At 44.7% G+C, this 70287-nt stretch overlaps 8 protein-coding genes and 2 long non-coding RNA genes across 14 annotated transcripts in view; 5 read left to right on the forward strand and 5 right to left on the reverse strand.

Annotated features, from left to right (window-relative positions):
• The first annotated feature begins 23739 nt into the window (after window positions 1-23739).
• LOC125534274 (uncharacterized) lies at window positions 23740-24779 on the forward strand. The gene is made up of 3 exons (XR_007294437.2): window positions 23740-24076; window positions 24192-24467; window positions 24551-24779. It is a non-coding gene; the product is annotated as an uncharacterized LOC125534274 (long non-coding RNA).
• Window positions 24780-28135: 3356 nt separating this feature from the next.
• On the forward strand, window positions 28136-30157 carry LOC125534275 (c-Myc-binding protein). Its single transcript, XM_048697538.2, has 5 exons — window positions 28136-28281; window positions 28797-28869; window positions 28954-29002; window positions 29172-29295; window positions 29738-30157. The coding sequence occupies exons 1-5, from the start codon at window positions 28279-28281 to the stop codon at window positions 29780-29782; spliced, it is 294 nt and encodes a 97-aa protein (XP_048553495.1). The 5' UTR covers window positions 28136-28278; the 3' UTR covers window positions 29783-30157.
• Window positions 30158-31145: 988 nt separating this feature from the next.
• LOC147987080 (uncharacterized) lies at window positions 31146-31763 on the forward strand. The gene has a single exon (XM_087542269.1). It carries the CDS (start codon window positions 31146-31148, stop codon window positions 31761-31763), a length of 618 nt encoding a protein of 205 aa, XP_087398395.1.
• Window positions 31764-40447: 8684 nt separating this feature from the next.
• On the reverse strand, window positions 40448-41170 carry LOC125540012 (uncharacterized; the record flags this gene model as incomplete). The annotated part of the gene is made up of 1 exon (XM_087545096.1): window positions 40448-41170. A coding segment is annotated over one exon (642 nt), but the record flags the coding sequence as incomplete, so codon positions are not given.
• On the reverse strand, window positions 41030-46175 carry LOC125527479 (uncharacterized). 3 transcript variants are annotated; one of them, XR_015617550.1, is made up of 4 exons: window positions 45662-46168; window positions 45493-45551; window positions 42277-42366; window positions 41030-41212 (listed from the first exon to the last, which is right to left on the reverse strand). XR_015617550.1 is itself a non-coding variant. In XM_087545094.1 (3 exons), exons 1-3 carry the CDS (start codon window positions 46049-46051, stop codon window positions 42348-42350), a joined length of 468 nt encoding a protein of 155 aa, XP_087401220.1. In that variant the 5' UTR covers window positions 46052-46175; the 3' UTR covers window positions 41284-42347. The 3 variants fall into 3 exon arrangements, 1 of the variants encoding a protein (XP_087401220.1); XR_015617549.1 differs by lacking the exon at window positions 41030-41212 and adding an exon at window positions 41257-41273 and having other exon boundaries at window positions 45662-46175; XM_087545094.1 differs by lacking the exon at window positions 41030-41212 and having other exon boundaries at window positions 41284-42366; window positions 45662-46175.
• On the forward strand, window positions 42558-44111 carry LOC147987081 (uncharacterized). The gene has a single exon (XM_087545678.1). The coding sequence runs from the start codon at window positions 42558-42560 to the stop codon at window positions 44109-44111; it is 1554 nt and encodes a 517-aa protein (XP_087401804.1).
• A 1074-nt stretch (window positions 46176-47249) lies between the features above and the next one.
• Window positions 47250-53102, reverse strand: LOC125540010 (uncharacterized). 3 transcript variants are annotated; one of them, XM_048703573.2, is made up of 8 exons: window positions 52781-53099; window positions 51928-52101; window positions 51764-51816; window positions 51063-51116; window positions 49655-49814; window positions 49482-49550; window positions 49115-49240; window positions 47250-48391 (listed from the first exon to the last, which is right to left on the reverse strand). In XM_048703573.2, exons 1-8 carry the CDS (start codon window positions 52937-52939, stop codon window positions 47420-47422), a joined length of 1767 nt encoding a protein of 588 aa, XP_048559530.1. In that variant the 5' UTR covers window positions 52940-53099; the 3' UTR covers window positions 47250-47419. The 3 variants fall into 3 exon arrangements, with proteins under 3 accessions (XP_048559530.1, XP_048559532.1, XP_048559531.1); XM_048703575.2 differs by lacking the exon at window positions 49115-49240 and having other exon boundaries at window positions 52781-53102; XM_048703574.2 differs by lacking the exon at window positions 51063-51116 and having other exon boundaries at window positions 52781-53101.
• A 3611-nt stretch (window positions 53103-56713) lies between these two features.
• Window positions 56714-57388, reverse strand: LOC147987082 (uncharacterized; the record flags this gene model as incomplete). Its single annotated transcript, XM_048691986.2, has 1 exon — window positions 56714-57388. A coding segment is annotated over one exon (615 nt), but the record flags the coding sequence as incomplete, so codon positions are not given.
• Window positions 57389-58778: 1390 nt separating this feature from the next.
• Window positions 58779-60314, forward strand: LOC147987083 (uncharacterized). Its single transcript, XM_087542270.1, has one exon. The coding sequence runs from the start codon at window positions 58779-58781 to the stop codon at window positions 60312-60314; it is 1536 nt and encodes a 511-aa protein (XP_087398396.1).
• A 9381-nt stretch (window positions 60315-69695) lies between these two features.
• LOC125539999 (uncharacterized) overlaps window positions 69696-70287 on the reverse strand; it is a 2713-nt gene continuing 2121 nt past the window's right edge. Inside the window, exon 3 of the long non-coding RNA XR_007297131.2 lies at window positions 69696-70201. This is a non-coding gene — a long non-coding RNA (uncharacterized LOC125539999). The remainder of the gene's footprint in view (window positions 70202-70287) is intronic.

Below are 70287 nucleotides of genomic sequence, written 5' to 3' on the forward strand. Positions count from 1 at the left end.
AGGCATGGTTCGCAAGCATCAACTGATTCATAATCAAGTGATTCCAAAAGCCCATAAGCATGGATTTTCTTCATGCGCTTTACACCAATATGACCTAACTGGCAGTGCCACAAATAAGTTGCACTATCATTATTAACTTTGCATCTTTTGGCTTCAATATTATAAAAATGTGTATCACCATGATCGAGATCCAACAAACCATTTTCATTGGGTGTATCACCATAGAAGGTTTTATTCATGTAAACAGAACAACAATTTATTCTCTTACTTAAATGAATAACCGTATTGCAATAAACATGATCAAATCATATTCATGCTCAACGCAAACATCAAATAACACTTATTTAGGTTCAACACTAATCCCGAAAGTATAGGGAGTGTGCGATGATGATCATATCAATCTTGGAACCACTTCCAACACACATCGTCACTTCACCCTTAACTAGTCTCTGTTCATTCCGCAACTCCCGTTTCGAGTTACTACTCTTAGCAACTGAACCAGTATCAAATACCGAGGGGTTGCTACGAACACTAGTAAAATACACACCAATAATCTGTATATCAAATATACCTTTGTTCACTTTGCCATCCTTCTTATCCGCCAAATACTTGGGGCAGTTCCGCTTCCAGTGACCAGTCCCTTTGCAGTAGAAGCACTTAGTCTCAGGCTTAGGACCAGACTTGGGCTGCTTCACTTGAGCAGCAACTTGCTTGCCGTTCTTCTTGAAGTTCCCTTTCTTTCCCTTTGCCCTTTTCTTGAAACTAGTGGTCTTGTTAATCATCAACACTTGATGCTCTTTCTTGATTTCTACCTTCATCGATTTCATCATCATGAAAAGCTCGGGAATCGTTTTCATCATCCCTTGCATACTATAGTTCATCACGAAGTTCTACTAACTTGGTGATGTTGACTAGAGAATTCTGTCAATCAGTATTTTATCTGGAAGATTAACTCCCACTTGATTCAAGCGATTGTAGTACCCAGACAATCTGAACACATGCTCACTGCTTGAGCTATTCTCCTCCATCTTTTAGCTATAGAACTTGTTGGAGACTTCATATCTCTCAACTCGGGTATTTGCTTGAAATATTAACTTCAACTCCTGGAACATCTCATATGGTCCATGACGTTCAAAACGTCTTTGAAGTCCCGATTCTAAGCCGTTAAGCATGGTGCACTAAACTATCAAGTAGTCATCATATTGAGCTAGCCAAACATTCATAACGTCTACATCTGCTCCTGCAATAGGTCTGTCACCTAGCGGTGCATCAAGGACATAATTCCTCTGTGCAGCAATGAGGATAATCCTCAGATCACGGATCCAGTCCGCATCATTGCTACTAACATTTTTCAACTTAGTTTTCTCTAGGAACATGTAAAAATTAAATGGGGAGCAACATCGCGAGCTATTGATCTACAACATAGATATGCTAATACTATCAGGACTAAGTTCATGATAAATTAAAGTTCAATTAATCATATTACTTAAGAACTCTCACTTAGATAGACAACCCTCTAATCATCTAAGTGATCGCGTGATCAAAATCAACTAAACCATAACCGATCATCACGTGAAATGGAATAACTTTCAATGGTGAACATCATTATGTTGATCATATCTACTATATGATTCACGCTCGACCTTTCGGTCTCAGTGTTCCGAGGCCATATCTACATATGCTAGGCTCGTCAAGTTTAACCTGAGTATTCTGCGTGTGCAAAACTGGCTTGCACCCGTTGTAGATGGACGTAGAGCTTATCACACCCGATCATCACGTGGTGTCTGGGCACGACGAACTTTGGCAATGGTGCATACTCAGGGAGAACACTTTTATCTTGAAATTTAGTGAGAGATCATCTTATAATGCTACCTTCAAACAAATCAAGATAAGATGCATAAAAGATAAACATCACATGCAATCAATATAAGTGATATGATATGGCCATCATCATCTTGTGCTTGTGATCTCCATCTCCGGAGCACCGTCATGATCACCATCGTCACCGCGCGACACCTTGATCACCATCGTAGCATCGTTGTCGTCTCACCAATCTTATGCTTCCACGACTATCGCTACCGCTTAGTGATAAAGTAAAGCACTATTGCGCAATTGCATTGCATACAATAAAGCGACAACCATATGGCTCCTGCCAGTTGCCGATAACTCGGTTACAAAACATGATCATCTCATACAATAAAATGTAGCATCATGTCTTGACCATATGACATCACAACATGCCCTGCAAAAACAAGTTAGACGTCCTCTACTTTGTTGTTGCAAGTTTTACGTGGCTGCTACGGGCTGAGCAAGAACCGTTCTTACCTACGCATCAAAACCACAACGATAGTTTGTCAAGTTGGTGCTGTTTTAACCTTTGCAAGGACCGGGCATAGCCACACTCGATTCAACTAAAGTTGGAGAAACTGACACCCGCCAGCCACCTGTGTGCAAAGCAAGTTGGTAGAACCAGTCTCGCGTAAGCGTACGCGTAATGTCGGTCCGGGCCGCTTCATCCCAACAATACCGCCGAACCAAAGTGTGACATGCTGGTAAGCAGCATGACTTATATCGCCCACAACTCACTTGTGTTCTACTCGTGCACAACATCAACGCATAAAACCTAGGCTCGGATGCCACCGTTGGGGAACGTAGTAATTTCAAAAATTTCCTACGCACACGCAAGATCATGGTGATGCATAGCAACGAGAGGGGATAGTGTTGTCCACGTACCCTCGTAGACCGAAAGAGGAAGCGTTAGCACAACGTGGTTGATGTAGTCGTACGTCTTCACGGCCCGACCGATCAAGCACCAAAACTACGGCAGCTCCGAGTTCTAGCACACGTTCAGCTCGATGATGATCCCCGGACTCCGATCCAGCAGAATGTCGGGGAAGAGTTCCGTCAGCACGACGGCGTGGTGACGATCTTGATGTTCTACTGTCGCAGGGCTTCGCCTAAACACCACTACAATATTATTGAGGACTATGGTGGAGAGGGGCACCGCACACGGCTAAGAGATCAATGATCAACTGTTGTCCCTATGGGGTGCCCCTGCCCCCGTATATAAAGGAGCAAGGGAGGGAGGCGGCCGGCCTAGGAGGAGGGCGCGCTAAGGGGGGAGTCCTACTCCCACCGGGAGTAGGACTCCTCCTTCCCTAGTTGGAGTAGGAGAGAAGGAAAGAGGGGGAGAGGAACAAGGAAAAGTGGGCTGCACCCCTTGTCCAATTTAGACCACAGGGGGGGCGCGCGCCTCCTTCCTTTTGGCCTCTCTCCTCTATTCCCGTATGGCCCAATAAGGCCCATATACTCCCCGGCGAATTCCCGTAACTCTCCGGTACTCCGAAAAATAACAGAATCACTCGGAACCTTTCCGATGTCCGAATATAGTCGTCCAATATATCGATCTTTACGTCTCGACCATTTATAGACTCCTCGTCATGTCCCCGATCTCATCCGGGACTCTGAACTCCTTCAGTACATCAAAACTCATAAACTCATAATATAACTGCCATCGAAACCTTAAGCATGTGGACCCTACGGGTTCGAGAACAATGTAGACATGACCGAGACACGTCTCCGGTCAATAAACAATAGCGGAACCTGGATGCTCATATTGGCTCCCACATATTCTACGAAGATCTTTATCGGTCAGACCGCATAACAACATACATTGTTCCCTTTGTCATCGGTATGTTACTTGCCCGAGATTCGATCCTCGGTATCTCAATACCTAGTTCAATCTCGTTACCGGCAAGTCTCTTTACTCGTTCCGTAATACATCATCCTGCAACTAACTCATTAGTTGCAATGCTTGCAAGGCTTAAGTGATGTGCATTACCGAGAGGGCCCAGAGATACCTCTCCGACAATCAGAGTGACAAATCCTAATCTCGAAATACGCCAACCCAACAAGTACCTTCGGAGACACCTGTAGAGCACCTTTATAATCACCCAGTTACATTGTGACATTTGGTAGCACACAAAGTGTTCCTCCGGTAAACGGGAGTTGCATAATCTCATAGTTATAGGAACATGTATAAGTCATGAAGAAAGCAATAGCAACAAACTAAACGATCAAGTGCTATGCTAACGGAATGGGTCAAGTCAATCACATCATTCTCCTAATGATGTGATCCCGTTAATCAAATGACAACTCATGTCTATGGTTAGGAAACATAACCATCTTTGATCAACGAGCTAGTCAAGTAGAGACATACTAGTGACACTCTGTTTGTCTATGTATTCACACATGTATTGTGTTTCCGGTTAATACAATTCTAGCATGAATAATAAACATTTATCATGGTATAAGGAAATAAATAATAACTTTATTATTGCCTCTAGGGCATATTTCCTTCAGCGCGCCCCCACACGCCGTCACTGTCGCCCGCCCCCGCCGACGCCCTAGCCGCCCCTGCCGTCGCCCTCGCCGGTCGGCCCCGCTGTGAGCCGCCGCCGCCCCGGCTCTCTTTTTTAATTTTTTTTCCATAAAGAGAGCATCATGAAGAATATAACTAGCACATTTAAGTCTAACGCACTTCCTATGCATAGGGATTTTGTGAGCAAACAACTTAGGGGAACAATAATCAATTTGCATCGGAAGGTAAAACAAGGATAACTTCAAGATTTTCAACATATAGAGAGGAAACTTGATATTATTGAAACTCCGACAAGCATATATTCCTCCCTCATAATAATTTTCAGTAGCATCATGAATGAATTCAACAATATAATCATCACATAAATCATTCTTTTCATGATCTACAAGCATAGAAATTTTATTACTCTTCACATAAGCAAATCTATTCTCATCAATAGTAGTGGGAGCAAATTCAACGAAAGAACTATCATGTGAGGCATAATCCAATTGAAAGTTAAAATCACGATGACAAGTTTCATGGATATCATTATTCTTTATGGAATACATGTCATCACAATAATCATCATAGATAGGAGGCATGCTTTCATCATAATAAATTTGCACATCAAAACTTGGGGGACCAAAAATATCATCTTCATCAAACATAGCATCCCCAAGCTTGTGGCTTTGCATATCATTAGCATCATGGATATTCAAAGAATTCATACTAACAACATTGCAACCATGTTCATCATTCAAAGATTTAGTGTCAAACATTTTATAAACTTCTTCTTCTAGCACTTGAGCATAATCTTTTTTGCCATCATTTTCATGGAAGACATTAAAAAGATGAAGCATATGAGGCAACCTTAATTCCATTTTTATAGTTTTATTTTATAGACTGATATAGTGATAAAACAAGAAACTAAAAGATTCTATTGCAAGATCTAAAGATATACCTTCAGGCGCTAACCTCCCCGGCAATGGCGCCAAAAAAGAGCTTGATGTCTACTACACAACCTTCTTATTGTAGATGTTGTTGGGCCTCCAAGTGCAGAGGTTTGTAGGGCAGTAGCAAATTTTCCTCAAGTGGATGAACTAAGGTTTACCAATTCGTGGGAGGCGTAGGATGAAGATGGACTCTCTCAAGTAACCCTGCAATCAAATAACAAACAGTCTCTTGTGTCCCCAACACACTCAATACAATCGTGAATTGTATAGGTGCAGTAGTTCGGAGAAGAGATGGTGATACAAGTGCAATATGGATGGTAGATATAGGTTTTTGTAATTAGAAAATATAAAAACAGCAAAGTAGCAAGTGGTAAAAGTGAGCGTAAACGGTATTGCAATGCTAGGAAACAAGGCCTAGGGTTCATACTTTCACTAGTGTAAGTTCTCTCAACAATAATAACATAATTGGATCATATAACTATCCCTCAACATGCAACAAAGAGTCACTCCAAAGTCACTAATAGCGGAGAACAAAAGAAGAGATTGTTGTAGGGTAAGAAACCACCTCAAAGTTATTCTTTCTGATCGGTCTATTGAATACTCCATAGTAAAATAACACGAAGCTATTCTTTCCGGTCGATCTATCCTAGAGTTCGTACTAGAATAACACCTTAAGACACAAATCAACCAAAACCCTAATGTCACCTAGATACTCCAATGTCACCTCAAGTATCCGTGGGTATGATTATACGATATGCATCACACAATATCAGATTCATCTATTCAACCAACACAAAGAACCTCAAAGAGTGCCCCAAAGTTTCTACCGGAGAATCACGACGAAAACGTGTGCCAACCCCTATGCATAGGTTCCCAATGTCATGAAACCCGCAAGTTGACCACCTTAACATACATCAGGTGGATCAATAGAATACCCCATTGTCACCACGGGTATCCCACGCAAGACATACATCAAGTGTTATCAAATACTTAAAGACTCAATCCGATAAGATAACTTCAAAGGGAAAACTCAATCCATTACAAGAGAGTAGAGGGGGAGAAACATCACAAGATCCAACTAGAATAGCAAAGCTCGCGATACATCAAGATCATGCCAAATCAAGAACATGAGAGAGAGAGATCAAACACATAGCTACTGGTACAAACCCTCAGCCCCGAGGGTGAACTACTCCCTCCTTGTCATGGAGAGCGCCGGGATGATGAAGACGGCCACTAGAGAGGGATTCCCCCCTCCGGCAGGGTGTTAGAATGGGTCTAGATTGGTTTTCGGTGGCTAAGGCTTGCGGCAGTGGAACTCCTGATCTAGGTTTCTTTCTGGAAGCTTGGGTATATATAAGAGGTGTTGGAGTCGGGAATAAGTCGGGGGGGGGGGGGGGGGTCCCCGAGGCGGGCACGAGGTAGGGGGCGCGCCCAGGGGGTAGGGCGTGCCCCCCACCCTCGTGGGTGCCTCGGGACTCTTCTGGCGCATCTCCGATACTCCGTGGGCTTCTTCTGGTCCAAAAATAATCTCCGTGAAATTTCAGGTCAATTGGACTTCGTTTGGTTTTCCTGTTCTGCGATACTCGAAAACAAGAGAAACAACAGAAACTGGCACTGGGCTCTAGGTTAATAGGTTAGTCCCAAAAATCATATAAAATAGCATATAAATGCATATAAAACATCCAAGGTTGATAATATAATAGCATGGAACAATCAAAAATTATAGATACGTTGGAGACGTATCAGGAGCCAGCCTGCCGTTGATCCGAATAGGGTTTGGTGGCGGTCGCGTGGGCCAGTGACGGTGCCGAAGCTTTCGGACACCGCGGAGGTGGTACGTCTGAAGAAAATATGCCCTAGAGGCAATAATAATGTTATTATTTTATTTCCTTATATCATGATAAATGTTTATCATTCATGCTAGAATTGTATTATCCGAAAACATAATACTTGTGTGAATACATAGACAAACTAAACGTCACTAGTATGCCTCTACTTGACTAGCTCGTTAATCAAAGATGGTTATGTTTCCTAACCATAGACATGTGTTGTCATTTGATTAACGGGATCACATTATTAAGAGAATGATGTGATTGACATGACCCATTCCATTAGCTTAGCACCCGATCGTTTAGTATATTGCTATTGCTTTCTTCATGACTTATACATGTTCCTATGACTATGAGATTATGCAACTCCCGTTTGCCGAAGGAACACTTCGTGTGCTACCAAACGTCACAACCTAACTGGGTGATTATAAAGGAGCTCTACAGGTGTCTCCAAAGGTAAATGTTGGGTTGTCATATTTCAAGATTAGGATTTGTCACTCCGATTGTCGGAGAGGTATCTCTGGGCCCTCTCGGTAATACACATCACATAAGCCTTGCAAGCATTGCAACTAATAAGTTAGTTGCGAGACGATGTATTACGAAACGAGTAAAGAGATTTGCCGGTAATGAGATTGAACTAGGTATTGAGATACCGACGATCGAATCTCGGGCAAGTAACATACCGATGACAAAGGGAACAACGTATGTTGTTATGCGGTCTGACCGATAAAGATCTTCATAGAATATGTGGGAGCCAATATGAGCATCCAGGTTCCGCTATTGGTTATTGACCGGAGACGTGTCTCGGTCATGTCTACATTATTCTCGAACCCGTAGGGTCCGCACGCTTAAGGTTTCGATGACAGTTATATTATGAGTTTATGAGTTTTGATGTAGCGAAGTTAGTTCGGAGTCCCGGATGTGATCACGGACATGACGAGGAGTCTCGAAATGGTCGAGACATAAAGATTGATATATTGGACGGCTATATTCGGACACCGGAAGTGTTCCGGGTGATTATGGAGAAAACCGGAGTGCCGGAGGGTTACCGGAACCCCCCCGGGAGAAGTAATGGACCTTATGGGCCCTAGTGGAGAGAGAGAGGGGCGACCAGGGTGGGCCGCGCGCCCCCTCCCCCTCTGGTCTGAATTGGACTAGGAGAGGGGGGGCGGCGCCCCCCTTTCCTTCTCCCTCTCCCCCTTCCTTTCCCCCTCCTAGTAGGAGTAGGAAAGAGGGGAGTCCTACTCCTAATAGAAGGAGGACTCCTCCTTGGCGCGCCCTAGGGCCGGCCGGCCTCCTCCCCTTGCTCGTTTATATACGGGGGCAGGGGGCACCCCTAGACACACAAGTTGATCCACGTGATCGTTTTCTTAGCCGTGTGCGGTGCCCCCTTCCACCATACTCCTCGATAATATTGTAGCAGTGCTTAGGAGAAGCCCTGCGACGGCAGAACATCAAGATCGTCACCACGCCGTCGTGCTGACGGAACTCTTCCCCGACACTTTGCTGGATCGGAGTCCGGGGATCGTCATCGAGCTGAACGTGTGCTAAAACTCGGAGGTGCCGTAGTTTCGGTGCTTGATCGGTCGGGCCGTGAAGACGTACGACTACATCAACCGCATTGTCATAACGCTTCCGCTGTCGGTCTACGAGGGTACGTAGATCACACTCTCCCCTCTCGTTGCTATGCATCACCATGATCTTGCTTGTGCATAGGAAAATTTTGAAATTACTACGTTCCCCAACAGTGGCATCCGAGCCTAGGTTTTATGCGTTGATGTTGTGCACGAGTAGAACACAAGTGAGTTGTGAGCGATATAAGTCATACTGCTTACCAGCATGTCATACTTTGGTTCGGCAGTATTGTTGGATGAAGCGGCCCGGACCGACATTACGCGTACGCTTACGCGAGACTGGTTCTACCGACGTGCTTTGCACACAGGTGGCTGGCGGGTGTCAGTTTCTCCAACTTTAGTTGAACCGAGTGTGGCTACGCCCGGTCCTTGCGAAGGTTAAAACAACACCAACTTGACAAACTATCGTTGTGGTTTTGATGCGTAGGCAAGATTGGTTCTTGCTTAAGCCCGTAGCAGCCACGTAAAACTTGCAACAACAAAGTAGAAGACGTCTAACATGTTTTTGCAGGGCATGTTGTGATGTGATATGGTCAAGACATGATGCTAAATTTTATTGTATGAGATGATCATGTTTTGTAACCGAGTTATCGGCAACTGGCCGGAGCCATATGGTTGTCGCTTTATTGTATGTAGTGCAATTGCGCTGTAATGCTTTACTTTATCACTAAGCGGTAGCGATAGTCGTGGAAGCATAAGATTGGCGAGACGACAACGATGCTACGATGGAGATCAAGGTGTCGCGCCGGTGACGATGGTGATCATGACGGTGCTTCGGAGATGGAGATCACAAGCACAAGATGATGATGGCCATATCATATCACTTATATTGATTGCATGTGATGTTTATCTTTTATGCATCTTATCTTGCTTTGATTGATGGTAGCATTTTAAGATGATCTCTCACTAATTATCAAGAAGTGTTCTCCATGAGTATGCACCGTTGCGAAAGTTCTTCGTGCTGAGACACCACGTGATGATTGGGTGTGATAGGCTCTACGTTCAAATACAACGGGTGCAAAACAGTTGCACACGCGGAATACTCAGGTTAAACTTGACGAGCCTAGCATATAATAGATATGGCCTCGGAACACGGAGACCGAAAGGTCGAGCATGAATCATATAGTAGATATGATCAACATATTGATGTTCACCATTGATACTACTCCATCTCACGTGATGATCGGACATGGTTTAGTTGATTTGGATCACGTGATCACTTAGAGGATTAGAGGAATGTCTATCTAAGTGGGAGTTCTTAAGTAATATGATTAATTGAACTTTAATTTATCATGAAATTAGTCCTGGTAGTATTAGCATATCTATGTTGTAGATCAATAGCTCGCGTTGTTGCTTTCATATATTTATTTTGATATGTTCCTAGAGAAAATTGTGTTGAAAGATGTTAGTAGCAATGATGCGGATTGGATCCGTGATCTGAGGTCTATCCTCATTGCTGCACAGAGGAATTATGTCCTTGATGCACCGCTAGGTGACAGACCTATTGCAGGAGCAGATGTAGACGTTAAGAACATTTGGCTAGCTCAATATGATGACTACTTGATAGTTTAGTGCACCATGCCTAACGGCTTAGAATCGGGACTTCAAAGACGTTTTGAACGTCATGGACCATATGAGATGTTCCAGGAGTTGAAGTTAATATTTCAAGCAAATACCCGAGTTGAGAGATATGAAGTCTCCAACAAGTTCTATAGCTAAAAGATGGAGGAGAATCGCTCAACCAGTGAGCATGTGCTCAGATTGTCTGGGTACTACAATTGCTTGAATCAAGTGGGAGTTAATCTTCCAGATAAAATATTGATTGACAGAATTCTCTAGTCACCATCACCAAGTTAGTAGAACTTCGTGATGAACTATGATACGCAAGGGATAACGGAAATGATTCCCAAGCTCTTCGTAATGCTGAAATTGACGAAAGGTAGAAATCGAGAAAAAACATCAAGTGTTGATGGTAGACAAGACCACTAGTTTCAAGAAAAGGGCAGAGGGAAGAAGGGGAACTTCAAGAAGAACAACAAGCAAGTTGCTGCTCAAGTGAAGAAGCCCAAGTCTGGTCCTAAGCCTGAGACTAAGTGCTTCTACTACAAAGGGACTGGTCACTGGAAGCGGAACTACCCCAAGTGATTGGCGGATAAGAAGGATGGCAACGTGAACATAAGTATATTTGATATACATGTTATTGATGTGTACTTTACTAGTGTTTATTGCAACCCCTCAGTATTTGATACTAGTTCAGTTACTAAGATTAGTAACTCGAAACGGGAGTTGCAGAATAAACAGAGACTAGTTAAGGGTGAAGTGACGATGTGTGTTGGAAGTGGTTCCAAGATTGATATGATCATCATCGCACACTTCCTATACTTTCGGGATTAATGTTGAACCTAAATAAGTGTTATTTGGTGTTTGCGTTGAGCATGAATATGATTTGATCATGTTTATTGTAATACGGTTATTCATTTAAGTAAGAGAATAAATTGTTGTTCTGTTTACATGAATAAAACCTTATATGGTTACACACCCAATGAAAATAGTTCATTGGATCTCGATCGTAGTGATACACATATTCATAATATTGAAACCAAAAGATGCGAAGTTAATAATGATAGTGCAACTTATTTGTGGCACTGCCGTTTAGGTCATATTGGTGTAAAGCGCATGAAGAAACTCCATGCTGATGGGATTTTGGAATCACTTGATTATGAATCACTTGGTGCTTGCGAACCATGCCTTATGGGCAAGATGACTAAAGACTCCGTTCTCCGGAACAATGGAGCGAGCAACTGACTTATTGGAAATAATACATACTGATGTATGTGATTCGATGAGTGTTGAAGCTCGTGGCGGGTATCATTATTTTCTGACCTTCACATATGATTTGAGCAGATATGGGTATATCTACTTGATGAAACATAAGTCTGAAACATTTGAAAAGTTCAAAGAATTTCAGAGTGAAGTGGAAAATCATCGTAAAAAGAAAAATATGGTTTCTACGATCTGATCGCAGAGACAAATATTTGAGTTACGAGTTTGGTCTTTAATTAAAACTCTGTGGAATAGTTTCACAAATTCGAATGTCATAACCGTACTTTATTGAATATAGTGCAATCTATGATGTTTCTTACAGATTTACCAACATCATTTTGGGGTTATGCATTAGAGACAGCTGCATTCACGAAAAAAGAGGGCACCAACTAAGTCACCATATAAGTCCGTTGAGACGACACAATCTGAACTGTGGTTTGGCAAGAAACCAAAGTTGTCGTTTCTTAAAGTTTTGGGTTGTGATGCTTATATCAAAAAGTTTCATCCTGATAAGCTCAAACCCAAATCGGAGAAATATGTCTTCATAGGATACCCAGAGGAGACTGTTGGGTACTCCTTCTATCACAGATCCGAAGGCAAGTTATTCATTGCTGAGAATGGATCCTCTCTAGAGAAGGAGTTTCTGTCGTAAGAAGTGAGTGGGAGGAAAGTAGAACTTGATGAGGTAACTGTACCTGCTCCCTTATTGGAAAGTAGTTCATCACAGAAATCTGTTCCTGTGACTACTAGACTGATTAGTGAGGAAGCTAATGATGATGATCATGTAACTTCAGATCAAGTTACTACCGAACCTTGTAGGTAAACCAGAGTGAGATACACACCAGAGTGGTACGGTAATCTAGTTCTGGAAGTCATGTTACTTGACCATGACGAGCCTACGAACTATGAGGAAGCGATGATGAGCCAAGATTCCGTGAAATGGCTTGAGGCCATGAAATCTGAGATGAGATCCATGTATGAGAACAAAGTATGGACTTTGATTGACTTGCCCAATGATCAGCGAGCCATTGAGATTAAATGGATCTTCAAGAGGAAGACGGACGCTGATAGTAGTGTTACTATCTACAAAGCTAGAATTGTCGCAAAAATGTTTTCAAGTTCAAGGTGTTGACTACGATGAGAGTTTCTCACTCGTATCTATGCTTAAGTCTGTCCGAATCATGTTAGCAATTGGCGCATTTTATGAAATCCGGCAAATGGATAAACAAAACTACATTCCTTAATGGATTTATTAAAGAAGAGTTGTATATGATACAACCAGAAGGTTGTGTCATTCCTAAAGGTGCTAACAAAATGTGCAAGCTCCAGCGATCCATCTATGGACTGGTGCAAGCATCTCGGAGTTGGAATATGCGCTTTGATGAGATGATCAAAGCATATAGTTTTATACAGACTTGCGGTGAAGCCTGTATTTACAAGAAAGTGAGTGAGAGCACTACAGCATTTCTGATAAGTATATGTGAATGACATATTGTTGATCGGAAATAATGTAGAATTATTCTGCAAAGCATAAAGGAGTGTTTTGAAAGAAGTTTTTCAAAGAAAGACCTCGGTGAAGCTGCTTACATATTAAGCATCAAGATCTATAGAGATAGATCAAGACGCTTGATAAGTTTTTTCAATGAGTACATACCTTGACAATATTTTGAAATAGTTCAAAAAAATGGAACAGTCAAAGAAAGAGTTCCTGGCTGTGTTACAAGGTGTGAAATTGAGTAAGACTCAAAAGCCGACCACGACAGAAGATAGAAAGAGAATGAAAGTCATTCCCTATGCCTCAGTCATAGGTTCTATAAAGCATGCCATGCTGTGTAGCAGATCTATTGTATACCCTACACCGTGTTAAGCAAGGGAGTACAATAGTGATCTAAGAGTAGATCACTGGACAGCGGTCAATTATCCTTAGTGGAATAAGGAAATATTTCTCAATTATGGAGGTGACAAAAGGTTCGTCGTAAAAAGTTACGTCGATGCAAGTTTTAACACAGATCTGGATGACTCTAAGTCTCGATCTAGATACATATTGAAAGTGGGAGCAATTAGCTAGAGTAGCTCCATGCAGAGCATTGTAGACATAGAATTCGCAAAATACTTACGGATCTATATGTGACAGACCCGTTGACTAAAATTATCTCACAAGCAAAACATGATCACACCTTAGTACTCTTTGGGTGTTAATCACATAAACGATGTGAACTATATTAGTGACTCTAGTAAACCCTTTGGGTATAGGTCACATGACGATGTGAACTATGGGTGTTAATCACATGGTGATGTGAACTATTAGTGTTGAATCACATGGCGATGTGAACTACATTATTGACTCTAGTGCAAGTGGGAGACTAAAGGAAATATGCCCTAGAGGCAATAATAATGTTATTATTTTATTTCCTTATATCATGATAAATGTTTATTATTCATGCTACAATTGTATTATCCGGAAACATAATACTTGTGTGAATACATAGACAAACTAAACATCACTAGTATGCCTCTACTTGACTAGCTCGTTAATCAAAGATGGTTATGTTTCCTAACCATAGACATGTGTTCTCATTTGATTAATGGGATCACATTATTAAGAGAATGATGTGATTGACATGACCCATTCCATTAGCTTAGCACCCGATCGTTTAGTATATTGCTATTGCTTTCTTCATGACTTATACATGTTCCTATGACTATGAGATTATGCAACTCCCGTTTGCCGGAGGAACACTTTGTGTGCTACCAAACGTCACAACGTAACTGGGTGATTATAAAGGAGCTCTACAGGTGTCTCCAAAGGTAAATGTTGGGTTGGCATATCTCAAGATTAGGATTTGTCACTCCGATTGTCGGAGAGGTATCTCTGGGCCCTCTCGGTAATACACATCACATAAGCCTTGCAAGCATTGCAACTAATAAGTTAGTTGCGAGATGATGTATTACGAAACGAGTAAAGAGAATTGCCGGTAACGAGATTGAACTAGGTATTGAGATACCGACGATCGAATCTCGGGCAAGTAACATACCGATGACAAAGGGAACAACGTATGTTGTTATGCGGTCTGACCGATAAAGATCTTCGTAGAATATGTGGGAGCCAATATGAGCATCCAGGTTCCGCTATTGGTTATTGACCGGAGACGTGTCTTGATCATGTCTACATTGTTCTCGAACCCGTAGGGTCCGCACGCTTAAGGTTTCGATGGCAGTTATATTATGAGTTTATGAGTTTTGATGTACCGAAGTTAGTTCTGAGTCCCGGATATGATCACGGACATGACGAGGAGTCTCGAAATGGTCGAGACATAAAGATTGATATATTGGACGGCTATATTCGGACACCGGGAGTGTTCCGGGTGATTTCGGAGAAAACCAGAGTGCCGGAGGGTTACCGGAACCCCCCCGGGAGAAGTAATGGGCCTTATGGGCCCTAGTGGAGAGAGAGAGGGGCGGCCAGGGTAGGCCACGCGCCCCCTCCCCCTCTGGTCCGAATTGGACTAGGAGAGGGGGGGGGCGCCCCCCTTTCCTTCTTCCTCTCCCCCTTCCTTTCCCCCTCCTAGTAGGAGTAGGAAAGAGGGGAGTCCTACTCCTACTAGGAGGAGGACTCCTCCTCCTTGGCGCGCCCAAGGGCCGGCCGGCCTCCTCCCCTTGCTCCTTTATATACGGGGGCAGGGGGCACCCCTAGACACACAAGTTGATCCACGTGATCGTTTTCTTAGCCGTGTGCGGTGCCCCCTTCCACCATACTCCTCGATAATATTGTAGCAGTGCTTAGGCGAAGCCCTGTGACGGTAGAACATCAAGATCGTCGCCATGCCGTCGTGCTGACAGAACTCTTCCCGGACACTTTGCTGGATCGGAGTCCAGGGATCGTCATCGAGCTGAACGTGTGCTAAAACTCGGAGGTGCCGTAGTTTCGGTGCTTGATCGGTCGGGCCGTGAAGACGTACGACTACATCAACCGCGTTGTCATAACGCTTCCACTGTCGGTCTACGAGGGTACGTAGATCATACTCTCCCCACTCGTTGCTATGCATCACCATGATCTTGCGTGTGCGTAGGAAAATTTTGAAATTACTACGTTCCCCAACAACGTCACCGTGTCAGCGAGGAGGACGAGCATGTTTGTCGCTACATGGTTGCGTTGGAGGGCAGGTTCGACAATAGCTGGCAGGTTCTTCAGGGATCTCACTACAGCTATGATCCCGTTATGGTTCCTTCTCTTTGGGTGTCCGCCGCCCGCGTCGATACCCATCGGGCGCTACAGTTCTAGCTGTATTAGCGATGCTATATATATGATACTATTCGAGGTGTATTAGTGATAATATTCGACGATGTACGGACGCAAGAGATGATGTAGTTTTGCTTATTGAATGCAAGTTAATTTGAATACTAATTTATTTTACGATTTGGTTTTCCTTATTGAATGCTCAAATTGGAAAACTACTCCTACTTTGTATGCTAAAATTAAACACTCGATATGTCCTTTTTAGAAAGATAATTAAACGATATTTCGGGTTGACTTTAAGTCTGTCGAGGCTCCACCATATATGAGAGAGGACGAAGAAGCCCGACTGTTGTCGTGGGGGTCGTTTCTCCTTCTTCTCCGGCTGCTAGACCTTTGTTATGCACTAGAGGAAGAAGGAGTAACGACCATCACCGACGATCGCAAATGTCAGAGAGGAATCAGTGAGGGAGAGTCTCCACCATATAGACTCGGCAGACCGATAGTCAACCCGTGATGAATAATAATGATCTATTTTAATTTTTATAGTACATATATTGAATTGTACAAGTTTAATCTTTGAATTATGAACATAGGAAATGTCGTCATCGGACGACGAAATTCTCCCGGGAGAGTGCAGCTGGTGCAATGACGACCGAGGTCTGTGCGACAGGCCTCACCTGGACGAAGATCGGCGCTTCAGCATTAAGCTCCGGGAGACCTTCGATGTTGAAACGGTATGCAATGACGAAAAATGTTTTCTCGTAATTAAGCATGACTTCAACTATTTCAACGTGTAATTTTCATCTTTTACAATTCGAGTAGCTTATCCCATGCCATGCAAGACGCTATGTCTTGCAGAGGATGAATTTTGAAGACCATGAAAATTTTGAAACAAAGAAAATTCACCTAAGGACCCATCATGATGTGAATTTTGAAGTAAATCTGTATAATTCTGAGAGCGTAACCCATTTTGGTTGCAAAAATTGGGAAGCACTTTGCAAGATGTATGGTTTTTATGAGGGTATGCTTGTCACCATGGATCTCCGTGATCCTGACATCGACCAAGACAATATGGACATTTGGGTCCTTGTTGATACACTTTCAATTCTACCGCCATGTGAGTTTCTCAAACATAGTTATTAACTAATTTATATTGTTTATTTCAAAATATATAGTTGACAACTTATTTCCATTGAAAGCTTATTTTCTTTGTTCAAACAATGTGCGGAACATGGTAGACAGAAACTACTACACTGATGGCTCTGAGTTAACTTATCAGGAGAAAAATTATCTGGTCGAAGTTTGTACTGATCTTAAAAATTACAATATCTATTATAAAACTCCTCCATATTATGGTCAATACGTGTCACTAATGCATGTGTTGAACTACGGTAACATCCATGTAGATGCCATGGTAAGATTTTTTTACTATTACGACATCCGTACATCTTTTGCATAAATTGTTTTAAAACGTAACTACACTGCTAACTACAAAGTTATTACTATGTTTTTCAACAGAAAAACCCGAATGATTGTGTGCCTCATCTGATGTATCAGAATGGCCGCCTCGATGTTTTGGACATACGGCCAGGTCATGCTACGAATCTCATCTGTCCATATCGGATTTCTAAAAGAAGTGGAGACATGAAAATCACAGAATGGAGAAAATGTATGGACTGTCGTAAGGAAGTTCTTGGAAGCAAAAGGAAGCGAAGCGCAAGAATTGGAGATAGGATGATCTCCATTCTCCATAATGGAGAGTCAGGGCCTATATTGTTTTATGCTATTTTACTTTAAAGAGAGCATTTAGGTCCTACCTAATACTGATGATCATGTGCTAAGAACAATTAAGTTGGGTTGGTTCGATAACTATGAGGATGATAATCGTATGACTTGTTATTAATAACGAATAGAAGTTGTATGATGATGATTAGTAGGACTTGTTATTATGATGATGCATGATGCGAGCATGAAGAGTTTTTATATATCAGTGAGTGAAATGAACATGGATTATATTTAAGTGAAGGCAACATATGGTGCATGTCGAAAATATTACTAATCCAAACTTGATCAAGTTAGGATATTAGTATTACTTTCGACATGCATCACACATGTTGCCTCACTTCAATCTAAGCTATGTTTAGGCATAACAGATGACCCTTTTTCTATTAGTGACGATCTGTGAGCGACTGATCCGCCCGTCTGGTTATTTCAATCTACAGTCACGAAGATAGTACGTATTTCTTTTTGATCTAAAAAGTCTCATACAATGTGTCGTGTGAGTTTGAAGCATGTGCCAGTCACTTGTTTAATAGTACTACCAGTTTTATCAGCTTCGGTCAGTGGACACTGGACACACGGCAGTAAATGAAAACAATGATAATCTTAAACTGTCTTTCAAGCCAAGTTAGTGTTTCAGCGACTTTTACTTTCGTCCATCAGTTAAGATGTACAACAAAGTGAAAGCTAATGGTACTTCATATAATCACCTCACCTCGAGTAAGCGCGTGTACCACACTCAATATGATATATACTCTTTCTTTTCTTGGGGTGAAATATGATTTATACTCTCTCTTTTCTTGGGGTGAAATATGATTTATACTCAGGGCATCCACAAGACAAATTGCTACGGCTAAAGTCTGAAAATGATGCTACGTATTGTATTCATTTTACTTCTCTCACTCAACGCCTATATATATGGTAGTAGAAGGAAATTATATTATTATTGTCAATGCGCCGAACTCTATTGCTTTCCACGTGTTTATGGGCAATGATGCACCGCTCTGATTTGTTTTATGTGCATCAAGGACAAGTAAACTATCTAGTACACGTCAGGACGACTTATACTATCGTCCTTCCTAACCGGCGAAACAGACTTTTTCTCCATCTTGGCCCTTCTAGGTCAAAAGATTCCATGAAGTGGTTAAGGTAGCTCGCTAGGGACATGGAAATCACTAGCCAAACTACCACGGTACCGCCGTCCACCCCGAAAACTGTTTGTCTAATTAAAGCAGACAGCTGATTAGTTAAAATCCTTAATCGTGGCTGGTGTTTGATGCCTTAAAGCTGGCAAGGTCATAGCGCACGCGGCCTAATGAGTTGATGGAGATCTAGAAGTAATCAAATGCGCGTGCCGAAATGTAGCTGATAGAATATCTCATCGAGCCTCCGAAGCATCTAGCCAGCTACTACTAGCTAGATTTCGTTGTTTTTTTTTGAAAGAACCGGTGTATCACCGGCATTCATATATTAAGAGGAGAGAGGCGGGAAATATGATCATGATCAAGTGATCATGGTGGATTACAAGACTTTGGCTAGATTTCGTTGTTTGCAAAAGGAAAATGGGACAAGAAATGTGAGAAGATCTTCGTCTAAAATGCAGTACATCCATCTGGGTTTAGTAGTTCTTCTCTATTGTGTTCATATTTTCATCATGATTTTAACTGATAAAATAAAAAATATACGTAAAAAGCTGATTGGAAACTAGAATAAAATACAAATACAACAATATGTTTTTAGTGACACGTATTATTATTTTGAAGCCAAATATGTGGTCAAACTTTGACCTAATTCTTGCCAAAAGAAACTTTGACCCAAAATATAATGAGACTAATAAATCTAGATGGAGAAAGTATGGTACAAGGAAAATGCCTTTTTGTGTATATGACATTTAAAAATGACGGCGTATTTTTACATAAAACTAGCGAAAGTTAGGTAATTTCGGCAACTAATTGCCAACCAACCGTCGGTAGCCTGGTAGGGCGCCCTACGGGAAGAGGTAGCACGATACAAGCGGGCCCAGGTGAAAGCGACAGGGGGGCGACGGCCAAAACAGGCCAACCTTTTTTTCGATAAAAGGGGCCACATAGCTCCATTTTCAAAATGAAAATAGGAGTCTGGATACAACAAATTCAACACCCAACACATTTTTTTCTCGGACCTGATGCATCACCTCACCAAACTGAAGAACAACCTACATCCTAGACATATAACCACATCTATAGGATGCCAAGCCACCCACTACTAGGAGAGAAACAAACTTTTAACATCTATTACATTTTTGCACATCGGCCAGAATAGTAAAGCAAGTCTGCAATATGAATGCACTACAGAGCCGCCCGACTTCAGGTTGAGACAAAGCACAGTCTTTGAGCAGAAGGATTCCACCCATACGCTCTTCTGTAGATTTTGTTTGCTACCTGAGATAGCCTCTTGGAAACCTCCCTAAGCATTTTTTGCACTTCTTTTTTCTGCAGAATCACCCATGAATCCAATAGAGAACACAGGGTAAATATTACATTGATGGGGTTTGAAAGGAAAACACGTTGAAAACAGGATTTGTTCCTTGTTTTCCAAATTGTCCAGATCAAAGCAGCAGCGCCAATAGAAACCACAGCCCTATCCTTACCAGAATAGGTTGGTATCCAGTTTTGACAGAGATCGAAGAAAGATAAAGGTAATTTTGGGTTACCCAACAAACCACAAATCACATTCCATAAAAATCTAGCAAAAGAGCATGAAAAGAACAGATGATCAATGCTCTCAAGGACACCGTAAAACTTGCAAAAATTTAATCCTTTCCACCCTCACCTAGATAAGTTATCCTTGGTTAGGATCCTCCCTTTGATCACTAACCATATAAACGCTTTTACCTTTAGAGGCATTCTCAACCTCCAAAGCAGTTTAAAAGGAAAGGCAACCACTCTAGCTATAAGGTAGTGATAAAGCAATTTAACCAAGAAGGATCCAGATTTTGTTAAAAGCCATTTAACTTTGTCAGGCTCCTCTGACAGAGTAACCTGACTACACATATCGAGTAATTCATTCCATATCCTAAGAGTTTCTCCATAAAGACATCTCCTGAATCTAATACAATCAAAATCCTGGTTAAAGACTTTTGCAACAGTAACATGTTGACAGAAAGTTAAATTATACAAGCGAGGGAAAAATTGACAAAGTGGCTTTCTCCCCAGCCATGTGTCCTCCCAAAATCTCGTCTTACAACCATTACCTACCACCCTATGACAGCAAGAATAGAAGATATCCTTTATACTCAACAATCCATTCCAAAAGTGGGAATTACCCGAAGATGATTCACATTGAGCCAAAGATCTCCTCCTCAAATATTTGGCTCTAATCATCTCCTGCCAATCCCCTTCCTCATTCTCTAATCTCCATAACCACTTACATAAAAGGCAGATGTTTTTAATTTCCAAATTAGTAATTCCCAAACCTCCCTGATCTCTAGGTTGGCAGACGTCCAACCACTTGACTAAATGATACTTTCTCACTCCATCCCTCTCTTGCCAAACCATACGAGTACGGACAAAGTCCATTCCCTTACCTACACCTTTAGGTAGTTTAAAAAAGAAATTAAATGGCTAGGAATATTACTCATACAAGTCTTAGCGAGAGTAATCCTATCGCCCATTGAAAGCAAGCCCCCTTGCCAGGTAGCTGCTTTCTTCTCAATTTTCTCTTCAGCTGGTTTCCAATGCGCATTATGCAATTTTTTAAAATCTAAGGGAAGACCTAAATAAGTAAAGGGAAAGTCCCCCACCGCACAAGTGAAAATTTGAGCATATTCTTCTTGTTTCAAGAAAGCATCACCAAAGCAATGGATTTCACTTTTTAAAAAGTTAATTTTCAAAGCTGTCAAATGCTCAAACACGCATAGAATGACTTTAAGGTTTCTAGCCCCTTCTAAGTCATCTTCAAAGCAGAAAATCGTATCATCCGCGTATTGTAAAATGGTAAGACCACCCTCATACAATCTAGGCAAAACACCCTTAATAAACCCTTGTTCTTGTGCCCTTTGAACCAGGGTAGCAAGAACATCAGCAGCAAGATTAAACAATAGTGGGGAGAACGGGTCACCCTGCCTCAGTCCTTTCCTAGTAACAAAATAAGGGCCAATCAAGTCATTTAACGTTATAGCTACTTTACCATTATGAATAACCGCTTTCGTTCAATGAATAAATTTATCAGGAAACCCCTTCATTTTCAGCGTACTAAGCATAAAGTCCCAATTAATTTTGTCATAAGCTTTCTCGAAGTCAACCTTAAAAATAACAGCAGAGCATTTATACTTATGAAGTGAGTGAAGTGTCTCATGCAGAACAACGACATTATCTAAAATATACCGCCCTTTGATAAACGCAGATTGTACCTTAGAAACCGTCTTGTGAGCCGTAGCCATAGCTCTATTGTTCAAGACTTTGGTAAATAGTTTAAACGGGACATTGAGCATGCATATAGGTCTATACATTTGAATCCTATCCGCCCCTTGACCCTTAGCTAACAAAGTAACCGCCCCATAGTTTAGCCTAGAGATATCAATCACATCATCATAGAAGTCATGAAAGAGACTCAGCAGATCATTACAAATGAGGTGCCAAAAGGTTTGGAAGAATTCAATAGGCATACCATCGGGACCGGCAGCTCTATTATGCCTCATAGAAAAAACTGCCATTTTTATCTCATCCAATGTAAATTTACCAACCAACTTACTTTTGTCCTCATCAGAAAGCATATCTTCTAGAGGAATGTTTAAGGAAACCGGGAGTAAATCAACATGCCCAAAGAGCTTTTTATAAAAATTGGTCGCATATTTAAGGAGCTGCTCATCCCCTTGGATGATCCCCTTAATATCTTTCCTGGATGAATCTAATTTTTTTACTTCTACGCTTCCTACCGCTAGCTTTAATCATGAAGTACTTTGTGTTACCATCACCCTCCTTAATATCTTTCTCTTTAGACCTCTGGTACCACTTAATCTCCTCTCCCCTAAGGATCATATTCAAATCAGTTTGCAACTGATTTCTCAAAACATAGTCAGCTTCTGAAACTCCAGAGAGCTAACCTCACCATACGCACGTATGAGTTTCCTGTGTGTGTCTGCAAATTTTATTTTATCTCCGAAACGGAGCTACGATGCGACGACATGCTGTCCCTGTACCTCCTCTCGTTTCTCTGTCCCTGTGTTCTCGCAGAGAAACCCTGCGCTCTCTGCATAATTTTCCCATGGCTATTCTTTTCAGATTACTATATGGCTATTCGCAGACTGCTGGTGGTTTGCACCCGTCAGAGTCGCGCAGAAACAGAGTTAATACTAATCAGCAAAGAACCAAAGGCATGGACTGGTGAACTGTTTTAAACAGGGTGGGTGATGGTGATGAATGTACATGTACTCTACATGTCACTGCTCCAAGAACCAAGATGCTCATCCAGCCCTGCCGTGTTACAGACTCAGAGTGGTCCATCACATCAAAACCGCAAGCAACCGACGCGGAATCCCCTTCCCCACACCACCAGCCCGGTCCCTCCCGAGCTCAAGCTCTGTTCCTCTCTCGCGCGCGGCCATTTTGGTTCACTTTGCGGCGCGATCTCTACTATGCAATGCACGTGCACTCGCTAGGCTTCAACCAACGCGCACCAGCTTCGTCTTCCTCGCGCATCCCTGGGGGTTTGTTTCTTCTAATCAGCAGTTAATTTGTACTCGTGGCGAGACCCGAGAGAAAGAAGCGGCGAGGAGAAATGGGCGGTCCGTCGTAAGCTGGCGCATGCATGCAGCTCCCGTCCTGACAGATTTGGGCTCTGCAACCGCCGCGTCCACGTTTCGCAAGCGTTTTGCTCGTGCTCATCACTGTGGGCTTTAATTGCTCGCTGCAGGCTACGGCTGGAGCTGGATGCGGATGTATCTGTACGCTACAGCTCATCACTGTGGGCTGTGCGCCTGTGCCGTAGTATGCAGCGGCGCATCCAAGGGGCAGGCTTGGATGGGCTCAAGCCTGCCCTCCAAAATCGAACAATTTTTTTTTACTACTACTCATCACAGCAGCCCAGCCCAGAAAACACAGGCCCATCTACTCAGCAGTCAGCCCAGCCCCTGTAAACGCTGGTGTCGAGCAACCAATTCGAGCGTGCTGCAACACATCTCGACGCCTTACCCAGCCACAGCTCCGCCGCACCGCACCGCAACCCTAGCCGCCGCCGGAGCACGCCGCGACGCCGTCGACGGAGAGCACGCCGTGACGCCGTCCACGGAGTTCACGCCCACGAAGAGCAGCACGGTACGCCGCGACGCCGTCGACGGAGCACACAGCCAGGGCGCCACCGACGCCGCCGGAGCCAGCCGTTGGGACCTCACCGGCCGTTCGTGGAGCCCACCGGCCATCCGCAGAGCCCTGCGTCAAGGGATCGACTGCTCGGGGCGCTGGCTCATCAGGTCCAGTTAAGAGGTTATTTTTCTCCTACCCAACGCTGCTCATACTATTGTTTTTTGCAGAAATTCAATAGCATAGTTGGCCTGGGCTTCTAGTCATAATCTGTGAGTTATTTCTATGTTTTTTGTAGAAATGAAAAGAAAGACTTTGAACAATTGGTTTGCAAGCACTTCAAACACCCCCCGTGGCAACTTCATCTGTTGAGCGAATTTTTTCAGCTATGAAGATCATCAAAACAGATTTGCGCAATAAGATCTCGGATGATTGGCTCAATGACTTAATGGTGTGCTATTGTGAGAAAAGGATATTCAAAAGTATTCATGATGATCAGATCATGATACAATTCCAGAAAAAGAGTGATGGGAAAGCTCACCTGCCTCGTGAGTATAATGTGATTGCTTAAGAGGTATATCTCATTTCTTTTCTAGTTCTAGTACTCAACTTTGTATACAACTGTTTTGTCGCAATAAACTAGCTACTTTTGGACAGATGGCATGGCGCTTGGGATCTGAAGCATATAATCTATATAGTTCTACAGTAGCATTGGTTAGAAGCAAAACCGGCATCATTGGTTTCGTCTTCCTTTTTGTTGCTTCTGTAGTACTTTATCTATTGCTGTGTGAATTGTATGCTTTGGAATCGAAAGTTTGTGGTATGACCAAATATGTTACTACTTACTAGTATTGCTGTTGTAAAATATCATGTCGTTTCAGGCTCATATTTGGCACGTGTTGGCTGTTTAAATTGACCATACCAATTTTTACCTCAAAATTTGACTACTTGGAAAAAATCTGAGAAAACTCCTGTAAATACTTCATGTGACTACTATAAATCTGGGAAAGTTTGAGCATCTTTGGACAAAGGGATTGATATATTAACTTTGAGCCCCCCCTCCATTTCCTTTCTGGATTCGCCTACTATGCAGTAGTACCTCCGAAAACTTTATAATATGTGCTTGGAAACGAAAGGAACCGTATACCTGCAAACGTACTAGAGACTACAGCAACTCGCGGAGCTTTATTTCGGCCTGTCACTCGCGATTCACAGTAGAAGCAGGGAGCCAGCGCAACGTGTCGTCTATTTGGTCATCCCGTACCACGACCTTTAGGATTAAGAAACGTAGAAATCGACCATTCGCTGCACCCCGCCCATGGCAAAGGGCCAAAGGCAAAGCCAAAGCCAAAGCCGGTCGAACTCCTGTGGACTGTGGGCCGTCGATGGGCGCGGCACGCCTCCCTCCCGTCCCGTGCCCGACCGTAGACGAAGCCGCCGGAGCTGGACGAAGGCGTCCGGTCGTTGTGTGTTGTGTCCACAACGAATCATGACCAGACCAAACGTGAGGGAACTCCGGCCCGTGAAGACGAGTTGTGTCGCACGCGCGCGCGCTCCATCGTTGACCCGGACCCCCACCGGCACCCAGGCCCGCCCGACACGGAGCGTCTTCGTGGGGAGCGCATGTGTTGTTGCCTTGTTGCTCGCTCCCGAGTCCTGGCCTAGCTAGGAGCACGTACGTACCCTAGGTTAGGTAATCTCCGCCGTACCGTGGAGTCTTTGGCTGCACGGGGAAATCGTGGCCACAGTGAGGGCGCGCGCCAAGACCGGATTTGCCGGACTGCCCGTGGTCGGATTTCACCACCAAGTACCAACCAATCTTCTTGTCCTAGCTGCCACAGTATTTCTTTGATTTGAAGAGGATGGTTTACCACTCGTGCGCCCGGGCAAGGTCGATTTCAAATGCTAAGTTGGTGTGCGTGATTCTGATCGATGTTGTATCGCTTGATTAGAGCATGTACAACCGATCGTCTTAAACCAACCTCAAATGCCCGGGCAGACGGTCTGGTCAATAACCGGTCAAAAAAGAAAATGACCCAGGCAGGCTCCTCACACCGGCCCTAAACAACTAGATACCCCTCATATCCCAAGGTTGTTTGAAGTGCGGTCAATGTTTTGCCTCCGATTGCCATGGAAGAGGACCACCATGCCTTTACTCTTTGGATGTCAAACCAATTATCAATGAGCAGCTCAGCCGGAGAGAGCAAAAATGTAAGCATTGCCCAAATAGGAATGGAACAAGACCGAGCAAAATTCTAAGCATGGCCCAAATACGGGGGGGGGGGGGGGGGGGGGAGGTAACCAAACATGAGGTGTGTGGCTCTGTGGCCATTCTTGACCATGGAAATGACCGTGCGCACAAAATTCACTTATCACGATTTGCCGAATGAAGTATTTAAGCTACGGTGGTGCTAGGTATTTCAGATTGGCATTTTCATGACCATTCTGTTTACTCTTATAAATTGAGCATTATATGACAAACACTGACGAGTATGAACTTGATGTATTGAGCTCTCAAAATATGGTATCCGGACCATTTTCATTTATATGCACATCTTTACAAAGATCCCGAAGGAAGAAAAATTCCATAAGATGTCCCACCTTTCACCCGTTGCCAGTGGTTCGATCCATCAATCGAGAGAGCAATATACCTCCAAATGATATATATCACGCTTTGCGAGCATTATCGCGTCGATCACCTACCTGCATGTCAACCGGGCAGGTCCACTAAGCGGAAGCGTTCCTAGCGGTTTTAGGAAGCTGAAGCTTCCATGTGGTTTTTGAAAGCATCCGGATGGTTTTTTCTTTGCCTGTTTTTTTTTGCTTCTTGGCGTTTTCTTTTCTTTTTTGCTATAAACTTTCCTCTTCCTTTTCTTTTGTAAATTCACCAATATATTTTTTTTGCATTTTTGAACTTTTATAAAATTCAAGAACATTTCCTTTAGTTTGAATGCACTCGCATTATTTAAAATTTTTGAACCCTTCTCAAATTCTCAAACATACTGTTAAAATTTCTGAACACTTTCAAAATCCACGAACACTAATGAATCGGTGAACATTTTTTATAATACATGAATATTTTCTACTTCATGAACATTTTTAATTCCATGAACATCTTTTGAATTTGTGAAGTTTTTTAAAATTCCACAAACAATTTTTGAATTCATGAATCTATTTTCAATACGTGAGCATTTTCCTTAAATTCGTGAACATTTAGTAAAATCCATGAACTTCTCTGAATTCTCGAATATTATATGAATTTTGAACTTTATTTCAAATCCGCTAATATTTTTTAAATTCAGATACATTTATTTCAAATTCATGTGCATTAAGTGAACATTTTTTTAATATTCAGGCATTTTTGAACTGCAAGTGTTTTTCATATCCATGAAAAGTTTTCTAAATCCGTGCTTTTTTTAAATCATCAATTTTATTTAATTAAAATGAAACCACTTGAAATAAAAAATATGAAGTGATAAAAATGATTTGAAAGTAATTCACTGTACGGTCGCTAGGGGGGAGACTCACCTCCATCATGGAACGGGAAGATGGTTCCCCCCACCTCTCCTCTGGCGGCCTCTAAGGCGATCCATGGCTTCTCCAGCAAGATGCTTGTAATCTTAAAGGATCTTTTCCGCGGCAAGAGTGTTCGAGTCTTGTTGATTTATATAAGGGTCTGGCGCGTGCCATCTTGGAAAGGCTCGTTTATTATGAAAGGACATTTGGAATGGGGATATTATTATGAAAGCTTTTCCTGAACTTCACTCATTTTCTTATGAAGATAACATGTGCATTACGCAGGCTAAACACTCCATTATGATTACAACATGTTCCAAATGCCTCTATCTGTTGAGGCCCAGCAGCAATTCCATCGGATGCCTATACTTCTGGATAATGCGAGCTCACATACTGAACATGACAAATGGAAATTCTTATGGGGCCATGAATGTTTTAGTACCAAGAAGGTATATACTGCACTGATTGGAAATAATACTCCGCCTGCCCCTTTTAAATGGATCTGGAAATCTTGTTATCTCCCTATAAACACATGTTTTTCAGCTGACTTTTTTTAGGCAAGTTTTTGAGCTGACTGATGTTAAATAAATGATTCGACGCTCATGCTGTGCTGGCCGGGCTGGCAGGCCCGAGCACGACGCGGCCCGTGCCGTGCTGGCCCGATCCGGCCCAAGTCTCAGTACTACCCACCACCCTCCGAATCAGATCATCATCACTCTCGAACTCTGCCGTAGTGTAGCACAGCACACTCCCGCGGTCCCACCAGCTCAACTCAAGTCGGTAGATCCGTCCAGCCGCCAGCGCCCCCACGCCATTCTCCGCCGACGAGAGCTCCGCCGCAGATTTGCTCCCCCGGATCTGCTGCCGAGATGGTACTTTTCTTCCTTCCCCCAACTCTCCCCGAGCGCCCCGCGCGTTCTTGGATAAGCCAAACACGCCGCGTCTCTTCAGCTTTAGCAGAGCATCCGGTGCGCGTCGATTTTCTTTTGGCGAGATTAGTGTAGCATAGCTATGGTGGTCAAATGCGGTATGGTTGGCCAGTAGAAATGTTGAACACGACTGGCTTGCAGGTCCTATCTGTAACTGAATTTGCTATGTGGACGGCAGCTGGTCAGTATTCACCAATCATGCAATTTGGGAGCAAGATTTGGTGAAGTTTTCTCCGGTTTGCCTGGAGGATTATGTTTTCCGCCTCGCCCGGGTAGTTTCAGCTTAAAATGGCAGATAGTAGTTTGTAGCATAGAAATGAGAGATAATTTCACATGTTTGCTTTGTTTAGAGCTGCAAGTTAAAAGGCAGAGGAGAGTTCCTGAAGTCACAGCATATTTATCATGTAATTTGCTTCCCAAATGATGGCTATTAATGGTAGTGTTATGGTCCTTTTTAGGATAGAGAAGCCAAGAAAGAAGGTTTCAGGAAGTATCTTGAATCCAGCGGCGTGCTCGATACTCTCACGAAAGGTTTGGCGTTATGTGAAGTGCGTATATCTTTGTAAATTGCGGTCACGCACTGGCTAATTATGTCTACTTCTTATGATGTTGCAGCTCTTGTTGCGTTGTATGAGGAGAACGACAAGCCATCATCTGCAGTCGAGTGAGTTGAATTGAATTTTGGCATGTTTATTTTCTTGACCGATATAGTAAAGGAGTGATTCTTGTAATTGAAGCCTGGTTGGGTAGCTCTTACTTTGCTTAAAATGACAGCAAAATAATGTGTGTGGGTCGATATTCATGCTAGGACTAAGCATGCTCATATATCTCAGGTTTGTTCAGCAGAAATTGGGTGGTCCATCGATTTCCGACTATGAAAAGCTCAAAGCCGAGAAGTTGGATTTGCAACTGAAGTATAATGAGCTTTTAGAGACTCACAAGGAAACAAGTAGACAGGTAAACATGCTATCATGTGTGCAAAATACTCCTAATGCCATCAAGGAGTACAGATTATGCAATGCCACTTTACCTATTTACATGGGAGTCTCAGCTTCTAATGCATATTTGGATATCATAAAGTTGTGAAATAGCTAGGTAACTATTCCACATAGCTAACATTAGGACAGCTGAATGGTGGGCTGGGCTGTGTGCGGTGTGGTGTGCTCTTGCCACTGGAATATCAGTATTCAGTACAAGCTGCTTTACTTGTTAAGTAGTTATTCACAAAGCTACAGAAAAATAAGTTCTGTTAGATTAAATAGTTTTTTTAGATCATCTAGATGGAAATAGTTGCCTTACCATTTCCAGTCGAAGCACAGTTTACATTTGAAGGATGAACTGCAGGAGATGGTCTTGTTAGAAATTGGACCCAACCATTAATATACATTTCTCTTTGCAGTTGGAGGAACTTAAGAATTTGAAGATCGACGCACCTTGGAACTAATGGAACCAACAGGTGTTGACATAGTAGGTGTCACCAAGCAAATATATATGCCTCTTCAGTTTGGATCACCAAGTCATGTAAAAAAGAAACATTTCTTGGCTAAACTTTGCCAACCATGTGATGTAATGCATTATACGCTCCTTAGTCCCTTTGAATGACGTGCGTGTTCCACTCAAGACCAGAAGTACCAACACCTTCATGGTCACAGCTGAACTTCAGCACTATGATTCTTACTGAAGAGTGGAATCAACTCCAAGTATAATATTTGATGTTGTAGAGCAGTGCTACTGTTTGTGTTGTAACATATTTTTTCTTCCATGTATAAATTACCTGGTCAATAGCTAAAATTGCCAGGTCAAGATGTTTATAACTTCCCATTTTTGGTTATGTACATAGTTTGAAAATTTTCCATGTGTAAAAATAGAAATGAGCCATGGCCTAAATAACATTTGCCATGAGTGACAAAAGCAATGAAGGGAGATTGTCAACATAATACAGTATATTAGGAGTATATAAGAAACAGAAAACGACAGTAAAAACAGAGAGGGTGCATTTTTGGTGAGGGCGTTGACAGCAACCACCTTTCTCTCTCATGTCTATAAAATCATCATCACCAATAGCCCCACAATTCCTAATATGCAGAAAATGATACACGAAAAAGCACGGAAAAATTACAGCCTACAGGAGTTGAATACATAAATAAATATCATTGTGTACCCTGGGGATTCTGCGCACCCTGGGTATCACCCCCATCGAGATGAAGGCCTACCACGACATGTTCGCAGCACCAATTCCACCGTCTCTGCTCAAGGCCATCGCTGCCCTGGTTGATCGTGAGATCCCAGCGTGCTTCGCCCCCTCGGCGCGCGATGCTGTGGCCTGCAAAAGCTAGGCCTGCCGGTCCGTCCATCGTCGATCCTTGTCCATGGATCACGGCCTTAAGATTGCGGTTTGGGATGTTCGCAGCCTTAATTCGCACGCTAGGCGCAGTGCCATGCGCTCGCTGCTGTGTACTACTGGCGCCTTCATTGTATGCCTACAAGAAACTAAGATGGCATTGGTCTACTCGCGACATCCTCGGGTCCGAATTTGAGGACTACACCTACCTCCTGGCCGACGGCATCATCCTCGCCTGGAAGAGTGGGGCTGTCACAATCTCGGACCCCTTGTTCACCCAGAACGCGCTCACAGCCAGGGTGTCCGCGGCCAATGGGACGCCGTGGTGGCTGACGACGGTCTACGGACCTCATGTTGATGCTGACAAAATCCTTTTCCTGCAGGAATTGCGTGACATACGTGCTGTGATTTCAATCGCATCTACCGAGCCGACGACAAAAACAATGGTGGTCTAAACCGCCGCATGATGGGTAGATTTCGCCCTGCCATCAATGACCTCGAATTGAAGGAGATATACCTCAACGGACGCTGCTTCACTTGGTCGAACGAGCAATCGCCGCCTACGCTGGTGCACCTCGACCGCGTTCTCTGCATATCCGATTGGGAAGACGCACACGGCGAGCGCCATCTTTGCTGCCTTGCTTCGGTCGTGTCAGACCACTGTTCGCTGCTGTTGGACTGCTCCCCCATGCCGACGGCCCACAAGCGCTTCCACTTCGACGATTATTGGTTGCGACTGGACGACTTCCATGACATCGTCGCTGTGGCTTGGGGCTCGGTGCACGACCACGATCCCTTTCAACAGCTGGTCAAACGCCTTCAAGCCATGGCCCACCGCCTCACGGGTTGCTGCGCCAAGTCCACGGGCAACATCCGGGACAAGCTTGCCATCTCCCGCGAGCTGATCTCCCACTTCGACAAGACCCTTGAGGATCGTGTGCTCTCGCCCCCGGAGGATTGGTTGCAAAAGCAGCTCAAGCTCGCCTACCTTGGCATGGCATCCATGGAGCGCACGATCGCCAGACAGCAAGCCCGCATATCGACCCTCAAAGACGGCGATGCCAGCACAAGCTTCTTCCACTAACAATGCTCTTACCGCCTGCGGAAGAACTGCGTGCATAGCCTCACCGCGGACGGGCATGTGCTCAGAGATCATGAGGATATGTCCCATGCGACATTCTCGCACTTCGACGACTTGCTGGGTACTGCCGTGGCCCGGGATCACACCCTGGACCTTTCCCAGGTCATCGCACCTGGCGACCTAGCATGCCTAGAAGTGCCTTTCAGCCTGGAGGAGATATGGGAGTCTGTCAAGCGCATGCCGACGCGCAAGGAGCCTAGGCCGGACGGCTTTACCATGGAATTCTTGCGCGCTTACTGGAGCGTCATTGGGCAGGACATCCTTGATGTTTTCGAGCTGCTCTACATGTTGCGCGGGTGCGGGTTCAGCAAGCTTAACCAAGCTCTGCCAACCTTGCTGCCCAAACGCGCAGACGCCCACAAGCTCGGCGATTACCGCCCTATTTTCTTGATTCACATTGTGGCCAAGATCTTTGCGAAGGTCCTATCGTTGCTCCTTGCTCCCAAGCTCGACACTGCTGTCAGCCGCAACCAGAACGTGTTCATCGTCGGATGTAGCCTCCACGACAACTTCATTCTACTCTGGCAATCTCTCAAGCTGCTGCATCAACTTGGCGCATCTAGAATCATGCTCAAGCTCGACCTCACGCGCGCCTTCAGCTCCATCTCCTGGCCCTTCCTCTTCGAGGTTCTGCGCCAGTATGGGCTTGGGGATCGCTTGAGGGAATGGTCGACCATCCTCCTGTCCACGGACAATACTCGTGTCATGCTCACTGGAGTCCCCAACCCCACGATCTGGCACCACCGCGGACTGCGCCAAGGTGACTCCACCTTCCCGCAGCTCTTCGTGCTTGCGGTGGACACGCTTGGTCGACTAATGCGCTGCGCCCTCCAGGCCGGCATCATGGAGCAGCTCCACCCCCGTCACGCCATCCCGACGATTTCTCCCTACGTTGATGACGTGATTCTCTTTTGCCACGCCACGACTAATAAGGTCTCCGTTGTCAAGGGCATCCTAGACGTGTTTGGCACGGCTTCTGGACTCCAGGTGAACTACACCAAGAGCTCCGCCATGGTCCTTCATGGCGACGATTCTAGTGCGCACCTGACTGTGCTGCTGGGGTGCCCCGCGGTGGACCTACTGGTCACCTACCTCGGCATCCCGCTCACTACTCGTCGTCCCTCCGCAGCCCAGCCGCAGCCTCTTGTCGACGCGATGGCTGGGCGTCTCCCAACCTGGAAGGCATGGTTGATGAACAAGGCCGGACGGCTGGCGCTTGCCAAGTCGGTGCTCCGTGCGATTCTGATACACCAGCTGCTCGCGCCCGCGCCCCCAAAGAAAACCCTGAAGCAACTCGAGAAGATTCAGCGTGGTTTCCTTTGGGCCGGTCGCGCAGACGCCCATGGCGGTCACTGTCACGTGAATTGGCGCCGGGTTTTCCGCCCGATCGAATATGGTGGCCTAGGTGTCCGCGTTCTCGAGCGCACTGGGCTCGCGCTCCGGCTTCGATGGCTCTGGCTTGCGCGCACGGACACTAATCACGCATGGCAGGGACTGGACCTGCAATTCACCCCGGAGGAGCGCGCGCTCTTCTACGCTTCCACGACCATGGCGATCGAGGACGGCACGACCACCCTCTTCTGGGAGGACCGCTGGCTCCGCGACCAGTCCGTCTGCGAGCTAGCGCCCATGCTCTATCAGTGCATCCCCAAGAATCGCTAGAAATCGAGAACGGTGGCGGAGGGCATCACCAGCAACAACTAGGCGCGCGACATTCACTACGCCCTTGGCTTCCACGAGATTGGGCAGTACATGAGGCTATTGCACTTCGTGCAGCATGCCGCGTTGTCCAACGAGCCAGACAAGCTTCTCTGGAGTTGGACGGCCAACGTCGTATACACCGCATAGTCCTGCTACCGGGCCACCTTCCAGGGATCGACGGTCTGCCACTCTTGGAAGCTCATATGGAAGAGCTGAGCGCTGCCGAAAGTGAAATTCTTCTATTGGATGGCAAACCAAGACCGACGCTGGACTGCGGAGCGACTCGCACGCCGCGGCCTGTAGCACCACCCGCGGTGCCTTCTATGCGACCAAGAACCGAAGACAATCCGGCATTTGCTGCTCACGTGCCCTTTCGCTAGGCAAACATGGCACGAGGTCCTCTCTTGGCTGCGCTTGCCGGCACCAGCGCTCGAGCACGACGCCTCGCTCATGGACTGGTGGCTTCGCGCGAAGGAATCCACACCGCCAGCGCTCCGCAAGGCGCTGAAATCCACTGCGCTTTTGGTGCCATGGATGATCTGGAAGCATAGGAATGCGTGTGTTCTTGACCATGTGAACCCATCACTCAATGAGCTCGTAGACAGGATCAAGGACGAGACCAGATGCTGGGCAAAGGCTGGGGCTCAAGGGCTCAAGGGCTCAGGGTCGTTTTGCCATCATCTTGGGATGTCCACTGAGCTGTGTAACATTTGCCTCCTAGGAGGATGTAACTTCCCTATCTTTCCAATGCAATGGAACACAAATGCCCTTTGCGTTTTCTCAAAAAATAAATGAAAAAATAAATCAGTTGAGGTAGATACACTTTTGTTTCTTTTATATTGTACGTACTTATTTACATCTCCAATTTTTCTGTAATTATATGAATGGGCGCTGCAATGCAGAGAGTTTACCATCAGCTGTCATAATAGAAAAAGGCTATGCTCGGACAAACATCAAGCCCATTGGACCCAGGAAATAAATCAGTCGACATACTGCTGCACTACTTCCCGACAACCTTATATCAGGACTCACCTATTGGATTATGGCCAGTATATCAATTAGTTCATGCAAATTTGTCTTTCATACTATTTTGTATCTCCATATACTTATTTACCAAAGATGTAGAGGCTTATAAACGAAAAAAGCTGGATTGCTAACTTGGTCCACATAATAATTACATCATCATTATCTCTTTCCAAGGAAGAGTAGAAAGGGAACAAGATCAAGGAGCATCAACCACCCACCTAACGACGGAGTAGCTCCTCTAGAATATTGGGGCGAATGATCTTGAGATGCTTAAAGCCACAGTCAGCGTGACTGCCTTCAAATTTTGAAAAGATTTGAGGAACCTGTAGCATACCTCCTTAAGCTTGTCACAATCATGCTGCTCAGCCAGTGCCAATGTAGTCGCCGCTGTACCTACATCCATGTAGTTGCACAGCATATTCGCGCAAATCAATTTGAGCCTCTCCAAATTGTATCTGTCTGCCGCCACAAACAGATGTTGAGCCATCTCCGTGATTTCACCTTCATCTATATTAGGCAGTGTGTCCGTGTAAATAAAGTGGAGCATCATCTTGAAAACCTTGGCTTCCATGTCATCAATCTGTATACACTTTGCATCATTCTCCATCATGGGGCCGAAGAGCTGCGCCATGAACATCGGCGACCGAGCAGCGAGCAGATGCTTATGGGCCACAAAGGCGAAAATGTTTTACGGAACCATGGTTCAGCCGAACCTACGCTCGACACCATTGGTTTCTAAACACTATTCATGAGGATTCATGCATCATTAATTAAAAAATGCAGTTGACATGCATGTCTATTCATGAGGATCCATACATGGTTGATTAAAAAATGCAGTTGACATGCATGTTACATATCCACATGTAATAGGATGTTAAATCGTATTGCATAAACCATAGGTTCGGCTGAACCATAGTCCTAAATTACGTCTCTCGCCACAAAGGTCTCCCCGCGGACCTCAAAGGTCACGTCCCCGGACTCCCCGGTCTCCAAAATACGGCCAAGTTGATGAGCCATGTCAGAAGGCGGCACGATCACAAATTCTTGTGTTGTGGGCTGCTTTCGGATGAGCTTGGTGACGCTGACATCGCATCTGACGCTGAAACAATCGTCTTTAAGATGCGCCGACTTTTCCAAATCGGCCCTTGTGATGAATCTGTGAGACGTGATTCCCTGCCCACGCGCACATCATATGGACGTCATGTATGGCGTCGTGTGATTTGGCACCGGTTCGCCCGCCTGGTCCAGCAGGCTAAACCTGCATCTCATCTTGATAGCTCGCTTAGCATCAACATCATCATCATCATCATCATCATCAGTATCATAACTATGGCCGACAACATCAGCGTGGTGAAGAAATAGAGAAAAAAGATATACAGTGGGTAGAATCTCTGTCGAAACCATCAAGGTAGTAAGAGCATCTCCAGCCGCGCCTCCAACAAGGTCCCCTAAGCGATTTTTCGATCGCCGGCACCAAAAAATCGGCCCAGTCGCGCCCCAAGGGCCCAATTTTCGCCGGCTCGGGCCGAAATTGGCGCCGGCGTGCCCAACCCGAACCCGGCACGCTGGGGGGCGCCGGGCGTATCGTTTTTGGCGCGAAAGAGCCGCGGGCCCTCCTTGCCAGCGACTCGTCTCGCTTCTCGCCGCTTCGTCGTCCTCATCGCCCCGTTTCCCGCGGCGAATTAATGCCAAAGCTGTCGCGCGCTGCCGCGCCGGTCAGCCTTCGCCATTGATGCCTCACGGGCGACGCAGTGAAGGCGTGACGACGCGCGTCCCCGCGCATGCCACGCGTAGACGAGGCTGCCACGCGTGCTCGCGCCGCCTCCGCCTATATAAGCCGACCCCAGCGCGCCGGTGGCACGCACAGAGTCTCCACGGCCGACGCGCCCTATCTCCCCTTCCTCCCTCTCCCCTCGCCGTCCCAGTTCGTAGAAATGGCCGAACGATTCCCAGGCGACGGCGCGGCGGTGAACGTGTTCGGCCGCCGCCGCCTTCACGAAAACGAAGCTCGGCTCCTCTACGAGGCTGAGTACCCGGTCCCGCCGGACATGCGAGTGCCCGGGGCGTGGAGAATCAGCGCCGGCGGGGTCCCGGTGCCACCACCGCCCACCGGGGCGGCGCGTCGTGCGGAGATCGCGCGTATTCGCGCCTCTCTGCCGCGGGCGGCGAGGGAGGGGCCGCGCTACGTCCCCGACAGCCCGGTCTAGGAGCCCTACTTCCGCCACCGTCACGCCGAGCAGCTCGAGGCCACCAACGGCGCCGTGCCCTCCGGCAGGCTCAACTCCGAGGGGCGGCGCCGATGGTGGGGCGTGCCCGGCCGCACGCTGGAGGCCGTCCTCGAGTACATCGAGGGTGGCAACACACCGAGGCTGGAGTACCCCTCCCCGCCGTCCTTCTCTCAACGCCGTGGGAGTTCGTGGACGCCGAGGCGCATGGACCCCGGGGCGTCCTCCTCCTCGTCCGGTCGGTCGACCGGCTCTCCCACCCTCCGCCCCGTCAAGCCGGAGCCCCAGGAGCCCAGGACACGCCTGTCAGCCGGCGCACCCGCAGCTCCGGTATCCGCATCGCCGACTCCACCCCCGCTTCCGGGCGCCTCGTCCTCGTCGCGCCCAAGCCGGAGCTCAGTCTCCCCCCGGAGTACGAGGAGATAGCCCGGCGCGGCTTCTCCGACGCGAACGCCCTGCGGTGGGCGCGCGACGACTACCTCCGGACGGAGATGACCCGGCAGACCCGGGCCCTAGAGGAGATCGCCGCCCGCAAGCGTGGGCGCGAGGACGGGCACGGCGTTGTGATCCTCGACAGCGACAACGACGAGGACGCCGCCGGACCGTCCAACCCGCCGCGCCAACCGGGGGAGGGTTGCAGCAGGGACGGCGGCCATGACGGAGGCGACGACGACGACGGCGGCGGCGACTACACGCGGTTCTACAACCTCCACGGCATGTAGAACTGCAAGGGCGGCGGGCGATGAGGAGCGGAGAGGCGAGCGAGACGGCGGGCGGGCCTAGCTAGTAGTGTTTTTCTTTTGTAAAATATTTTAAATATGTATGAGCGGGCATGTTTGTGCCGTGTTTGGTTGAATTTGGTTTGAAGTCGCCGAAATATGCATGAACTCGCCGTGTTTGCGCCGTTCAAAAAAATCCCGTGGGCGCCGTGACTGGGTGGCATCACGCCCCCAGCGCGCGTTTTGCGCCAGTGCTCTCCTAGGGGGCGATTTTTAGCACCTCTTGAGGGCCAACCACTAGAGATGCTCTAAGCGATGCTCCAGATATGCCCTCCAACGCGTAGGACGCCGGCCGGAATAGCCCTGTAGACGCCGATTCCAAGGGTATAAGAGTAAAGAGTATCCCTGAACTGTGAGCACATGAGACCCGGACATGCCTTGCGCAACAATGGTCGACGCTGTGCGCGGCGGTGTGTCGCCGACAGCCGCGGAAGAGCTCAACATGCTAGCTAGCTAGGGTCGTCGATCAGTCGATCGGCCCGATGGATCGAATCGAAATAGAATGTTGGATCTGAATATAGGAACTGACTAGCAAAAGGGCCCGTACGTTACATCGGGAAAAAAAATATTGTAATTTTCAATGACATGACCATATTTTGCTGCATCATCGAGATAGACTATCACTCTCAATTTTTTCCTGAAATCATGAACATTTTTTTGAACTCATGCACATATGTGAAATCGTGAACATTTTTCAAATTCATGAACACTTCTACAAATTTTTAAACATTTTCTTAAATTAAGAATATTTTTTGAATACGTGAACATTTTATACTATTTGCAAACATTTTTTAAAAGATGAACATTTTATTTTTTAATTTTTCTAGAGTATTACTACTCAAATTTCAACCATATATGCCACTCAAAATTCCCTTCTCCCAAAAATTTCACAGCTATTTAGTTGAACATTAGTTGTCTGTCAAGAGACAGTTGAAAAGATGATTTTATCCATGGCCATCAGGTGCATTGCCATCTGGTGTTCATGGCACACTATCTGAAATCTTCCTAGTCAAAGGATGCATGTAAACAAAAAACAAAAAAGAACCCACCCGACCCTGTCCTTCCCAAATCCTCCCGCCGTCACCGCCAACTGCTCATCGTGCCGCCGCCATCCCTCGCCGTCGAGACCCAGCACACTGCAACCGCAATCTGCACCAGCGCGCCGCCACCGTGGACTTCTCCAGCGTGCCGCCGTCACGGACTTCCCGGTCTCCAGCCCCAGGTCCTCGTCCTCCGACCTCCCAACCCCTGGCTACCCGTTGCCCTTCCTGGTACGCTGCCCCCACCCTCCCGCACCCTACATCCACTATCCCGCCGCCGGCCACGGATCCCTCCGGCGGGCCCCATCCCCGCCCCTCCGGCCTTCTTCCACAGACCCGGCGGCGTCCTTCTTCGACAGAGCCGGCCTTCTCCCCATCCCGCCACCCCGCTCGCCGCCCGAGCAGCAGTACGTCGCCGTCTGAGCCCCCGTGCACGGCCACTGCTTTCCCTGGCGTCGTGCCCCGCCCCAACCCGCCGTCCCCGACGACCGCCTCAAACTCACGGTCACCCTGCCCGAGCCCCATCGCCGCGTGCACCCTGCACCTCGCTGCCCCTTCTACTCGCGCCACCAATGTCCTTCCGCTGTTGCTGCCGTTAGTTGAGGAACTCCAAACATCGCTGGATCCAGGATAGCGCGAGCCCGTGGCGAGGAGTTGCTGCGTGTGCGTGATGCTCTGCTGCCTCCACCCTACATCATACCCAGCGGCCGTCGAGCTCGCCGTTCGGCCGTATCTTTGGTCTGGACACGGCCTGGACCTGGAGCATGGCCTGGAGCAATGGCGCCGCTGTCCGAGGCCCGCGGGTTCAATCCCTTCTCCTGCTGGCAATTGAACTGCAGTTCCCGGGGCAGTAGAACCGCCTGTGGGGCTCGCGTCCATTCTCTCGTGTGCTCTTGCTTGCTGCCTACATGCAAGATGACGAACAAATCCGCGCGCCATCGGGAGTCAGTCCACACTTATATATACATGTATTGGGCTTGTGTGTAAATCTTGTCATAATGATATCCGAAAATAAGGTTGAAATCTCTTTTCAAAAAATGTAAACATTTTTAATATGCTTTTTATATATTTTACAATCTTTTTTGGCTTCGAGCTCCAAATTTGTGTGACTTGGTTTGTCTTTCTCTTGCTTCAGTTTTTTGCTTACGAAAGACAGAGGCTTGCCGGAATTGCATTTTGCGAATGCTTTAGTGACCCTAGTTCCACACGTATATATTGATATATTCGTGATACGTATAGATTTGTTATTAGGCGATACTAAAGTACAATAAATTATTTTGCGGTATTAAATTATTTTAATGTCAGTTTTGAATATATTTTTCTTATTTTTGTCTCATTGTAGCCCGAGGTCCAAATTTATGAATGACTTGGCTCCAATTAACATTGTGGCTCTGCAGAATCGTTGTCGTGCAGCATCATTCAGCAGCTCCACACAGCCTCCGGCCACAGCCCACACACACGCTCGACTCCTTGTGTGGTTGGGCCTTTTTTTAGATTGGGCTTAGGTTTTTTAGATGGCCTGGCCGGTGTTCAGTTTTGATATATTGGCCAGTGTTCTGTTTCTTTAATAACCGGTGTTCAGTTCTGATACGTATACGTATTTGGCTACAGCTTGGTCGTTTGACTTGCCATGTCCGATTGAAGTAATGCACGTTCCGTTGTTTTTTAATTTATGTCTCCCTGCCGTTAGGTGCACATAGAAACGTGATAGGTTTTTTTTAGGATGAAACGTGATGGACTGTGGTTCTAAGTTTCCGATTCAGTACAGATAATTTGGCGTACGTGTCCGTTAGTCTGCTATAGTTTCTACTTTTCTATTTTAATTCTTTTTACCTTATATGCATATACACCCTCCGTCCGGGAAAAGTTGTCCACAGCGTAATGTAATGTCAATTTTTCAAAAACACCCTTATAACTTCAAATTTGTTACAAACAGGTCACCATATAGGTCGCGTCTTCTTCCTTCTTCCTCCGCCCGTCGCCGGCGCGCGTCGCCAGGGCCAGTCGTCAGCCCAAGACCTGCGCCGCCCAATTGCTTGCTCCGCCGCCGCACTGGACGTGCTCCTCCGCGACCCAGGACCCGCGCCGCCCTGCTTGCTCCGTTGCCGCACAGGACGTGCTCCTCCGCGGCCCAGGACCCGCGCCGCCCTGCTTGCTCCTCTGCCGCCAAGGACCTGCGCCGCCCTACTTGCTCCGTCACCGCACAAGACGTGCTCCTCCGCCGCCCAGGACCTGCGTCGACGATATCCCCTCCTTCCTCGCAGGGCCTGCGCCGCCGCCGGCCAGGACCCGCGCGCGCCTGGGTCTCGAGCGCCTGGACCACGAGCTCCCGCCGCGCCTGGACCACGAGCTCCCTCAAGCTCATCCTCAAGCTCTTTTGCGATCCTGGACCTCAAGCTGGAGCCCCTTCTGCTGCTTCTCGGCAACTTGCTGCTCCTCCCCTGCTCGTGCTGCCGCCCGGAGATCCCCTTCTCGTGTGCTGCCGCTTGAGGTCCCCTACTCGTGCTGCTGCTGGTGAGAACAAGTACAGGGTTCTGTAATTTGTTCATCTCCAGTGCCTTGCTTGCTTGCTCTGTTATTTAAAACATAACTGATCTATGTACATTGCTTGCTTGCTTGCTCTGTAATTTGAAAAAATTCAGTTAACATTGATGTTGATTTCTGATGGACCAATCTTTAGTACTGCCAAAAAAATGTTACAGAGGGGCAGAATCATTCATGGCAGTAAAAAATAAGTCATGGGCAGAATCATGAGATGATGAGAAAGGTTATAGAGGTCAGAATCATTGACAAAAGAAGGAAAAAATCATGTACTAAATTACAACAAATTCAGGCCAGATTTAGCCAAATTGGAAACATTATTTGGAATTCTTCTTCTTCTACTCTTGCTAGCAGTGAGCAGTGAGATGGGAAGACAGATTATCTTCTTAGTTGAAAGCATTTTATTCACATAGTCCTAAAATTTATAAGCTGAAAATACAAGCTTCTTCTACTAATTCTTTGAACTTTGATTAGTCCTAGTCTGAACATGTCACAACATTTCTGTCAAAATCTCAGACTTGACAATAAATCTCAGATTATTTAGGAACACACTATTAACTGAATTTACACTAAGATTTCTTGTTAACCTAATTTACACTAAGATTTCTCACTCCATTACATAATTCTGATTGTTAACTGAATTTACAGAATAATAGTTTCATTTGCATAATTACAGTGAAGTTTCAGTAACTACAGTAACTGAATTTATAGTAAGATTTCTCACTCCATTACTCTGCTATTAACTGTATTATTCTGCTGTTAACAATCAGAATTGACACTATATTATTCAGTCAAGTTGATGTTCAGATCCTGTCATTTTGTTCCAAAACCTGTCAATTTCTGTCAGGTTTTGATCTGTCAAGTTGATGTTCAGTCAAGTTGATGTCAAACTTGACACATAAATAAAATTTGACATCAATGAAATTTAGACAGTGAATACAGTTTGGACAGTACTCCACTATCATATTTTCAGTGAGTAAAATTCAGTTTTGACAAATTGAAGCCTACTCTATTCTACAGAAAATGTTGTAGAGGATGTTATTAACTTTTCTGATGTTGTAGAGGGAGTAATAGATATTCATAGTTCTATAACTACTGCCATGGTCTACTAACAGAAGATAATTTCAATATTCAAAATGTGTACCTGCACTAGTTGTCAACAAGAAATACAGTAAAAGTTGAGATGTACTCATGGCCCCTGCTTTTGTTTGCTTTTTAATTCCTGCCCTGGTCCCTGCAAAAAAGAGAGATGTAGTAGGACCTGTAGTTGCTTATGAACAAGGAGTACTTTTAATATCTACTTTTCTCTTTCTTGGTTTCTTTGCTTTTTGTCTAGGATTCTTCATGGTTTTCTTGTTATGATTATATGCTCACCATTCATCTTTTGTATACTCTTGTTATGAGATCGGATAGGAGCACACAACTATGGATTTGAATTTGATGCCGGAAGAGGAGGACGAAGCTCAAGAAGAAGAACAAGCTCAGCAGGGTGATGCTATTGATTTGAACTTGATGCAGGAAGATGAGGACGAAGCTCAACAAGAAGAACAAGCTCAACAGGGTGATGCTATTGATTTGAACTTGATGCCGGAAGAAGCTCAAGAGGCACAAGGAGATGCAGAATTGGAAGAAGCTCAAGAGGCACAAGGAGATGCAGAATTGGAAGAAGCTCAAGAGGCACAAGAAGATGCAGAATTGGAAGAAGCTGATGCACATGGCAATCCAAGAGGCAAGGACTTGACAGACAAGGAGAGACATGGTGTTTACTTTGCTCTGCGAGTAATCGAGCTTAGAGATGGACAGGTTCACGTGTATGACAAGGTGCTCATTGCGACGATGCTGAATGTTCACCCGCGAACAGTTACAAGAATATGGAATCTAGCCAAACGACAACTTGCGGCAGGCCAAGAAGTTGATGTTTCAAGCAAGAAGAACAAAAGTGGTAGGAAGAGAAAAGAACTAGATCTGTCGAGAACAGCCACAATCCCCTTGAACAAAAGAAGAACAATCCGGTCTCTAGCAAGGTGTTTAGGTGTGCCCCGATCAACCCTACATGACAGATTTCAATTGCAAGAGCTGAAAAGCATCACAAGCACCATCAAACCCACCCTCAAGCCACAGAACAAGATAGCGAGACTAAAATTCTGCCTATCCATGATGGATGAAAGATGGATATCAAGTCCTTGGCCCAGTTTCAAGCCAATGACAAATATGGTCCACATCGATGAGAAATGGTATGACATGACCCGAGTGAAGAGTAGCTACTACGTACTGCCTGGAGAAGAAGAACCAAACCGAACTGTGCACAATACTCATAGCATTGGGAAGGTAATGTTTCTAACAGCTGTAGCCAAACCTCGCTACAATGAAGATGGGGAGATGATATTTGATGGGAAACTTGGCATTTGGCCGTTCGTGGTACAGACCGAGGCACAACGAACAAGCCAGAATAGAGATAGGGGGACAATAGAGTTGAAGCCGGTCAAAGTTACTAGACCTGTGTGCAGAGATTACTTGATCAATAAAGTAATCCCTGCCATTCAAGACAAATGGCCGGACGGTGACGATGACACAACGATCTTTATTCAACAAGATAATGCAACACCGCATGTCCTCCCTAATGATGCTGGTTTTCTAGAAGCCGTGGCACAGACAGATCTGGATATTCGATTATTGCAACAACCACCAAACAGCCCTGAGCTCAATGTTCTGGATCTTTGTTTCCACTGCTCCCTCCAATCCCTAACCGACTGCAGAGCGCCTATGAATATACAGGAACTGGTACAGGGTGTAGAGGAGGAGTTTGAGAACTACGATCCCCATAAGCTGTTGAAAAGCTTTATGACGTTGCAAGCAGTCATGGTGGAAGTGATGAAAGATCAAGGAGGAAACAACTATAAGCTGCCGCATCTACACAAGGACCGTCTACAAAATGCTGGAGAGGAAATAACCGGTGACTGGCCTGCCAATCGGGTATAGTTTTGCTTGTCTGATCAGGCAAGGGAGTTAGGCCCTCGTCACCTACTCAAGAGAGCATGCACGACACATTTGCCCGAGCAATGATGTCCAAGCTCTCCCTGATAAGTGTTGATGCCGTCAAGATAACGTAACGGTCATATACGTGCTTTTCTTTCCCCTCTTGTAAGGTGACTAGGGCAAAGCCTTCCTCCCCTTGATCTCTGCCGATGAGCCCGTGGATTCGCCTCCCATCTACATGCCTCTCCGGCGGCCAGTGGCGGGGAGGGGAATCCTGGTACCTCAGCTTTGGCGCGGCTAGTAGATATGCAGTGTTTCCTTGCTGTCTGATCAAGGAAATCTGATGGAAAATATATAGGGTGGTTGGTATGAGTACAAAGATCAACATCGGGACATTGCAAAAGTTCTACCGCAATAAGCATTCATGCAGCCATGATAAATTTTTGCCTCGGTTTTTGGGAGGACTGAATACTGGTGATCAGAAACCTTGGGTGTGTTTGGATGGTGGCCAAAATCAACCCTACTAAAAAAATCATGACCAAAATTTTGGTCTATATTTGGATGGCAACCAACTTTTTGGCATGCCAATACTTCTTTTACCAATCTAGTTCACTTTTCTTGCCAATGTCGGCCAATTCGTGGGCAAGCAACTCCACCAAAATTTTGGCCAGCCAACTATATGCTAGGGTAAAGCTAGGCTAAAAGCAAACATACCTCTTGTCTTGGATAAAGAAGCCAGCTGGCTTAAGTGTTATGGAAAATACTACCATCTAGTTTTCAAAACAAATAGCAATTGCGAAGAATTAGGTGAGGCGGCTACCTGGTTTGAGCATCAGCCCAAACCAAAATAGTCTTCCATTCCTTGAACCCCTACACCCCAATACTTTTTGTAATGTAAAAGTAAGATGTAAAGAATGCCAATTGCAGTCATGAACTGTGTACTATAGCTGCAGGATAGTTCTAAGAAAGGACATGACATGCACCATTGGCACTTAGCAGACATGTTCATAGAAAACAAGTAGCAAGAAAAATAACAGATTGCCACATGGCTTTGGCATGAACAATTTGTGTGCAACTGCATTCATTCCAGAAAAAACATCTATATTAACAGAAAGGGAAATTTTGTCTATTTCATAATCATTGTTCAATTTGAAGCTCATAAAAATATGTCATGATCAGCTGTAACAACAATCTAAAGTGTCAAACAGGTATGCCAGCCCAATATCGCCTGTTGTAAACAGTAAACATGGGCAAACTTAACAAGACATCAACTCTTAACAACATGATACACTGACCATTTCATCACTCTGTGTTAACCATCGATATCGGTTCCCAATCTAGTAAGTTTCTATTCTTAGCCAATCCTGATACTGAAATGTGTTACCTGCATTGCGCAGCGATTTTCCCCTTTCCCATCTTTAGGTCGTTTCTCACCACAAGCACCTGCACCAGCAAGAACATCAGCCAAGTTATTTCCCATTCCCTCCCCCAAATGAAAATTACCAAAATCCGAGTAAAGGGAAGAAGTGTTGGCTAGAAAGAAACTCCAATACCATCTTGAAATCCTCTATTATCTTGGCGACGTTCTCGATCTCCAGGGGGGCGGCGGCGGTCTGGACCTGCGCCCTCTCGGCTTCCCTGGCGGAGTCGGACTTGGTCACCACGTTCCGGGACCAGAACAGCAGCCTGAGCCCGGTCCGCTTCCGCCCGGCGGCTCGCTTCGCCGGCCGGGCGCGGCCGGAATTTTCGTCATCATCTTCGTCCGAGTCGTCCTCGGAATCGTCGTCGCCGGAGTCGGGGGCGGCGGCGGCGTGGATGGGGAGGCGGGCGAGGGCGAGGAAGTAGCCGAGCGCGAAGCAGCCGGCGGCGCCCGCGATAGCGGTGGCCGCGCCAGGGAAGGAGACGGCCACGGGAAGAGATAGGACGGAGGCGGAGGCGCCCATCGGGGTCGCCGTCGCCGGTGGCGGCGGCGGCGGCGGCGGGGCGATGGGGCGAGGGGTAGGGGAGAGAGGAGTGGGAGGTGGTTTGGGTGTTACGACACCGTGGGGTTTGGGGATTGGTGGTTTTGGCGAGGTGAAGCTGACACGCGGGGCCCACGGTTCAGTGGGTGTGTCCTGCCCAGCGGCGTGGTTTTTTTTTTACAGGAAAAAAAAACAAAGCCGCTGGGCAGGACACACGGTTCAGTGGGTGTGTCCTGCCCAGCGACATGGTTTGGTGAACGCGCCGCATTGATCGATTGAAAATTTGTAATTAAGTGTTCGATGTTGTTTTTCTTTGGACAGCGAGCGTGCAACGCTGCTTGATTTTGCTTGTCAATTTTTGATAAGCTTAGAAAATGCCAAATGTTTTTGGCATCAGTCATGCTCTCAGCACTACATAATACTAGTTGGTTGTTTTTCACGTTAAGATGTGTATTGTCAGAGTCCTTATTTTTAGAAAAAGACATCGTCCGAGCCTAAGAAAAGGCTCAAACCTAGCCCGACTTACAATTACCAAAACCCCAGACAGAATTACAATGATCAACCACTTACAAGCATCAGAAAGAAATAAAAAAGAAACCATGGTCAAACAACCTCAGACGACAGATGCATGCTGCAAATAAGTTTGTGCACAGACCGAATACAACACAAGCAACTACCAAGATGAACCAAGGAAATGAACTTGATTCGTCGGGGTCTTCGTCCGCTAAAGCAGCTAGCACTAGACAAGCAGCACAAAACTTGTTGGGGGCTCCAATGTGAAAGGTGACGGCCCAAGTCCATTCCTGAATGATGAACAACATGGGCACATCGACATCCATTCAGATCAAAAGGATACCGCACCGTCGGAAGGAGAAGTGGTTCCCCCGAGAATCCGAATGGTCGTGTGGCAACCGGGAGCACCATAGGAGGGACACAACAAGCAGACCATAGTTAGCTCCATCAGAGGTCTGTCGTCGCTATTGCACGACCACGAAGGGGACCCGCACTTCAGAAAAGGAACACGAACCAAATTGACACGGCAAGAGAGCTCGACACCGTCACATTATCGACCCTGAAGAACGAAGCCGCATAATATAATGACAGGAGTAAACATACCTACTTACGGATCAAGGCCAAATAGCATGGAGACCCTCTCCAACAGGGGTGGATCAATACGATAGAATTAAATGTCATTATATTATTTATAGAAAACAAAAGGAAATATGTTTGGGTGAAACACAAAATGCCACGTGATTATAGATTATATAATCTATAGTTTTTTTTAATTTGTAGCAACACATGCCGCCGTTGAACTTGTATATATAGCTTAAATTCAACACATAGTTGTGTCTATTCATAATGACCCTTTGGTGGAGGCGCCGAAGATGTCGTTGCGGTCGTTTTTATCCGCCACACAGTGGGTTTTTTCATGCCAGAGTCTTTGGTTGGAGTTGCCGATGGGGTCTCCGCAATTTGTTCACTCTTCTTGTGACTTATGCCTTGTAATTTCCCCTTCACGTTTTCAACTCCAACGGTTTCCAATCCCTTATCTGGCAAAGTAGCTCCCTCCTCCCCCTTCTTATCCAAATCCATGTTTACGGCTAGAACACTTTGCAATTTCCTTTTACTATTATTAGCAAAGGCGGTAATCTCTTTATTTAACTTATTTAATTTTTGAATCTGACCGCTTAGTTTCACATTGTCATCCAGAACAGTTTTCATCTCCTTCTCTGTCTCCTTGGCTTGCTCCTCGGACATTTTATTCTTCTCCTCTGAACCCTCCAGCTTACGGTGTAAAACTATGTTTACACCTGCAACCTTTTCACAAAAATATTTCAGCTTCACTGCTTGGCCCTCTACTACCTGGAGCTGATCGTTCAGTTTCCTGTTCTCAGCCACAACACTCTCCATTTCACTTTCTGCCTCCTTTGCTCGGTCCTCGGCCTTTTTATTCTCATTCTCTAAAACCTCAATCTTATTGTGCAAATCCATGTTCACAGCTGCAACACTTCCTGAGAAGAAATCCAACTGTAAAACTCGGTCCTCGGCCTCCTTTTTATTAATTTCAGATTCCTGAAGCTGAGCATTCAGCTTCATGTTGTCAGCCACAGCACTTTCCATTTCTTTTTCTGCCTTCCTAGCACGTTCCTCAGCCTCCTTCTTATCTCTCTTTAACTCCTGTACCTGATCGTGTAGTTTCATGTTCTCAGACACAAAATTTTCCAAACTCCCTTTCCATTTCCTACCCAGATCCTCCATATCTTTCATTATCAGCAATGGTAGAGCTATACTGCTCTCATTGACCTGGTTCTGCGGTTCTACCTGCAAGAAATTTAATTAGCCGTAAAACAATCTGTTGGACTATCTACAAGTGCATTATGAACACATAGAAATAACGTACAATTTATTTATTTTTGAACCATGCACGAGGACTCTATGTGAATACTCCCTCCGTCTCATAATATAAGAACGTTTTCCAAGCTAACATAGTTTGAAAAACGTTCTTATATTATGGAACAGAGGGAGTAGATAGAAACATAAAGTCAGATTACAAGCGACCCAAGGAGAAACGAAAACAGGCTCTTTGAAGACTGCTAATCTAGCTACAACCAAAGTAGAAGAGCAGTTGCACAGCAGGGAAGAAGTAGCATGTCATTGGCTAGCACCTAAATGTTGAAAAACATGCTGATCTAACTACCTGCTTGTAACAACAGAGCATGCTGAAAAACCCGCCACTATCCAATACCCTGCTTGTTACTAACTGAAAAACCCGCCACTTATTCACAAACTAGAAGTTGCTACCAGGGACTTTATGTTCGCCACATGGGTGGCGTTTTAGACATAGTCTCTATTCTTCCTGGTTATTTTAGGCATTTGTGCCTATATTTGTTAACATTCTTATCACTATGAAACTACGAACAATCCTAAACTGTTGGATGTGCATCTATCCAAAAAGCCAAAGAGCGCGCATCTGGGTGAAGCTCTTGGTAACCTCACGCCAAAACCATGCTCTTGGATCATTAAAGAAAGGGAATTTTCACTAACCTGAATGTCATCTGCATTCCCCTTCTTGTTGTCGATGCGTGGATTATCTCTCCTCCAAATCCATGGTTTCTGTGGTTTATCTAACGACCAAAGCCCTCGTCGTGCCTTTTTCGCCTCTCTCTGCCACTGAACAAAACAATTGATTAAAATGTGAGTGAGAAACACATGCCATGTATAATTAAGGATGAGAAAATCACACATTATAGGCATTCGCTTTGGAGTTTTGACCATTGGTTAATAACAAACCGGCATCATATGCTAAGTTATGGGGTATCAAAAGTGCTTGTAAGAATTATGTTGAAGATGCTAGAATGATTTGAGGGGGGTGGGGGGGGTATCAAAAATGGATTGAGATCAGATATCTTACTTTTGCAAATTCAGGACGTTTGTCGCACATTTTGTAGTGCCAGGCAAAGCCCCCTTTCAGCATTTGTTCCTGAAGAATTTAGACACAAACATCACAGAACTGCAGGGGGAAAAGATGTACAAGCTAGATCATATTTTCTTTTTTTCGATAAAAGATCAGATCTTCTTTCTCACTTGGATAAAGACACCGTCACAGTAGATGTCACCAAGAGATCGTCCATATTTGTCTGGCCCATACACAAGAATCGAAACACGCTTCCCCCCAATAAGCCTCACCAATTCATCCTTTGACTCCATGCCATATTCCATATCCAGCTCCGGTGCATCAATCCCCCTATTGATTCACAGAAAGTAAATGCACTCTTCTCTTGAAGCCTATTGTAAAAGCCGATGGCACGACATATGATCATTAATTAATTCTCATAAGACAATATGTACTAGTTACTATAAACTTTGACAAAATAGATAAAAAGTACGAGTTGTGACTTGAGCCAAATAATGCCAGTCATCGGTAGAGACAAGACCCTAGGTTTGCCCTGGTGGTCAAATCTGGCAAGGACAATGTTTGTGCGGTGTTACTTTCATGAAGGCATTGCTGGTGAAGGCATTGTTGCTACCATCTTGGGGTGAAAATAGAGTATGTAGTCTTTGTTGACTGAGTCTGGCAGCGGCCAGGCAAGTCTCGATGGAGATGTTGCTTTATAAATAATATAAAACAACTTTTTATGTGTAGATACAGTCCTAAGGTCAAACACAAGTTAATCAGTAAATATAATGTACAAGTATGAGTTATTTTGGTCTTGATATTTGAACACTTTTGAAGATGAATTCAATATTATATGTTTCAAAATATTATGTTATAATTTCTTTATAATTCAAATTTGTATTAAATATCCTTAAATAAATTGTAGCTATAACACTAAAACTACCATTTAATTCTAGAAATAGTACTACGAAGTTTATTGTTTATTAAATATATGTTTCGGCATTTGAAAAGAAGAATGCATTTACATAATTAAAAAATATATTTTATGTACTAAAATTGAAACTCCCAATTACATGTCTACATTTGAAATTTGACAATCTATCAAACACATCTGCCAATTCAATAGACACAATCCTCACTAGTACAAACATGTACTCCCTCTGTAAAGAAACATAAGATCATTTAGATCATCTACTTTAGATCATTTAGATGATCTTATATTTCTTTACAGAGGGAGTACTTAACAAATCCCCTCAAGGATGAGACACTATCATAGATTGGGATGCTTCCAATATGAATCAGTGTGTCAGTGATAACATGTCAATAGTGACAACTTGCAAGTGTTACCTGCCTATGATGTGTTTGTTGGGAGCGACAGAAGAAAAAAAGCCAACCGACAGTGCTGGTGAATGGCTACAAATTTTGCATGGAATGTCCATTTGGGCTCCATGAGTACTCAAAATGACCATGTGGACAATGGAAATAGGACTAGCTCTATACAATATGCTAGATGTTGCCATTTACAAGGCTAGCTAGTTAGGTACATTGAACTTTAAAAACAATACCATCCATGTAAAGAATTAACAATATACATACTTCATTCTAATTTTGTATTTCGGTGGATCTCGGATGTTTGTATCACCTGCAATCCTGCTCACAGAAATACTGAATGAGACGAGAGAAAAATACTCCCTCCGTTTCTTTTTACTCCGCATATAAGATTTGGTCAAAGTCAAACTACACAAAGTTTGACCAAATTTATATAAAAAAATATGAATATCTACAATACTAAAACTATATAGTATGAAAATATGTTTCATGGTGCATCTGATAATATTGATTTCATATTGTGAATGTTTATACTTTTTAATATAAACTTAGTCAAACTCTACAAAGCTTGACTTTGACCAAACCTTATATGCGAACTAAAAAGAAACGGAGGGAGTATATCATGAAAGCTCGTGTTTCCGTTAACGTAATTGAATTTGAATTTGAATTTAAATCCAACTTTTGCTCAGTTCAGTGAGAGATTTAGATGTTTTCACAAATTCTCTAGATGCATAGTATATTCACATATGCAGCACAATTAAGCATTGTGATTTAATTAGTTTTAGTGAGACCAAATTCACTAAAAAAATATTGTTTACTCTTATCAACAAATATTTCACATGTGCATATTGAAGTAGCTAGTTTTCCAGCGAGGCAGGGAGAGGAAATTAAAGCTAGGTCATATATTTGAAGTGAGGGAGCAGGGACAGGAAACTAAATCTAGCTAGGTTGAGTTAATTTGCATATACCTCTCCTCATAAGCAGTGAAGCCATCGCCGTCTCCAATGCACTTTCGATTAACCTGTGCGCGTGTTTATCCATGCATGTAACAAATTAAGATCACTTTACTAGATGCTGGCGGTAACAAACTAAACTTAATCAGGGTTGTGAATGATGGATTATCGTATCTGACCCGTGACGTTTTGAGCACGGACTGCACACCCTCCGGCAGCGACTGTGGCGGCGGGCATGGATGAGGAGGATCACTGGGTTTTGGGATATTCTGTTCTGTTGCAGGCCCGAGGATATCTATCCTGCTGCTGGTGCCTCCATCTGTAGCAGTACTGTTTGTCTTGCAATTTTCCAACTGCAAGAGCATACACAAATTAGGCACAGGTGAATCACAAAATTTATTAAAAAAAACACTATACTAATTACATACTCCCTAATAATTTCCACGTTGATCAGAGAGAAAAAATTACAAGCCAGCCATCGTGAGGACTAATGTTTTATTTCAGGTTTTAGTCCTACTCCCCTAAAAAAAGGTTTCAGTCATATTGACTTTAAGTGGAATATGAGTGGTGACCGGCCCCTACCTACAACTTTTCAAGTTGCCTACCTCGAGCTTTTAGCAGGTTTTTGGTGAATTCAAGATTCATGTTGAGTGTAGGAAAATCATACAATTAAGATGGGAGCAGGCAAAGGTATTCTTGTGTGAAATTCGATGAAAGATCCTAAACCCAAACTCCTTCAAAAATCCACTCTAACCACCTAAAAATTTTCAGAAGCGTAGTACAGTCTAGTAATGATGCTCAACTTTTGACCACCTGAATTTCATCACAAAACCGACATAATCTCAGCGTTACAAATCAACAAATTTCTTGTATTGTCATCTTCAATGCAGATAATGAAAGAGTTGTTTCATCCAAAAGAAGTTTGACCAGGAATTGAAATAGGTGCAACAGCGATAAACTTCACACGCAAAAAAAATGCTGGCTTGCCGTGGCCGGAGCACAGGTATACGCACTAGGCAAGGAAGCACGTACCATGGAGGTTGCCTCGACGGCATGCCATCCGCCGAGTGGCTGCGGCTGGTCTTCCACAACGCCGGCCTGGAGCTCGAGAACGGAGACCACCTGTAGCTGCTGGTTGTCACCGCCGCCATGGTCATCTTTCTTGACGCCGGCCTGGTGTATGTTCCCCATGAGATCTAATATTAATCAGTGCTATGGGTAGCTCCGTCCTCTATGCTTCTGCTTTGTTTTGTTTCGGGAATCCCGGCTACCTTAAATCTGTGTGCTACTTGGTGGGCAGGTGAAACAGATCATATCGGAAGCAAGTGGTTGGGAGGTGGGGTTGATGTCTCTAATCTAAGAAAGTGGAAAGACTCCATTGCACCCAGCAAAAGCATGGTAGCATCTTCTGCTTTTTGATTGTTTTGCCTGTGGATATAGACATCATGTACTATATATGTACGGGAGGGTATATATATATTAGCCAATTCTTATCCTTCTTCTGTGTTGAGAACGGGTTTGTAAACCAAGGCCTTTTTGATTCGTGGAAACACTCACATGCATGTATACGATTAATTCGTCGAAACACTCGCATGTTTGGGCTTTCAAACATGAAAGAGAACAAAATTTTCTATGAACAATGATTTCATGGAGGTACGTCATTTCATTGCGACTCAATAATGTGAATGAAAGCCGATCGGATTCCTCGCCCCAATCAGATGGATTGCTCTCTTTTGTTCGTACCTTCTGTTGCTTCGTTAGTAAGCAAGCCATGCATGTTCTTTTGTCACGTCAGCTAATCTACAAACTGGACAAACATCTACCGACTGGTCTCAGATCATGTGATCAAATCTAACTTATGATCTCTCTCAAAAACAAGCAATCTAACTTATGATCAGACTCGTCTCTCCAGTCCAGACACACGTGCATCTCTCCAGCTCAAGGTGGAAACAAATATCCTTGATCATTTGGTTAGTTGCTTATTATTGTGCAGTGCCGCACAATTGGAAACCAAATACTGCATGGTGTCGTTTCTTCTCTCTTCCCAAACTCTTTCAGAACCGCCCTATTTTTAACGACATCCTGATTTACAGTTACTGCAAATAGACAACTCGTAACAAAAACATGCAAATAGTTAGTCACCGATGTGTGCTTAATACTCCCTCCGTTCCAAAATAGATGACCCAACTTTATACTAAGAGGGAGTATATTGCAAAGAATCCGGACCACGTTTTCGGAAGATGCAAACATAGCGTGCGGCTTCCCAGTCATTTTGCAGGAGTAAAATGCAGTAGCGGCTGCCCAATCCCTTCACAAAGATTGAAGCGCACAAATACAATGGAAAATAGAAACTAAGGAATGTTAGTGGTGAATCTTCCAAAGTAGATGGCATCATGTGCAACAAACTTTAGCCCTTAGCCTTATCTTTAAAAAGAATTTTTAATATTTCCATCATAGTGCTTAACTGCATTTCCTAGACCATCACCTCTGCGAATTGCGATACAATGTTCCCATAGGAATTTGTAAAAAGGTGCCCCTACTCTGTTGTGCGTGGCCATATGTGGCATCGATAATACTAAGGCTGGCCATAGTGGGGAGTAACTTAGACTAGTCACATGCATATGTTACTAGTCTATGTTACTACCTCTATAGTGCATAGTATCATAGATTAGTATCATAGATGATCTCATTTATTGTCATGCATGACACATAGTAGCACCACATTTATTATGTTACGGTATCTACCTATGTTACTATAACCATCTCTCTCTTCTTTAATTGACTGCCACATAAACATGTTTGCGAGTCCCAAGTACATGATACTATGTTACCCCCACTATGGCCATCCAAAAACAAAGGATACTGTGTTTAGCCACTTTTGAAGAAGCTCTCCTGGTTGGCAAGTAGATCCCCAGGTTGAGAAGTACTCTCTTTGTTCATAAATATAAGATGTTCTGACTTTTTACTGAATTAGATGTATATAGACATGTTTTAGTGTGTTTGTTCACTCATTTCAGTCCATATTAAAATATCCAAACATCTTATATTTGTGAACGGAGGGAGTGGTTCAAGAAACCATATTTTCTCTTCTCCTGCAAAATTAAGCATTATGGCAGAATTAATCCATCAGTAACGTTAGCCACACAAACTTAGTGGAGTTCTCTCTAGGTTAAATGTGTTTGTCTTGCCTCTTCATCACCATAACTCATAATAAGAGCACTAAGGAGTAAGGAACGACTGTCCAGGACAATGCTCTGACCATTGATAAGCAAAACTGATCTACGAGGAAGAAATCGCAGTGTGCCATGCATCTTGCTTGACGTCATTGAATTTGGAATCCCACCTAGCGCTCCATGTTCTGCGTGATCAAACCTTCCTTTCGCTCCCCGGCAGCACGTGCGCCACTGCGACACGACCGAAATTAAAAACAAAGATCAGAGGCAACCCAAACCGCTCTGGGCTTCAGGAATGTATGCAGGTGACACAATATGTGCGGTTGTTGAATCTATACATCTATTTTTTGACTGCATTGTTGCAGCGAAGACCGCATTGGCAAAATGCCCTCGTTCACATCCAAGGTCGTCGAGGTCGATGGGTTCTCCTGCCGGGTCAAGGGATAGTTTGAACGAACTTGCGGCTGCAACGTGCAGCTGCCAACATGGAGACCGTAGGGCCCATTGTACCATGTTCGCACTAGGGCTTCCGAGATGCTAGGGCCGGCCTTAGGATGTTACAAATCTTACTTTCTTGCCAAAAAAGAAAACAAATCTTACTTCCTTGTCTACTAGTGTTGAGTTTCCATATTTCCATGCTTCCTACATTCTTGCTTGTTGTACTGCATTCAACAAACAAGCATTCTTAGTTCTAATGCCTTGCTTCCATACAATTATTTTTCATCAGATAGCGAGTGCATTTGTTTATTTCATCTAATCCATTTTTTTCAGATTTGCTAACATATTACATTTCATATATATACTGCATATGCGTTGGTCTACCATCGCAGAAAATATTGAGATATGACAAAGCTTGTGTAACCAAAGCATTGAATGATAAGCAATGAATCTTTACTAATTTCTGTATGAAGCAAATTGAATGACACATCGGATGATAAGCAATGAAGCTCTATTATGTTTTGTGGAAAATATTGAGTATGAAGCACCGACGTGAAGAAGTGTTTCATTGACACTGAAAAATGTTTCCATTACAAAACATAAGTATGCGCCCATTGGTTGAAAAAATGTTTGCACCAATAACTTCAATGGAATGTGACAAATGTTGGGCTATGGAATAGAATCAATCATGGGGTAATTTTACCTCGCAAAAAAAATCATGGGGTAATTTGGCTGAATAATTGTTTACATCAATAGCTACATAAATTGTTTTCATCTCATGAAAAAATGTTTCCATTGCAATTCAAAAAAAGAAAGGAAAATGCTTCCATTGCCATATGTGTTACGGAATAGAAACAATCAGGAAGATTTTGGAGATTCGTCACCTACAGTAGAAGCATCATCTATGGGGGTTATACCTTAGAATTTAGTGGTTATGTTTCCTAAAAGATCAGATGTAGTGATTCTCACAAGTAATGCTTCCATCATCGTTGGTGCTTGAACCTGCTAACCTAGCGTGCTTTAAGAAAGCAATGCAACAAGGAAGCAACGTCTTAGGGAAAAAGAAACAGATGGAGAGAGATAATAACCTGAGCGTGGGTTACCGGAGCAGTTAGGAAGCATTCAATTAGCGGCTACAACTAATCTCACGCGGGCCTACAGTAGTAGATCCAACATACATCCTGCTTCTAATCCAAATATCCAATGGCTAATGACTAGTCTGATACTCCCTCCGTCCTATAATATAAGAGCATTTTTGACACTCGTCGAGTGTCAAAAATGCTCTTATATTATAGGTCAGTGTCAAAAATGCTCTTATATTATACTCCCTCCGTTCGGGAAAAATTGTCCACAGCGTAGTGTAATGTCAATTTTTCAAAAACACCCTTATAACTTCAAATTTGTTACAAACAGGTCACCATATAGGTCGCGTCTTCTTCCTTCTTCCTCCGCCCGTCGCCGGGGCGCGTCGCCAGGGCCAGTCGTCAGCCCAAGACATGCGCCGCCCAATTGCTTGCTCCGCCGCCGCACTGGACGTGCTCCTCCGCGACCCAGGACCCGCGCCGCCCTGCTTGCTCCGTTGTCGCACATGACGTGCTCCTCCGCGGCCCAGGACCCGCGCCGCCCTGCTTGCTCCTCCGCCGCCAAGGACCTGCGCCGCCCTGCTTGCTCCGTCACCGCACAAGACGTGCTCCTCCGCCGCCCAGGACCTGCGTCGACGATATCCCCTCCTTTCTCGCAGGGCCTGCGCCGCCGCCGGCCAAGACCCCCGCGCGCCTGGGTCTCGAGCGCCTGGACCACGAGCTCCCTCAAGCTCATCCTCAAGCTCTTTTGCGATCCTGGACCTCAAGCTGGAGCCCCTTCTGCTGCTTCTCGGCAACTTGCTGCTCCTCCCCTGCTCGTGCTGCCGCCCGGAGATCCCCTTCTCGTGTGCTGCCGCTTGAGGTCCCCTACTCGTGCTGCTGCTGGTGAGAACAAGTACAGGGTTCTGTAATTTGTTCATCTCCAGTGCCTTGCTTGCTTGCTCTGTAATTTAAAACATAACTGATCTATGTACATTGCTTGCTTGCTTGCTCTGTAATTTGAAAAAATTCAGTTAACATTGATGTTGATTTCTGATGGACCAATCTTTAGTACTGCCAAAAAAATGTTACAGAGGGGCAGAATCATTCATGGCAGTAAAAAATAAGTCATGGGCAGAATCATGAGATGATGAGAAAGGTTATAGAGGTCAGAATCATTGACAAAAGAAGGAAAAAATCATGTACTAAATTACAACAAATTCAGGCCAGATTTAGCCAAATTGGAAACATTATTTGGAATTCTTCTTCTTCTACTCTTGCTAGCAGTGAGCAGTGAGATGGGAAGACAGATTATCTTCTTAGTTGAAAGCATTTTATTCACATAGTCCTAAAATTTATAAGCTGAAAATACAAGCTTCTTCTACTAATTCTTTGAACTTTGATTAGTCCTAGTCTGAACATGTCACAACATTTCTGTCAAAATCTCAGACTTGACAATAAATCTCAGATTATTTAGGAACACACTATTAACTGAATTTACACTAAGATTTCTTGTTAACCTAATTTACACTAAGATTTCTCACTCCATTACATAATTCTGATTGTTAACTGAATTTACAGAATAATAGTTTCATTTGCATAATTACAGTGAAGTTTCAGTAACTACAGTAACTGAATTTATAGTAAGATTTCTCACTCCATTACTCTGCTATTAACTGTATTATTCTGCTGTTAACAATCAGAATTGACACTATATTATTCAGTCAAGTTGATGTTCAGATCCTGTCATTTTGTTCCAAAACCTGTCAATTTCTGTCAGGTTTTGATCTGTCAAGTTGATGTTCAGTCAAGTTGATGTCAAACTTGACACATAAATAAAATTTGACATCAATGAAATTTAGACAGTGAATACAGTTTGGACAGTACTCCACTATCATATTTTTAGTGAGTAAAATTCAGTTTTGACAAATTGAAGCCTACTCTATTCTACAGAAAATGTTGTAGAGGATGTTATTAACTTTTCTGATGTTGTAGAGGGAGTAATAGATATTCATAGTTCTATAACTACTGCCATGGTCTACTAACAGAAGATAATTTCAATATTCAAAATGTGTACCTGCACTAGTTGTCAACAAGAAATACAGTAAAAGTTGAGATGTACTCATGGCCCCTGCTTTTGTTTGCTTTTTAATTCCTGCCCTAGTCCCTGCAAAAAAGAGAGATGTAGTAGGACCTGTAGTTGCTTATGAACAAGGAGTACTTTTAATATCTACTTTTCTCTTTCTTGGTTTCTTTGCTTTTTGTCTAGGATTCTTCATGGTTTTCTTGTTATGATTATATGCTCACCATTCATCTTTTGTATACTCTTGTTATGAGATCGGATAGGAGCACACAACTATGGATTTGAATTTGATGCCGGAAGAGGAGGACGAAGCTCAAGAAGAAGAACAAGCTCAGCAGGGTGATGCTATTGATTTGAACTTGATGCAGGAAGATGAGGACGAAGCTCAACAAGAAGAACAAGCTCAACAGGGTGATGCTATTGATTTGAACTTGATGCCGGAAGAAGCTCAAGAGGCACAAGGAGATGCAGAATTGGAAGAAGCTCAAGAGGCACAAGGAGATGCAGAATTGGAAGAAGCTCAAGAGGCACAAGAAGATGCAGAATTGGAAGAAGCTGATGCACATGGCAATCCAAGAGGCAAGGACTTGACAGACAAGGAGAGACATGGTGTTTACTTTGCTCTGCGAGTAATCGAGCTTAGAGATGGACAGGTTCACGTGTATGACAAGGTGCTCATTGCGACGATGCTGAATGTTCACCCGCGAACAGTTACAAGAATATGGAATCTAGCCAAACGACAACTTGCGGCAGGCCAAGAAGTTGATGTTTCAAGCAAGAAGAACAAAAGTGGTAGGAAGAGAAAAGAACTAGATCTGTCGAGAACAGCCACAATCCCCTTGAACAAAAGAAGAACAATCCGGTCTCTAGCAAGGTGTTTAGGTGTGCCCCGATCAACCCTACATGACAGATTTCAATTGCAAGAGCTGAAAAGCATCACAAGCACCATCAAACCCACCCTCAAGCCACAGAACAAGATAGCGAGACTAAAGTTCTGCCTATCCATGATGGATGAAAGATGGATATCAAGTCCTTGGCCCAGTTTCAAGCCAATGACAAATATGGTCCACATCGACGAGAAATGGTATGACATGACCCGAGTGAAGAGTAGCTACTACGTACTGCCTGGAGAAGAAGAACCAAACCGAACTGTGCACAATACTCATAGCATTGGGAAGGTAATGTTTCTAACAGCTGTAGCCAAACCTCGCTACAATGAAGATGGGGAGATGATATTTGATGGGAAACTTGGCATTTGGCCGTTCGTGGTACAGACCGAGGCACAACGAACAAGCCAGAATAGAGATAGGGGGACAATAGAGTTGAAGCCGGTCAAAGTTACTAGACCTGTGTGCAGAGATTACTTGATCAATAAAGTAATCCCTGCCATTCAAGACAAATGGCCGGACGGTGACGATGACACAACGATCTTTATTCAACAAGATAATGCAACACCGCATGTCCTCCCTAATGATGCTGGTTTTCTAGAAGCCGTGGCACAGACAGATCTGGATATTCGATTATTGCAACAACCACCAAACAGCCCTGAGCTCAATGTTCTGAATCTTTGTTTCCACTGCTCCCTCCAATCCCTAACCGACTGCAGAGCGCCTATGAATATACAGGAACTGGTACAGGGTGTAGAGGAGGAGTTTGAGAACTACGATCCCCATAAGCTGTTGAAAAGCTTTATGACGTTGCAAGCAGTCATGGTGGAAGTGATGAAAGATCAAGGAGGAAACAACTATAAGCTGCCGCATCTACACAAGGACCGTCTACAAAATGCTGGAGAGGAAATAACCGCTGTATAGGAGTATGTGATGTGTCATGTGTCATGTGTATGTCTTGTGTCATGTGTATGGCTTTGTGTCATGTGTATGTCTTGTGTCATGTGTATGGCTTTGTGTCATGTGTATGTATTGTGTCATGTGTTCAATGAGAAAGGATAGGAAAAGAAAGGATAGAAGTATTTGGATTTATTTGAATAATAGAAGTATTTGGTTGATGCCAGCTTACTGGTATAGAAACAACATACTGATGTACCTGAACCCATGCAAGATATGCCAAACTTGCAAATAGGCAAAAACCTACTACACCTACATTGTACCCATGGGCATTTTTCAAAAATTGTGATGTTTTCAAACATCAGAAATTTATTTGCAATAGTAATTCTGATCCTTTAATTTTGTATGGGAGCTACAGCCAAGAGTAATTTGACGGAGTAAGAGAACTCAGTACACTGTGTACTCCAAATTTTCTACTCCTGTCAGTCCAACAACGCAAAGTTCAATTTTCCTTGCAAAATTCAGTTAACATGTTAACAAGATCAGTTAACCGCGCAACCAAGAAAAGGCTTGCCAAAAGAATAAGAAAATGCTACTGATACCCTGGACTTAGTAGACTAGTGAATACTCTTACCAATAAATCTCAGGTTCATCAAGAAAAATTCCTGGAAGTAGGATGATAAAATGTGTGGTTCTGAACTCGAAAATTATTCAGGTGTGGTTATGTCCCTTTTTTCAGTTATAGCAGAACTTGAATCTAGCAGTCTGAAGAATTTTGAAACAATGACAGAAGACTTGATTGCAGTCTGAAACAATGACTAAATTACTTGCCACATCATGAAACAAATGGCCTAGTGAGATTTGTCTACCAGGTTTTGCTAACTGAAGAAACAAGTGTGATCCTCGCAGTCTTAAGCAAATGTCAGAAGCAGCAAATTTCAGTAAAAAAATCAGTTTTGACACATAAATCATGGAGGGGAATTGAAGGAGGGAGGCTTAACCTGCCAAGAAGACGCCACCGCCATCGTCGAGCTCGCAGTACAGTATGTGCAGGGATGGTGGAGCTCGCAGTACAGAAGACGTCTCCGCCGACGTCGAGCTCGCCATCAAGCTTGCTGTCGTCGGGCTCGTCGGTTACGTCTCCTGCCGTCTGGCCTCGCAGCCACCATATCAGCCTTGCCGACGCCGGATCTGAAGCAGCCGGAGCAGAGCACGGCGGTCACTAGGGAAGCTAGGGGAGGAAGGCAAGCTGGAGCTGCGCGAGCAGGAGAGAGCCGCGGAGGAGGCAGTTACGGCGGCGGCAAGCTGTGGCGGTGGTGGAGTAGGGCAGCTGCGGCTTCTGTCGGAGGAGGTCGGAAAAATCGATGCTTCTCCTCGCCGGGGAAGCAATGCGGCGGAGGAGGAGGGGAGCAAGGAGGGGGAGCAGAGCAGGGATCTTCTTGCGCGGGGAATCTCCGGCGACGCCAGCAATAGCTTCTTGGGGAGCCGAGCAGAGGGCTCCGACAAGGGAGGAGACAAGCAGGGGAACCGGCGGGGAGAGGAGTGGAGGTGGGGGAGTGCGTCGTTTGTCGGGAATATGTTGGAAATATGCCCTAGAGGCAATAATAAAAGCATTATTATTATATTTCCTTGTTCATGATAATTGTCTTTATTCATGCTATAATTGTATTATCCGGAAATCGTAATACATGTGTGAATAATAGACACCAACATGTCCCTAGTAAGCCTCTAGTTGACTAGCTCGTTGATCAACAGATAGTCATGGTTTTCCTGACTATGGACATTGGATGTCATTGATAACGAGATCACATCATTAGGAGAATGATGTGATGGACAAGACCCAATCCTAAACATAGCACAAGATCGTATAGTTCGTTTGCTAGAGTTTTCCAATGTCAAGTATCTTTTCCTTAGACCATGAGATCGTGTAACTCCCGGATACCGTAGGAGTGCTTTGGGTGTGCCAAACGTCACAACGTAACTGGGTGACTATAAAGGTATACTACGGGTATCTCCGAAAGTGTCTGTTGGGTTGACACGGATCAAGACTGGGATTTGTCACTCCGTATGACGGAGAGGTATCACTGGGCCCACTCGGTAATGCATCATCATAATGAGCTCAAAGTAACCAAGTGTTTGGTCACGGGATCATGCATTACGGTACGAGTAAAGTGACTTGCTGGTAACGAGATTGAACGAGGTATTGGGATACCGATGATCGAATCTCGGGCAAGTAACATACCGATTGACAAAGGGAATTATATACGGGGTTGCTTGAATCCTCGACATCGTGGTTCGTCCGATGAGATTATCGAGGAGCATGTGGGAGCCAACATGGGTATCCAGATCCCGCTGTTGGTTATTGACCGGAGAGCGATCTCGGTCATGTCTACATGTCTCCCGAACCCGTAGGGTCTACACACTTAAGGTTCGGTGACGCTAGGGTTGTAGGGATATGTATATGCAGTAACCCGAATGTTGTTCGGAGTCCCGGATGAGATCCCGGACGTCACGAGGAGTTCCGGAATGGTCCGGAGGTAAAGAATTATATATAGGAAGTACTATTTCGGGCATCGGGACAAGTTTCGGGGTCACCGGTATTGTACTGGAACCACCGGAAGGGTCCCGGGGGTCCACCGGGTGGGGCCACCTGTCCCGGGGGGCCACATGGGCTGTAGGGGGTGCGCCTTGGCCTACATGGGCCAAGGGCACCAGCCCCAAGAGGCCCATGCGCCTAGGGTTTCAAGGGAGGAAGAGTCCTAAGAGGGGAAGGCACCTCCTAGGTGCCTTGGGGAGGAGGGATTCCTCCCCTTGGCCGCACCCCCCTAGGAGATTAGATCTCCTAGGGCCGGCGCCCCCCCCCTTGGCCCTCCTATATATAGTGGGGGAGATGGAGGACTTCTTACCCCGACCTTTGGTGCCTCCCTCTCCCTCTCCAACACCTCCTCCTCCTCCATAGCGTTTGGCGAAGCCCTGCCGGAGTACTGCAGCTCCATCACCACCACGCCGTCGTGCTGCTGCTGGAGCCATCTTCCTCAACCTCTCCTTCCCCTTTGCTGGATCAAGAAGAAGGAGACGTTACGCTGACCGTACGTGTGTTGAACGCGGAGGTGCCGTCCGTTCGGCGCTAGGTCTTCGGTGATTTGGATCACGTCGTGTACGACTTCCTCATCCCCGTTCTTTGAACGCTTCCGCGCGTGATCTACAAAGGTATGTAGATGCAATCCAATCACTCGTTGCTAGATGAACTCATAGATGGATCTTGATGAAACCGTAGGAAAATTTTTGTTTTCTGCAACGTTCCCCAACAGAATACACCGAGGAGGTTTTCGTAAAATTGCCACGAAGACAACTTTTCCGGACGGAGGGAGTACATGACAACTCAATGTGTTGGCACATATACATGTTAAATATGTGTTACGTAAAAACTATAAAATCTAAACTGTTAATGTTCTCATCAAACGGTGCAAATAATAATCGTAAAAACGTATTATGACATAAGAAGAAAGTGTATTGTATGGTGAATCCGACAAAGTCAATCCGTACTTTATTATTACTAGTACAAATGCCCGTGCGTTGCAACGGGAGAGAATACTGATGTGTACTCAGATTCAGTAAGAAAATTGCTTGTGCGAACGGGAATACATTGTTAATTTTTTGTCACGGCAGCGAAATGAGCAAGGAAGAAAACATGGAGGATTATGTTTGTTTTGACCTCGCCGCGTCCTGGTTGGCACTCTTCTTGCTCTATATCACGTACAACAACCTGACAACACCTGAGATCCTAATAATTTCAAATAACGATAATGACTTTTCAACCTCAATGAACATGTATATACCTAAGTTTAGGCGCAACAAGAATGTACCAAATTGAACGATGCAGGTCATACGTCATCTATAACAATAATCAATTTAAGTGCACCCATGCAAATTCCTTTATCAACCAGAGAAACCAGATAACAAAACTTATAAAAATAGGAAGATGCACATTATTATCTAATTCATTGAGAGGAATTGTATAGCATGGGACTACAGTATAGACACAAAATCAGAAAAAATAATAGAATACATTAGTGAACTGGCGTTTTGTGGTAGCGTAACTTCGGATAGAGGATGGGCCGGGCCGGCAAAATCCGGGGCCCTGTGTGAAATTCAAAATTGGGGCCCTATCTCACTAGAAAAAAATGAAGCAAATACCAATTGAAGATTATGCGTCAATGTTTGGCAATTAGACGAACCGTCTAACTCACCTAGTCTTGTGTCCCGTCCGATTGAACTGCTATGCTATGATCTTTAACTGAGGTGGCAAGCAGTGGCGGAAAGCAAACCCCCGGTCATATTTTTTCCGGCAACATAGATAAATTTTGGCAAGTTGTTACTACCCAAAAATACCTCATAACATTCCCAAAAAATACCCCATTCTAAAACATACAAAATAAAGCTCGGTTACTCAATAAATGTAGAGTTTGAACTCAATTGGTAATGATCCAAAAAGTAGATAAACATGGAAAATTGCAAATAGTAATAAAGGGATGAAAAGAGTACCAAATCAATTGTTTGCTTCATCCATAGCTTCCATAACCAGATCAATAGTAGAAGAAGAACCAATACCTTCAAGGCATCAGAAGTATAATTTCATAAGAAAATGCATAATCATCAGGTGAAATAATTACCATTGATATAAATTGAAATACTTACCATTCGGTTGATATAAAAACCATTTGCGAGACCTTTAAGGTTGTATGATTTCAGGTTAAAATGTATGCTTCTGTTCAAGCATTGTGATTTTAGAATCAGTTATATATTTATTAATATTCACTCTTCAAATATAAGTGCCAATATCCTAATTTTTCAGTGTCATTGTTGACTAGAAACCTACAGTTTACATATTTATTCAGCCTAATATGCATCTGCTGACCACAACACCATTGAATTAGCTCTGCATCTGCATGTACTGTAATGCCTTGGCTTTCCATCGTTCTTCTAATGGATCCAAATTGATCTATCTTCAAGCACTGAAGCACGCATCTCCTTGGGAATTTCCTTCGAAAATCAACTAGTTCCCATATCGTTGAAGATCATCTTCTGCACAAGGGAGCGTGAAGGCATAGGCAGGGGCCACCGCCGGCTTTGGCTGGGGCGGATGGAAGCACGACGGCAGCAGGGCGAAGCGGAGGTTGGGCTCATCGCATCAGTGGTGGAAGGCCGTGGGTCCGAGCGCACCGGCGCAGCACGGCCAGGGCATGGCTGATGGGTTGGGAGGGGGCGATCGGGGAGCGGGAAGACATCTCTGGCGGCTGGCGGCGGACTGGCAGGAGCAGGTCGCGTCGCCTCCCTCCAGTCCAGTGCGTTAGGTCATTCGATGTGTACCGCATGAGTAGGACGGCTTTGGCCTGGGCTGTATGTTGGGCTACTGAAGCCAGCGCCATCCACGCCCCCAGCTATACATAGTCATAGGCCTATACAAAAATTTGGGGCCCCCAAAATTTATGGACCCTGTGCGGGCCGCACAGTCTGCACAACTATGGGCCCGGCCCTGAGAGGATCTTTGAAGCTCGGCAAGGATCAACGGCAACGGCGGGGGATCGATCACTGGTGACTTAGAAATAGGCCCTATACCTTAAAAAATCATTTTGAAACCCATGAAAGATATTCCTGAACAAAAAAAACACTCATGAACGAAAATAAAATAAAATTTCGGGATAATGACAATTTTTTATTGTGAAACTACCAGATGGCATCTTACTAAAGGCCATGACCACGCGAGAAGTTCAAGTTTTAAGAATTACCTGAACTCTGGTTTGAGGATGAGAAATAACATGTTGTTTCGCATACTAAGTACAATAATTCTGTTGTGGTGAAATAATTCTCAAGTAAAAAAAGAACAATAATTCTGTTGTGGTGAAATTAATAATAAAGATATATTGTGCAATTGGGAGGAGATGACGAAGATAACAACACTTTGACATTGTACATTTTACAGTTTGACTAAGTAGGATACTCTTTGATTTTCCCACTATATATAGCCGAATTAATAATGAAAAAGGTTTACTTTCAGCCAAATGATTTCTTACTCCCTTAAACCGGCTCCTATGTGCAGCACATGTCCCATGAAAGGCCACCCACTACTCCAATAGCCTTGTCTCCTCGCGATCCCTCTTCTCCACTCGTTTTCTCTCTTTTTTCCCCTTTCTTTCTTGTTCGTAACTGCCACAGGAGAGGCCGTCAATACCATGGCAAGCACCACCAACCACCACAACTGGGAACTGAGAGCCACCGCCACCGTCGCCGCATGGATGCTACCCTGCCCCATGAGCCACCCTGCAGCTGCAAATCCCGCCATGCTCGTAGCTGCCATTGATTCAAGCTAGAGAGGATGACATCGTCGAGAACCACAACAGGACTGCGTCGCGGCATCCACTGGAGGCCGTGTGCTGTCGATAGTGGGCTCTGCATCGAAGCATCCATCAGCGCCGCCGTGTGTTGTCGTTGTTGCATCAGAGCATCCGTCATTGCCGTCGCACGTGGCGTCGCAGCATCCATCGGAGCCGCCGCGTGCTGTCGATAGCGGGCACTGCATCGAAGCATCTATTGGCGCCGCCATTTGTTGTCGTTCTTAAATCGGTGCATCCCCCATTGCCTTCACACGCGGCGTCGCAGCATCCGCCGGCGCGGATGCTGCCATGGAGCTCGCCATGCACGTTGCTGTAGTGGAGCATCGATGGGGCCGCTGGAGCTACAATGAAGCACCGCGACGCCGTTGAACGCTGCAATGAAGCGCAACCAGAGTTGCATTGAATCGTCGCCGGAGCTGCATTGAAGCACCACAGGTGCATTGAAGCTTCACCGGAGTTGCATTGAAGCGTCGCCGACGTCGTCGGTGCTGCCATGGGAGCTGGTGCGTGCTGCGAAGCATCCACGGACGGGGTGGGGGTGGCGCAGCTGCAAAGTCACATACATGGAGGCACCAGCGGCGAGGACATGGCCGGCGTCGCTCAGACTTTTCGTAGCATGAGTCCTACTGCGTGGCGAGAGATGGAACAGATAGTGTCTAGGTTCGTGTCTCGTCGAAGCTGTGCTCGTCGGGATTGCAACATCCACTGCTGTGTGCTTGCCGGCGACGGTGCCGCGGCCGAGGCATTGCTGTTGCAACCTCATTTTGTGCAGAAGGTCATGTGGTGTCATCACAGGGCACGTTGTGTGTAGACGCCTGAAAAGGAAAGGAAGACTGGAAATCATCCGGCTGATCGGTAGCAGCAGCCGTTAATAATAAAATAGTCTTTGCATGAAGCAGAACTATAAAACTCCTTAATACAATGGATTAGATAAATCATATATATTTACTATGCTCGCACTTACAAGACCTACACTGTAGAAAATTGCGTGCTGTTGGAAGCACCGAACATGGACATGCTTACCACTGCAGCCGGAAGATTAGTTCAGAGGAGCTGCCCTCAAGCAGTCCGGGCGATGCAAGAGAAAAAAAAATTGAAAACACAACGGATAGCGATTTGTTGGACGACATCACATCACATGCAAATATATCTATCTTTAGATGTCTGTTATCTGTTGCTTTCTTTTACATCTCTACCCGTTGATTCTCGCAGTCGTGTGTATATAAGTTAATGGAATTTGGTGTAAAAAAGCGATGTAGGATTATTAGTTAGATTGTGTATCCTAATATTTTGCATGAGCATGAGACAGCTTAGTTGGTAGCTCCTTTGTGGTTGGGACATGATGTCATGAGTTCAATTCCCGCATGAAGCAATTATTTTTTCTTGCCTACCCATGCCTGCCGGCCCATGAGTAATCCTGTGGCCAAATGATATACGTAAGGTGGGGCCTTTTCTGGATAGGCTGTTTCGTTCGCTTTTTTGATGCCGAACGATTTGAATAAAATTGACGCTTTAGTACCACCTCGCGTATATATTTTAAATTGAAACTAAAAGCGTAATTTCAGGAGAAGAAAGTGTATTGTGACGGTGAACCCACGGAGTCAATCCGTGCTTTATTATTAGGGATAGAGTAGGACATATGCCCGTGCGTTGCAAAGGGAGAAAAAAAGATGGGGCCTTTTCTGGACGGGCTGTTTCGTTCGCTTTCTCGATGCCGAACGATTTGAGTGAAATTGACGCTTTAGTACCACCTCGCGTATATGTTTTAAATTGAAACTAAAAGCGTAATTTCAGGAGAAGAAAGTGTATTGTGACGGTGAACCCACGGAGTCAATCCGTGCTTTATTATTAGGGATAGAGTAGGACATATGCCCGTGCGTTGCAACGGGAGAAAAAAGGTGGGGCCTTTTCTGGATGGGCTGTTTCGTTCGCTTTCTCGATGCCGAACGATTTGAATGAAATTGACGCTTTAGTACCACCTCGCGTATATGTTTTAAATTGAAACTAAAAGCGTAATTTCAGGAGAAGAAAGTGTATTGTGACGGTTAACCCACGGAGTCAATCCGTGCTTTATTATTAGGGATAGAGTAGGACATATGCCCGTGCGTTGCAACGGGAGAAAAAAAGGTGGGGCCTTTTCTGGATGGGCTGTTTCGTTCGCTTTCTCGATGCCGAACAATTTGAATGAAATTAACGCTTTAGTACCACCTCGCGTATATGTTTTAAATTGAAACTAAAAGCGTAATTTCAGGAGAAGAAAGTTCAGGAGAAGAAAGTGTATTGTGACGGTGAACCCACGGAGTTAATCCGTACTTTATTATTAGGGATAGAGTAGGACATATGCCCGTGCGTTGCAACGGGAGAAAAAAAGGTGGGTCCTTTTCTGGATGGGCTGTTTCGTTCGCTTTCTCGATGCCGAACAATTTGAATGAAATTGACGCTTTAGTACCACCTCGCGTATATGTTTTAAATTGAAACTAAAAGCGTAATTTCAGGAGAAGAAAGTGTATTGTGACGGTGAATTCACGGAGTCAATCCGTGCTTTATTATTAATTAGGGATAGACTAGGACATATGCCCGTGCGTCGCAACGGAAAAAAAATTGACATTGTGTGAGCAAAACTCATTCGCATTGTCCACATAAAAAAACTTGGTAGGTAGGTGCCCACCATCTTTTTTTCTCTCGAAACACTGACATTATCCATCCATCTGTCTGAAAAGTGAAAACATGAAATACTTCCTCCGTTTTTAAATATAAGTCATCTTAGATATTTCAATACGGACTACATACAAATATATGAACATACGAATATACATATAGATATATTTTAGAACGTAGATTCATTCATTTTACTTCGTATATAGTTCATATTTAAATTTTTAAGAAGACTTATATTTAAAAACGAAGGGGGTATATGTTTTAAAAAGATATGAATATGGTCATATTCTGCATGCAACGACCCAACCCCTGATGCCTATATGGAATTATGAATCATCACATGTAAAATAGAAGCTCAGAAAAATTTCTATGTATATTACACGATCCCGCAAAAAAAGAATCCACCATCTCACCACCATCACCAAAATCACCAAGCCTGGGGGGAGGAGTCCTCACAGACACCTACTCAGGCAAAGAAAACGGAACAAAAAAATCGCTCACTCTTCCCCTCGGCCACCCAGCCTGTGTGGACTCCAAATATGAAAATGGAGGGTGCCACAGGCATACACACACTCTTCATTTACTGCATGGCAACCGACATCGACACACACAGGAAATTAGCACCGTCGGCTAACGGCTCTATAACATCCCTTCATCCTTGTATGATCCATCTCGATCTACTCATCTTCTCTAGTTCGCCTCCTCACTTGTGTCACACCTCTCATGCCCCCCGCCCGGAGCCTCCCAGCGATGCGTCGTGATGGCTCATGCTGCCACCGCCGGCTCATGCGGCCTCCCTTGACGTCCTCCTCCTCCTTCTTCAGTCAAGGGACTCGTCACACCAATATTAGAACTCATTTCCTGATTTCATCAAAAGGTTAGGTAAGACAAATATCTGCTAGGCGATCGACACAGGGAGGAAAGACCAAAAGGAAAAAATCGAAGTA

This window comes from Triticum urartu, chromosome 2A, assembly GCF_056163025.1.
Source record: "Triticum urartu cultivar PI428250 chromosome 2A, HENAU_Tu73, whole genome shotgun sequence".
Classification (NCBI taxonomy): Eukaryota; Viridiplantae; Streptophyta; class Magnoliopsida; order Poales; family Poaceae; genus Triticum; species Triticum urartu.

Excerpts from the sequence above, each read along its gene's own strand:
- LOC147987081 (XM_087545678.1), top strand. The coding sequence starts at position 42,558 with ATGGATTTGAATTTGATGCCGGAAGAGGAGGACGAAGCTCAAGAAGAA.
- LOC147987080 (XM_087542269.1), top strand. The coding sequence starts at position 31,146 with ATGGGTAGATTTCGCCCTGCCATCAATGACCTCGAATTGAAGGAGATA.
- LOC125527479 (XM_087545094.1), bottom strand. The coding sequence starts at position 46,051 with ATGGGCGCCTCCGCCTCCGTCCTATCTCTTCCCGTGGCCGTCTCCTTC. Across the intron at positions 45,552-45,661 it reads TAATAGAGGATTTCAAGATG|GTGCTTGTGGTGAGAAACGA; the intron begins GTATTGGAGTTT and ends TTGCTGGTGCAG.
- LOC125534275 (XM_048697538.2), top strand. Across the intron at positions 29,003-29,171 it reads AAGCCATCATCTGCAGTCGA|GTTTGTTCAGCAGAAATTGG; the intron begins GTGAGTTGAATT and ends CATATATCTCAG. Across the intron at positions 29,296-29,737 it reads ACAAGGAAACAAGTAGACAG|TTGGAGGAACTTAAGAATTT; the intron begins GTAAACATGCTA and ends TTCTCTTTGCAG.
- LOC147987083 (XM_087542270.1), top strand. The coding sequence starts at position 58,779 with ATGGATTTGAATTTGATGCCGGAAGAGGAGGACGAAGCTCAAGAAGAA.
- LOC125540010 (XM_048703573.2), bottom strand. The coding sequence starts at position 52,939 with ATGGGGAACATACACCAGGCCGGCGTCAAGAAAGATGACCATGGCGGC. Across the intron at positions 51,817-51,927 it reads CCGTGCTCAAAACGTCACGG|GTTAATCGAAAGTGCATTGG; the intron begins GTCAGATACGAT and ends ACACGCGCACAG. Across the intron at positions 49,241-49,481 it reads AACGTCCTGAATTTGCAAAA|TGGCAGAGAGAGGCGAAAAA; the intron begins GTAAGATATCTG and ends TGTTTTGTTCAG.